This window comes from Ylistrum balloti, unplaced genomic scaffold (assembly GCF_031769215.1).
Source record: "Ylistrum balloti isolate Yb309-2 unplaced genomic scaffold, AGI_CSIRO_Ybal_v1 Utg370196, whole genome shotgun sequence".
NCBI lineage: Eukaryota > Metazoa > Mollusca > Bivalvia > Pectinida > Pectinidae > Ylistrum > Ylistrum balloti.
This window is the reverse complement of record NW_026782173.1, coordinates 1-72,089: the sequence shown is the minus strand read 5'-3', so window position 1 is coordinate 72,089 and position 72,089 is coordinate 1. Positions and strand designations below refer to the sequence as shown.

Genomic DNA, 72,089 nt, shown 5'->3' with positions numbered 1-72,089 from the left:
ATCACAGAACTCTATTCAAATCAAAAGTGAAATCCATCAAACCCGTACATTTTCCTAAAAAGAGGAGCATTATGGTCGTGACGTATCATATACACGCAGGGTCGCCCAAACCAGACACACAGACATAAACAAAAACGTTTTCCAACCGTCTTCACCAGAACAACGTACATGGATATAGACCATTTATCTTTAATTGTTCACGCAACATTTCATTATCTCTTGTCTCTTTTGCAATATTGTAAAGTATATGCGGACTCTCCACGAAATAACTTACAATAAAGCATACCTAGTTATGGCCTCAAAGTTTTGATTTCATTGCTGTGTTGTGGAGAGAAACAAGTGGATTGGAATATTACGTTCTATATTTGGTCTAGATATACCGTAGTTTGATATTTGTCGTCACTTTAATAGCTAAGTACACATTCAAGTCGTTTTCTACACACACAGGTCACGGGAATCATCCCCATAGAAAATGTAGGTCAAACTGATCGACTCATTTTATATTGAAAGAACCCACAAATATATATTTCAGTCACATAAATACCGTACCGCTATGCAATTTACGATATACACATGTTAGGTTGTAGTGTAGTAGAAAATACAAATTGTTTATTAAAAAAATAACCTTTGAATATTGAGTATGACCCAAATGATTATTGGTGTAGGCCTATATGCTGTACTGGTGCACGGGTACCCAATAGAAATCGGGAGGTAATTCATGGTAGTAAAATATTACCTGTTCCCCTGCACTTAGAATGATAAATATTCATTTTACAAATCACAACAAAAAAGAAAAGGTGTCAGAGAAACTCACCGGCCTTTAACATTACTATCTTTATTTCCTCTCGGTTGAAAGGCACGGCAACGATAAAATACACAAATTACATAGATATGCGACACATGCTGATGAACTATGTACAAGGTTAAGTACCTAGTAGTAAACATAAACAATACACATTATCAATTTACCTGGATAACCATAAGTATATAACACGAGTTAAAAATCAACTACTGCTTGGTATATGACAATGGCAATACATATAGCAATGAAACAACAAATAATAATTTAAAAAAAACCCCACTTAAATAGCCATAATGAAATATATATTTAATAGTATATATACTTAAGTGTAAATTGTTTTAAATCAGGTTGGTCAAAGGTTTCCAAGCAAAATGGGAGTTAATAATATGATCAATACTTGAGGTGGAAGCAATGACACACGGTATGTCGTCACGAATATTTTCTGTTAAATGTAACACAAAAACCGTGTAACTGCAACTGGGACATTCATTTTCACTGTCAACAGCTTTAAAACAGAAGTCTTCAATTTTATTCTGCAAAGCTTGCCTCTAACCCGAGAAATCTGGTTCCTCGCAAATGGAATTTCGAATTTCTAAAAACTACTTACACAGTCTGTCATGGCTGCAGAAATGGACGATAGGCAGGGTGATCACACATAGTTTGACCTTGAATTAAAGTGCAGCATCTCATGCCACTTATTCTTGACGCTTTTGGAAGCGATCCTGGACATTGACATTTCTAGGATCCATTTAACGGATACCTTCGGCATTCCGAGATATTCTGGGATTATCATGCAAATGTTTTCATAGGAAATCTCACTCGCCCTTCTCAACCTTAGTCATAGATAAAGCGACCAATATCTTATAACTGGCACATCATCTAGTCAGTCGCGATCTCGTTTAAATTCAGCTGACCATTTTGCCACTATTCAATACTATTAATTATATGCCTCAGCCTGTCACATGTACATTTATTTGGCATTTTATCGTACTTTTGTGTACAATTTTATCAGTATTTTCATCATTCTCCTAAACTTAAACATTTTTGTTCTTCTCCATTGCGTAATGGCTACTAACTTAAAATATCTATGTGGATCACAGAGTTAGGCACGTATTTAGAGTTTTGCGAAACACTTAGTGGCATACGCTTTCCGGATTTACCTCCTTCAACTCGTTTCTTTATTACGAAATGAAATAACATTTATAAAAATCACTATGTTTTGTGATATCTCGATTTCGGATGTTAATTTATGTTAAGAAGAAACTTTTTATGTATTTTGACATGTTAACACTATAGAAATGTACGACTCAGAAGGCAAAATGTGGAAACTAGTTATTGTGTAATCACAGAGGGAAAGGAAAGTAATCTGGAGTGGATTGTATAATAAATCAATGTTATAAACGATTGTCGATTCTGAGCAAGAGGAAGTAAACAGTCTGTACTTGTACTCTATAATGTCGTATTCAAGTACTGTGACGTATTTGTACTTAATCAGGATGTAGATAATTATCTATTTTGTTAGCTGATCTAGAAAACTCGATGTAGGAGATAAACGGTGACAATCAGTAACATTCATTATATGATAGTACCATGGGTACATACTGCAGTAAAATGGTAGAGTATTCCTATTCCCCGTCTATCATTTAGGTTTCGTTTGCATGACTACTCAAATCTGAATGATACATAATGTTAAGAAGTATGCTCTGTTATTTGTTTATCAGTTTGATTATGTGCAAAACTTCTGATTTATTAAACAAGATATAGTAGAATTTAATGTATAAAAAATACACTCACACACACCCTCCTCACCCATCCACCCACAGAGAATTTTTCATGAATTTAGTCTTGTAAGAAACCTTTGATTCATCTATAGGTACGATGCATATGTGACTTCCATTAAGTAAATAATCGTATAGTTAGTATAAACAATAAACGAACAACATTATGCAAAGTACAGGCGAACCTCAATAACTCGACTTCATATATAACTCGAAGACTCCGTTTAATTAGAAGTATTTCATTGTTCCCTTCCAAACTTCACACTAACCGTACCATTTCGCTTAAATCGAATATGCGAATAACCTGGAAATTTCGAGATAACGAGGTTGTAATGCATACATCATACACAAAACGTTCAATATAATGCAACTGTCTACAATAACAACATTCAAGGCAAATGGATAGCGTTATGGTGTTCAGATATACATTTCTCAGTAAACAGTGACCTCTTTCTTTGTCACGTGACTCTAATCTAGCCTGAAGTTAAGACTTTATGAGCCGATATAAATATTTATGATTTAACACCAGCCAGAGGAGCAAACTGTACTTCTCGATAAAATCCCATACACATTTCACTCTTTATCAGTTCACCAACTGGGTGACACCTGTTTTCGTTGCATTTTTTCCCAACTACCCTATGTCAGATCTTGTTTGCTAGTTTGAATAATTGTCATAGACGAAAAATTCTAATGCAATGTACAAACAAAGGGTAAATATCGGATATTATGAACTGTCGACATTAAAATGTATATTGAACCATTAGATAAAAGCTCAGATGTACGGATAAACTCTTTTTATCGACTCTAGCAGAAAAATCAGTTATAACGTTTTTCCTTGTATCAATGTGAAATGAAGAATCTGTGATAACGGTTTGTACGATCTATAAGGGAGATATGTCTGTACTATGATCATTACATGTAGATATGTGTTTACCTATAAATCAAAGATACTTCTATAGTTCCTCATACAACGAGTGTAATTATCACTTTATATTCTTAACCCATTTACTGTAATGCTAGCCAAAGCGATCTATTGTTCTATATTTAAGTATTGTCTCAAAATTATTTTCGAAAGGGCAACATATTACATATTACTCGTGGTGTTCTATCTCTGCCCCGACCTTTTTTAGGAGAAAGCTAGGTCTGGATGTGTGTTTCCGTACTGAGCCCGCGTGCTCGTCCTTGTACACTGCTGGTCTTAAGTGCAAGGTGATTTATCTGTATGAGGAAATCCTTATGATTTCAGTGTTTGTGATCTGCCGCCACAGCGTGGCTTACAGTCACGTGATCACAGTGTGATAAAGACATGCTTATCGCGTTGTATAAGCCTCCCTATGGAATTGAATATCTAGTTTTAAAAAATATTTTATTATATGTCTTTTAATAATTTATTTGCCTGTTTTTACATCATATCATTTTCAACAGTTTATTAATTCTCGGTATGACAGACTTTTTATGTGTCTGCCATTTCTTTTTTTTATGACAGCTTTGTCCCATTAGCTGGCCTTTACATAGAAACAGAATTCGGATACCTTGACTTTATTCACAACAAATATTTTACACATAGACACATCAAGTGAGTTTGAAGGCCATACATAACATAACGTAATATGGATTAGAACAGGGTCCAACAATAGCTTAGTAGAGCTTCAGAATTTGACAATCAGGTGAAGATCTGAAATGTATGGTTTGATCACCACTCGGTGAGGATGAGTCATTATGTCTTGTCTTGGCTAAGTTCTTGAGTGAGATATTTAAACCCAAATATTTGGACAACAAACAGCGGGCCTCTTTCATGTTGATTACGCATTAAAACTGCATGACCATGTCCATTCGTAGTGCAATAAACGTAAAGGTATTTACGGCTAAACATTATTATACTGCATATAACAAAATGTAAATTAAAAAAAAAAAAAAAAACACGTGTTCAATAAAATCGGCAACGTTAATTTTGTCGAAAGAACAAACCTACGAAACGTAATTCCGTTAAATTTTTATTTGATAATACCGAGAATTAATAACTTTATTACCAGAAAAGTTTAAAAGAACCAAATCTATAGATCATAATAAGTTAGTTGTATTTTAAATGATAAAACAGCTTTCTAGCCATTCTCATAAACTGTTGCAATTATCTGTAATGTTCAAGTGTTCTATATCACACTGTTTTTTTTAATAAACACACTTCATCAGATACAGGTAAGGCTGACGTGCAATTAAAGCAATACATATCTTGACTAATGAATAAATAAACAAGTAAATAGATATGATGAAAAAGCTGACAGTGTACATATTACGCACTGCAGGGGAATCGGTCGTTAACAGGGTAGGATATAAATACTGTAGCAAAGGTCAACGGACAGGAGAATATCGAACTAGGGGTCTGAATAACATATCAAACAGGATAAAATCTGGAAATAAAATCACACTCATCACTGAGTGTATACACAATAACAATCTTAAGTAGACACGAGTGAACTTGACGAAATGACATATTCTGTATGGCAAATGCAAATAAATTGACGATTTGTTTACAGGAGAAATAACCCAGGATAGCTTGAGTTGAGACAATGTTTCTCGAGTTATCTCGCTTGGATTGCTGCAATGGATAGGAAAGCCGTTCAGACAACCGAACGATTTGTCATCATCAGGGTTAACCAGGCACAGTTAATTATGTTACATCTGCGAGATTTACGTCACCGAAAAGTGATTTCTTACAAATAGAATTTTGGATACAGGTAGATATACCACAAGTAAAGTATAACACAAGTAAATATATTACAGGTAGATATACCACATGTAAAGTATAAAACAGGTAAATATACTACAGGTAGATATACCACAAGTAAAGTATAACACATGTAAATATACTACAGGCAGATATATCACAAGTAAAGTATAACACAGGTAAATATACTACAGGTAGATATCACAAGTAATAGTATATACACATACCACAAGTAAAGTATAACACATACTACAGGTAGATATATCACAAGTAAAGTATAACACATGTAAATATACTACAGGTAGATATATCCACAAGTAAAGTATAACACATGTAAATATACTACAGGTAGATATATCACAAGTATAACACATGTAAATATACTACAGTAATATCACAAGTAAATATACACATGTACAGGTAGATATATCACAAGTAAAGTATAACACAGGTATATATACTACAGGTAGATATATCACAAGTAAAGATATTACAGGTAAATATACTACAGGTAGATATATCACGAGTAAAGTATACGAGATGTAAATATACTACAGGTAGATATACCATGAGTAAAGTGTAAGACATGTAAATATACTAAGGGTAGATATATCACAAGTAAAGTATAACACAAGTAAATATACTACAGGTAGATATACCACAAGTAAAGTATAAAACAGGTAAATATACTACAGGTAGATATACCACAAGTAAAGTATAACACATGTAAATATACTACAGGTAGATATATCACAAGTAAAGTATAACAGAGTATAACACAGGTAAATATACTTCTGGTATATATACCACAAGTAAAGCATAACACAGGTAAATATACTACAGGTAGATATACCACAAGTAAAGTATAACACAAGTAAATATATTACAGATAGATATACCACATGTAAAGTATAAATCAGGTAAATATACTACAGGTAGATATACCACAAGTAATACAGGTAGATATATCACAAGTAAAGTATAACACAGTAAATATACTACAGGTAGATATATACAAATATACTACAGGTAGATATATCACATAAAGTATAACACAGGTAAATATACTACAGGTAGATATATCACAAGTAAAGTATAACACATGTAAATATACTACATGTAGATATATGACGAGTAAAGTATAACACAGGTAAATATACTACAGGTAGATATACCACAAGTAAAGTATAACACATGTAAATATACTACAGGCAGATATATCACAAGTAAAGTATAACCCAGGTAAATATACTACAGGTAGATATATAAAGTATAACACAATACTAAAGTATAACACACAGTAAATATACTACAGGTAGATATATCACGAATAAAGTATAACACCGGTAAATATACTTCCGGTATATATACCACAAGTAAAGTATAACACAGGTAAATATACTTCTGGTATATATACCACAAGTAAAGCATAACACAGGTAAATATACTTCCGGTATATATACCACAAGTAAAGCATAACACAGGTAAATATACTACACTAGATATACCACAAGTAAAGTTTTAGAAAGGTAAATATACTACAGGTAGATATATCACAAGTAAAGTATAACACAGGTAAATATACTACAGGTAGATATATCACAAGGAAAGTATAACACATGTAAATATACTACAGGTAGATATATCACAAGTAAAGTATAACAAAGGTAAATATACTACAGGTAGATATATCACAAGTAAAGTATAACACAATATACTACAGGTAGATATATCCACAAGTAAATATACTACAGGTAGATATACCACAAGTAAAGTATAACACATGTAAATATACTACAGGCAGATATATCACAAGTAAAGTATAACCCAGGTAAATATACTACAGGTAGATATATCACGAGTAAAGTATACGACATGTAAATATACTACAGGTAGATATACCACGAGTAAAGTGTAAGACATGTAAATATACTACAGGTAGATATATCACAAGTAAAGTATAACACAAGTAAATATACTACAGGTAGATACATCACAAGTAAAGTATAAATCAGGTAAATATACTACAGGTAGATATATCACAAGTAAAGTATAACACAGTAAATATACTACAGGTAGATATATACTACACAGGTAGATATATCACAAGTAAAGTATAACACAAATATAAATATACTACAGGTAGATATATCACAAGTAAAGTATAACACAGGTATATATACTACAGGTAGATATATCACAAGTAAAGTATAACACAGGAAAATATACTACAGGTAGATATATCACGAGTAAAGTATACGACATGTAAATATACTACAGGTAGATATACCACAGGTAAAGTATAACACATCTAAATATACTACAGGTAGATATACCACAAGTAAAGTATAACAAAGGTAAATATACTACAGGTAGATATATCACAAGTAAAGTATAACACATGTAAATATACTACAGGTAGATATACCACAAGTGAAGTATAACACAGGTATATATACTTCAGGTAGATATACCACAAGTAAAGTATAACACATGTAAATATACTACATGTAGATATATCACGAGTAAAGTATAACACAGGTAAATATACTTCTGGTATATATACCACAAGTAAAGCATAACACAGGTAAATATACTACAGGTAGATATATCACAAGTAAAGTATAACACAGGTAAATATACTACAGGTAGATATATCACAAGTAAAGTATAACACATGTAAATATACTACATGTAGATATATCACAAGTAAAGTATAACAAAGGCAAATATACTACAGGTAGATATATCACAAGTAAAGTAAACATGTAAATATACAGTAAATATACTAAAGGTAAATATACTACAGTAGATATATCACAAGTAAAGTATAACACAAATATACTAATATATATCACAAGTAAAGTATAACACAAGTAAATATATTACAGGTACACATACCACATGTAAAGTATAAAACAGGTAAATATACTGCAGGTAGATATATCACAAGTAAAGTATAACCCAGGTAAATATACTACAGGTAGATATACCACGAGTAAAGTGTAAGACATGTAAATATACTACAGGTAGATATATCACAAGTAAAGTATAACACAAGTAAATATACTACAGGTAGATATACCACAAGTAAAGTATAACACATGTAAATATACTTCAGGTAGATATATCACAAGTAAAGTATAACACAGGTAAATATACTACAGGTAGATATATCACAAGTAAAGTATAAATCAGGTAAATATACTACAGGTAGATATATCACAAGTAAAGTATAACACAGGTAAATATACTACAGGTAGATATATCACAAGTAAAGTATAACACAAGTAAATATACTACAGGTAGATATACCACAAGTAAAGTATAACACATGTAAATATACTACAGGCAGATATATCACAAGTAAAGTATAACACAGTAAATATACTACAGGTACAAGTAAAGTATAACACAGGTATATCATATAAAGTATAACTATACTACGGGTAGATATATCACAAGTAAAGTATAACACATGTAAATATACTACAGGTAGATATATCACAAGTAAAGTATAACACAGGTAAATATACTACAGGTAGATATATCACAAGTAAAGTATAACACATGTAAATATACTACATGTAGATATATCACAAGTAAAGTATAACAAAGGTAAATATACTACAGGTAGATATATCACAAGTAAAGTATAACACAGGTATATATACTTCAGGTAGATATACCACAAGGTATAACACAGTAAATATACTACAGGTAGATATACACAGTAAAGTATAAAATATACTACAGTATATACCACAAGTAAAGTATAACACAGGTAAATATACTACAGGTAGATATATCACGAGTAAAGTGTAAGACATGTAAATTAACTACGGGTAGATATATCACAAGTAAAGTATAACACAAGTAACTATACTACAGGTAGATATACCACAAGTAGAGTATAACACATGTAAATATACTTCAGGTAGATATATCACAAGTAAAGTATAACACAGGTAAATATACTACAGGTAGATATACCACAAGTAAAGTATAACACAAGTAAATATATTACAGGCAGATATACCACAAGTAAAGTATAACACAGGTAAATATACTACAGGTAGATATATCACGAGTAAAGTATAACACATGTAAATATACTACAGGTAATATATACACAGGTAAATATACTACACAGATATAAGTAAAGTATAACACAAGTAAATATACTACAGGTAGATATATCACAAGTAAAGTATAACACATGTAAATATACTACATGTAGATATATCACAAGTAAAGTATAACAAAGGTAAATATACTACAGGTAGATATATCACAAGTAAAGTATAACACATGTAAATATACTACATGTAGATATACCACAAGTAAAGTATAACACATGTAAATATACTACATGTAGATATATCACAAGTAAAGTATAACACATGTAAATATACTACAGGTAGATATATCACAAGTAAAGTATAACACATGTAAATATACTACATGTAGATATACCACAAGTAAAGATATTACAGGTATATATACTACAGGTAGATATATCATAAGTAAAGTATAACACCGGTAAATATACTACAGGTAGATATACCACAAGTGAAGTATAACACAGGTATATATACTACAAGTAAAGTATAACACAGTATATACTACACAAGTAAAGTATAACACAGGTATATATACTTCAGGTAGATATACCACAAGTAAAGTATAACACATGTAAATATACTACAGGCAGATATATCACAAGTAAAGTATAACACAGGTAAATATACTACAGGTAGATATATCACGAGTAAAGTATAAGACATGTAAATATACTACAGGTAGATATATCACAAGTAAAGTATAACACCAGTAAATATATTACAGGTAGATATATCACGAGTAAAGTATAAGACAAGTAAATATATTACAGGTAGACATACCACATGTAAAGTATAAAACAGGTAAATATACTGCAGGTAGATATACCACAAGTAAAGTATAACACATGTAAATATACTACAGGCAGATATATCACAAGTAAAGTATAACACATGCAAATATACTACAGGCAGATATATCACAAGTAAAGTATAACCCAAGTAAATATACTACAGGTAGATAAATCACGAGTAAAGTATAATAAATATACTACAGGCAGATATATCACAAGTAAAGTATAACACATGCAAATATACTACAGGCAGATATATCACAAGTAAAGTATAACCCAGGTAAATATACTACAGGTAGATAAATCACGAGTAAAGTATACGACATGTAAATATACTACAGGTAGATATACCACGAGTAAAGTATAACACAGGTATATATACTACAGGTAGGTAGATATATCACAAGTAAAGTATAACACAGGTATATATACTACAGGTAGATATATCACGAGTAAAGTATAAGACATGTAAATATACTACAGGTAGATATATCACAAGTAAAGTATAACACATGTAAATATACTTCAGGTAGATATATCACAAGTAAAGTATAACAGAGGTAAATATACTACAGGTAGATATATCACAAGTAAAGTATAACACATGTAAATATACTACATGTAGATATATCACAAGTAAAGTATAACAAAGGTAAATATACTACAGGTAGATATATCACAAGTAAAGTATAACACCGGTAAATATACTACAGGTAGATATATCACAAGTAAAGTATAACAGAAGTAAATATACTACAGGTAGATATATACAAGTAAAGTATAACACAGGTAAATATACTACAGGTAGATATATCACAAGTAAAGTATAACACAGTAAATATACTACAGGTAGATATATCCACAAGTAAAGTATAACACAGTATATACTACAGGTAGATATACCAGAAGTAAAGTATAACACATGTAAATATACTACAGGTAGATATACCACAAGTAAAGTATAACACCAGTAAATATATTACAGGTAGATATATCACGAGTAAAGTGTAAGACATGTAAATTAACTACAGGTAGATATATCACAAGTAAAGTATAACACAAGTAACTATACTACATATCAGGTATATACACAGGTAAATATACTATATATACACAAGTAAAGTAACACATGTAAATATACTACAGGTAGATATATCACAAGTAAAGTATAACACATGTAAATATACTACATGTAGATATATCACAAGTAAAGTATAACACATGTAAATATACTACAGGCAGATATATCACAAGATATATCACAAGTAAAGTATAACACAGGTAAATATACTACAGGTAGATATATCACGAGTAAAGTATAAGACATGTAAATATACTACAGGTAGATATATCACAAGTAAAGTATAACACAAGTAAATATACTACAGGTAGATATACCACAAGTAAAGTATAACACATGTAAATATACTACAGGTAGATATATCACAAGTAAAGTATAACACATGTAAATATACTACAGGTAGATATATCACAAGTAAAGCATAACACAGGTAAATATACTACAGGTATACAAGTAAAGTATAACACAGGTAGAGATATACCACAAGTAAAGTATAACAAAGGTAAATATACTACAGGTAGATATATCACAAGTAAAGTATAACACAGGTAAATATACTACAGGTAGATATACCACAAGTAAAGTATAACACATGTAAATATACTACATGTAGATATATCACGAGTAAAGTATAACACAGGTAAATATACTTCAGGTAGATATACCACAAGTAAAGCATAACACAGGTAAATATACTACAGGTAGATATATCACAAGTAAAGTATAACACATATACTACAGGTAGATATATCACAAAGTATAACACATAAATATACTACAGGTAGATATATCACAAGTAAATTACAACACACGTAACAATACTACAGGTAGATACATCACAAGTAAAGTATAACACAGGTAAATATACTACAGGTAGATATATCACAAGTAAAGTATAACAGAAGTAAATATACTACAGGTAGATATATCACACACGTAGATATACCACAAGTAAAGTATAACAAATGTAAATATACTACAGGTAGATATATCACAAGTAAAGTATAACACATGTAAATATACTACAGGTAGATATACCACGAGTAAAGTGTAAGACATGTAAATATACTACGGGTAGATATATCACGAGTAAAGTATAACACAGGTAAATATACTACAGGTAGATATATCACAAGTAAAGTATAACAAAGGTAAATATACTACAGGTAGATATATCACAAGTAAAGTATAACACATGTAAATATACTACATGTAGATATACCACAAGTAAAGATATTACAGGTAAATATACTACAGGTAGATATATCACGAATAAAGTATAACACAGGTAAATATACTTCCGGTATATATACCACAAGTAAAGCATAACACAGGTAAATATACTACAGGTAGATATATCCACACAGTAAAGTATATATACACAAGTAAAGTATAAATATATACTACAGGTAGATATATCACAAGTAAAGTATAACACATGTAAATATACTACAGGTAGATATATCACAGTAAAGTATAAGGTAGATATACACACACAGTAAATATACTACAGTATATACACAAGTAAATATACTACAGGTAGATACATCACAAGGAAAGTATAAATCAGTAAATATACTACGGGTAGATATATCACACGTAAAGTATAACACAAGTAAATATACTACAGGTAGATATACCACAAGTAAAGTATAACACATGTAAATATACTACAGGTAGATATACCACAAGTGAAGTATAACACAGGTATATATACTTCAGGTAGATATACCAGAAGTAAAGTATAACACATGTAAATATACTAAATGTAGATATATCACGAGTAAAGTATAACACAGGTAAATATACTACAGGTAGATATTCACAAGTAAAGTATAACACATGTAAATATACTAGATATATCACAAGTAAAGTATATATAATATACACAGGTAGTAAAGTATAACACCGGTAAATATACTACAGGTAGATATACCACAAGTGAAGTATAACACAGGTATATATACTACAGTTAGATAAATCACGAGTAAAGTATAACACAGGTAAATATACTTCTGGTATATATACCACAAGTGAAGCATAACACAGGTAAATATACTACAGGTAGATATACCACAAGTAAAGTATAACACATGTAAATATACTACAGGTAGATATACCACAAGTAAAGTATAACACAAGTAAATATATTACAGGTAGATATATCACGAGTAAAGTGTAAGACATGTAAATTAACTACAGGTAGATATATCACAAGTAAAGTATAACACAGGTAAATATACTACAGGTAGATATATCACAAGTAAAGTATAACACAGGTAAATATACTTCAGGGAGATATATCACAAGTAAAGTATAACACATGTAAATATACTTCTGGTATATATACCACAAGTAAAGCATAACACAGGTAAATATACTACAGGTAGATATACTACAAGTAAAGTATAACACAAGTAAATATATTACAGGTAGATATACCACATGTAAAGTATAACACCGGTAAATATACTACAGGTAGATATACCACAAGTGAAGTATAACCCAGGTAAATATACTACAGGTAGATATATCACGAGTAAAGTATACGACATGTAAATATACTACAGGTAGATATACCACAAGTAAAGTATAACACCAGTAAATATACTACATGTAGATATATCACGAGTAAAGTATAACAGAGGTAAATATACTATATACACAAGTAAAGTATAACACAGGTAAATATACTACAGGTAGATATATCACAAGTAAAGTATAACACATGTAAATATACTTATATCACAAGTAAAGTATAACACAGGTAAATATACTACAGGTAGATATACCAGTTACGATCACTACATCCTCGATACTACAGGGGTTACGATCACTACATCCTTGATACTACAGGGGTTACGATCACTACATCCTTGATACTACAGGGGTTACGATCACTACATCCTTGATACTACAGGGGTTACGATCACTACATCCTTGATACTCCAGAGGTTACGGTCACTACATCCTTGATACTCCAGAGGTTAGAGTCACTTCATCCTCGATACTACAGGGGTTACGGTCACTACATCCTCGATACATCAGGGGTTACGGTCACTACATCCCCGCTACTCCAGGGGTTACGGTCACTACATCCCCGCTACTCCAGGGGTTACGGTCACTACATCCCCGCTACTCCAGGGGTTACGGTCACTACATCCTCGATACTCCAGGGGTTACGATCACTACATCCTCGATACTCCAGGGGTTACGGTCACTACATCCTCGATACTCCAGGGGTTACAGTCACTGCATCCTCGATACTACAGGGGTTACAATCACTACATCCTCGATACTACAGGGGTAACGATCACTACATTCTCGATACTCCAGGGGTTACGATCACTATATTCTCGATACTACAGGGGTTACGGTCACTACATCCTTGATACTACAGGGGTTACGATCACTACATCCTTGATACTACAGGGGTTACGATCACTACATCCTCGATACTCCAGGGGTTACGGTCACTACATCCTCGATACTCCAGGGGTTACGGTCACTACATCCTCGATACTACAGGGGTTATGATCACTACATCATCGATACTCCAGGGCTTACAATCACTACATCCTCGATACTACAGGGGTTACGATCACTACATCCTCGATACTCCAGGGGTTACGGTCACTACATCCTCGATACTCCAGGGGTTACGATCACTACATCCTCGATACTACAGGGGTTACGGTCACTACATTCTCGGTACTCCAGGGGTTACGATCACTACATTCTCGGTACTCCAGGGGTTACGATCACTACATCCTCGATACTACAGGGGTTACGGTCACTACATCCTCGATACTACAGGGGTTACGATCACTACATCCTCGATACTACAGGGGTTACGATCACTACATCCTCGATACTACAGGGGTTACGATCACTACATCCTCGATACTACAGGGGTTACGATCACTACATCCTCGATACTACAGGGGTTACGATCACTACATCCTCGATACTACAGGGGTTACGATCACTACATCCTCGATACTACAGGGGTTACGATCACTACATCCTCGATACTCCAGGGCTTACGATCACTACATTCTCGGTACTACAGGAGTTACGATCACTACATCCTCGATACTCCAGGGGTTACGGTCACTACATCCTCGATACTCCAGGGGTTACGGTCACTACATCCTCGATACTCCAGGGGTAACGATCACTACATTCTCGATACTACAGGGGTTACGATCACTACATTCTCGATACTACAGGGGTTATGATCACTACATCCTCGATACTACAGGGGTTACAATCACTACATCCTCGATACTACAGGGGTTACGGTCACTACATCCTTGATACTTCTGGGGTTACGATCACTACATCCTCGATACACCAGGGGTTACGGTCACTACATCCTCGATACATCAGGGGTTACGGTCACTACATCCTCGGGTTACATCCTCGATACTACAGGGGTTACAATCACTACATCCTCGATACTACAGGGGTAACGATCACTACATTCTCGATACTCCAGGGGTTACGATCACTACATCCTCGATACTACAGGGGTTACGATCACTACATCCTCGATACTACAGGGGTTACGATCACTACATCCTCGATACTACAGGGGTTACGATCACTACATCCTCGATACTCCAGGGGTTACAGTCACTACATCCTCGATACTACAAGGGTTACGATCACTACATCCTCGATACTACAGGGGTTACGATCACTACATTCTCGATACTCCAGGGGTTACGATCACTACATCCTCGATACTCCAGGGGTTACGGTCACTACATCCTCGATACTACAGGGGTTACGATCACTACATCCTCGATACTCCAGGGGTTACGATCACTACATTCTCGATACAACAGGGGTTACGGTCACTACATCCTCGATACTCCACGGGTAACGATAACTACATTCTCGATACGACAGGGGTTACAATCACTACATCCTCGATACTACAGGGGTTACGATCACTACATTCTCGATACTCCAGGGGTTACGGTCACTGCATCCTCGATATTACAGGGGTTACGATCACTACATTCTCGATACTACAGGGGTTACGATCACTACATTCTCGATACTACAGGGGTTACGATCACTACATCCTCGATACTCCAGGGGTTACGATCACTACATCCTCGATACTCCAGGGGTTACGATCACTACATTCTCGATACTCCAGGGGTTACGATCACTACATTATCGATACTACAGGGGTTACGATCACTACATTCTCGATACTACAGGGGTTACGATCACTACATTCTCGATACTACATGGGTTACAATATCTACATCCTCGATACACCAGGGGTTACAATCACTACATTCTCGATACACCAGGGGTTACAATCACTACGTCGCGATATTCCAGGCGTTACGACCACTTTCGTTCTCTGAATCCCTGGAACATGTCATGACAAAATTGAAGGTCCCATGGGCGACACCTTGTGGACAAGACGGGAAGACTAGTTTAATCCTTTAATGTACATCGAATCTCGAGGTCGCATAAAGGTATGTTGTATTTGCTTTGAAGTTGGGTTTCGCTCCAGTCTGTGATTGGTCATTTTTTTCAAATCAATCAAATTCCTCCATGTTTGCCTTCAGTTTTGCCATGAAGGGGTGCAGAGAGCGAAAGTGGTGATAAGTGATCGTAAGTGATCGTAAGTGATCGTAAGCTCTGGATTATCTATGATGTATAAGGTGAATAACTTTGATTGTATCACCAGAAAGTCAAATAATATTGTGAATTATCTCGCCTGTTTTGTTGAGATATATTTTGCTGTGTTCTGAACAAAAATGAAAAATATAGAGTAACTTTTTAAAAAAAAAAATATAACCTGTTGGCTGTGAGGTTGGCCTATATAACGATTATTTCAATTCTCGTTACAAAATGTCGGAACGCATTAGTCAAATAAATGCCACCAAAGTTAAACCGCGAGTTAATTACTTCACACATAAAACTCTAAATGCGTCACATATCATCAGGGGAGAGTATTCACAGACACGTTAATACTATTATGTTTGCCAGTGTGGAACTTACGTTGAAGTAAAATGATGAGTTTTCCTCAAAAGACTAGTGGAAAATTGCAGATTCTAAAAGCAACATTAAAATAACCGTTTAAAGAATTCTAAAACAACATGAGAATGTCGATAATCATAATCGGAAAAGATCTTCGTGAACAAATGAGTATAAAACGAAATATTCTAAACCCATTGACATCTTATACATTCAAACAATAGAAAAATCCTACTCTAAACATCCACACATAGAATAATGAAATTTGGGGGAAAATTATATATTTTTCCGTAATCGATACGAGAAATACGTTACCACGTATTTCAAACCCACCATTTAGTCGAAAAATATGGTTTGCTTTAGAAGTACTCATCAACGATGCGTCATCGTTCCGAATGCGTTATAAAATCCTGAATATTTGGCCGTGCCACCTGTTGTTGAGCTGAAGTTTTGTTTGTTCAACACATGTCTCAAATGTTGGTAGAATCTTCAAAGAAGGATTTACCATAAATTCACACTTCCATAAAACTTCAGATCTGTAACATGTGTCTGTGAGACGCTTTGGAATTGAAGTATTGGCAACAGTAGCGAATATAGGCTATTTATAACGAGAAAGCGCTGGATATACCCAGCTGGAATCTCGGTATATCTTTGTTTTTCTACGATAATAAGTATATAACTATATTGATGCTTCTTACATCTATATTATACTTACAACAAACAGGAAACATTTGAATGAATTAAATTACCGACCGAAACTGAAACAACAACCATTCACCACATCAGTTTTGTCACGACTGTACTATCGAATTGTATTCTTCAAACGCATTATCTGAAACAGCGCTGTGATACATAATGGAATAATGAATTTTCGTGAGGTTGTAAATGTATACTGAATGAAGTTGCTTAACGAGATATAGGCTTTAATACTTTCCTGTCTGTACATCTTATAGTGAACTATATAACATTTTCAAAACACAAACACGGCCTATAGGAATAGCAGTTGACACTAAGCGAGAATAATGAACAAAACGAGAACAAAATGACAGAGTAGCGCACAAAATAATAATAGAAAAAAGTGAGTTGGGCCTATACTGATTTGTAGTAATTAAAAAAAGAAAACACTGACAATTTTTTAATCGTTATTCGAACTCAAAATCCATGAAACGAGGGCAAAATATGACCATCAGAAAGGTCTACTGGGAGACACCTAAACATGTACGTGAAAATATCTGCAAGGTGTTCCGGAAGGGTAAGCGTCATCCCCGTAGCTCTCAAACGAGAACGAGTCATAAAAAACAACGGGGATTACAAACGGGCATCTAATTTCAAACTTCATAAGGAAATAGAAAATGCCTAATGAGATAATGGTGGCGACCATAGAACTTTCCTATAGTCTTCATCAACATTCTCGAATCCTTGTGTGGTACGTTTATCTGTCTGCTTATCATACAGCTTGATGGAAAACTATCCTTGTTGTTTTTCCAGCAGGAAAAGATTGAGGTCAGCGGTTGATGTAGAAGAATCGGCCCCATCTCTTGATTTCCTATTCTGGTAGACATGGTTAACAATTGTTTTGTTGTTTAAAGTCATCAGTTTGGCATCATATTCATTTGAATGTGACATAATTTTGATGTGGTTCGCCGAAGTGTCATTTGATGCGGCATTGTAGATTTGTGTCGTCTTTGGATCGAGGGCCTTTATGTCGGATACCAGCAATAATAGGTTTAGTACATCAAGCTAAAACTTCACGATATCCTTACCATTTGTTGACCCTTTTTTTGTTCGGGATCATTTTAGGGATTTGAAGGTCAAAAGTGAAGGTTTTTTCACCTTTTATTTTACATTTTTTATTTGACCACATAGTTGATAAGACTCTATTATATTTTTTAAAATTATAGATGTTAATCAAATTTCAATATTTTGTCAAAATACTTTGTAGATATTTAGCTTATTCTGAAAATACCAAAGTATTCATCCTATAAAGTACAAAAAATATAATTGATATGATAAAGACGGTTGAGTGGATCTGGAGTTTTATTTAATAGAATTTTCAATATCTGAAGTCTCTTATAAATCAAAAGCGTGCATTATACCAACCTGATGCCAAATGTGACCAAGTTTACATGTTTTTTAACGAGTGGAAATACACATCAAGACTGGTCACGTCCAATTCTGCACAGTTCACAGTAACATACTTGTGTTATAGCATCGAATGAAAGGTTATAAAGACAACATAGCTGAAAGCAACAGACAATCAGAAACCATTATTCTAAAAAGTTGTGATCGATACATTAAAGAAGAAGAAGCATGACATTTTATACAAACGGAGTTAGGATGTTGGAAAGAATAATAGTTACGAACGTATCAAGCCAGCAATTAATTAATTATGTAATCTTGGTATAGAATTGGTGTTTAGTACTGCTGGTGTTTATATTTTATTCTTTCCCCACTGAGTTTGTTATAAAACTTCATGATGTGTAAATTCCCACAAAATAGAGACAAGATTTCAGAGAGTATGCTGCAGTCTTTCGTTACAGCTTTTCTCCGTATCAGTCGATACTTACCGAATTGGTTGACTCCCGGTTCACTCTGTTGCGAGGAGACGGTCGACGTCGTGTATACCGACGTCATGGAGAACGTTTTACCAAGTGGTGTGTAGTAGAGACGAATAGTTTTGGGGTGGATCGGTTATGGTGTGGGGAAGAATCTCACATGGAGTTAAATCACCACTGGTTGTGATAGCAGGTAATTTAACTACCGCTAGGTATAGAGATGAGATCCTCCGACCCCATGTTGTTCCATTATTACAGCAAAACAACCTCACATTCCAGCAGGACCATGTAGCGAGGATCTTTCACGACTTTCTCTCGAACAGCAATATCCACCCACTGGACTGGCCGCTATACAGTCTCGACCTATCACCTATTGAGCACTTGTGGGGCCAGCTGAATAGACAGGTTCGACGACGCCAGTCTCCCCCTGTTACTCTGGCCCAACTGAGAGCAGTCCTCTTGGATGAATGGGCCAACATCCCAAAGAGAAGGCTAAACTCACTCATGAACTCCATGCCTAGGAGAATCATGGCTGTGGAGAGAGGAACATACCCGGTATTGAATAGCCAGCTCCCACAATCAGTCTATTTTTTATTTCAGATTACAGAGTTCTCTTTCAATTCCCTTCAATTACCCCTAATTCACTTACAGTTGATTTTGCAGTTTGTTCTGTATGGATTAATCTCCATTCTTAATTTAAAATATTGAACATTATACTCGACGTCTTGCCTAGGATCATCTTCAAAGTTTACCTTACGTTTCTTTATCCCTTGAGTATATTAAGTATACAATCCGATGAGAGTTATTGTGTATTGCAGTATATGGGTATATTTAAACAATAAGCTGTTCCTAGATGAAGTATACATTTAATTAGCAGCATATCCGGGTGGAAGATATATAGAATAGCGCCCGTTAGAACACATGGTAATAGTCTATTATTTTAGTTTTCCATTCTCAGTCAACTTTCAAAACAAATCAAAAACCATAAACACACCGTGTAAAATTCCCGCTTAATTAAATAATGACGTCAGCAAGTCTAAATCTGAGAGCAGCCGTAATAACATAGTTCCCTCGTGTCGTCATAAATAGCAATTGCATGGAAAAGTATAGACACATATTTAAATCGATTATTGATATAAAAGTGTCCACTCTCGCATTTTTTTGAAAATAATTAAATTATTTTACAATGTAATTTTCGTTCGTTTGAAATAAAATAGCGCGTTGATATATCTTTAAAAAGTGATGCGGCTCTCAGTCAGATTTCACGAAGCAATGTGTCTAGTGTTTCGTCGGGAATTGTTTACGTTTTCGTGGAGCGGATTGATTCGTAATAGAATACCCAAAGAAATCATAAATGGAAGTCAGTCCTGTACGTAGGTGAACACATTTTGTTTGTAACGGATTTTTGGAATTTATACGGTCAGATCGACGTCTATTTTAACAGACGAGTTGACAAACATTGTAATCAAGTAATTGATGGTGATAATAATGATTTTGTGGCAAAAGTACATGTTTGACAATCTTTATGATTTTATAGCTTTGTAAGGCTACTTTTTTATTAAGGTCTTACCCAATTCCAACAACTTTGGACATGTCTGTACACTGTATATATTGATACCAAAGTGAAAGTAACCGGCGAACAGTTCTGTTTACCGAGGAGACATCTAGAATATCAATTTCAACACCGACCGAATCGATGTAGATTGTAGTATACAGTCTCAAATACTACAATTTAACGTATTAATGATATATAGGCGAATTAACACAGAATATAAATATTACATTATATCTAGCAAGATTACTTTTTGGTGGACGTCTTACCGTCACCACCGAATGTATGTTCATACGCTTAACTAGATGGGCGTTCATAGCTATACTACCATTTCGTTCACACAAGACAAAATGGGAAACTGGTGGCAGAATGGAAATGTACTACAATGTGACTTATTGTATTGTGTAATAGATAGGTACATACTACAACATAGCTTGTTGGGTATTGTTATAGATAGGTATAGAGATAACAGATCGCTACATTGGGTACCACTGAAACAGGAAAATGTCATTTCTTTACTTTCATTTTATATGAGCTGAAAACTGTTTCTTAAAAGGTCGAACAAATAAGAAAAACGCTGGAGACCATTTCTTAGCGCTTGCGACGCTCTGTATTGCTAAATCCTCAACGTGTAGGCCTATCGAGAGAAAAGACTTAATTTTATTATCGTCGAAGTCGTGACTGTCTGTCGAATTATCATGTTAGAATTATTCCAGTGACTTGGAATAATAACCCACGTCGTCCAAAGGACTGTCATTACACGACAGAAAGCCACGTTAACAAGCCTGAAAGAGTGCAAGGGTCACCAATACGGATCTGATATTGGGATATTACCCTTTCAGAACACACCACATTACAGTGTAACAGTACTTCTATAGCGTAGCAACATACCAATGGAGATTATTATCACCAGTGTAACACATTCTCTGGCATTTCGGATATAGAATTATTGCCCAAGATAAAAAAAAATATTATCAGCATCTCTATTACATGAATAACAATTGTGTCCTATATTCTTTATCTGGTGGATTAAATGTCAGAGTGTCTAGTCCGAAATAAATAACATATCTGATGAATCAACTGTACACAGGCGATGCAATAGTACGGATCCATTGGCATCGTCTCACGTTTCATTGGAGACTGCTGTGGGCTTTTTTTATTGGATTTAGTGTTTTGCCCATTCTCTGTTATAATTTACTATACGAAGGTATTAGATTGGTGTTGGGACAGCTGGATTCAAATGGATGGGGATAAATTTGGACAGAACATCGTATCATCATCATCAATTGGTTTGGATTTACAGTAAAACAGTCTCGATTCCATTAACACTATAGCTAAGTCAGTCGTGATCACTGTGTGATATTGGGAAGTTAGCTATTATAGAGCAAGCATTTACTTGAAATTTACTGAAAATTTATCTTAAAAGGGTTTTGTTGTTTAGTGTACTGAAAAAAACTTCTTGCTATTTTGTTTTAAATGGAAAACTTCCTTATTTAAATGAATCAGTCTTACATACCTCTTTTTGTCTCATGTTCATGACACTTGTACAGCACTTGTAGTTATCCATTTAATATTTCATATTTAATGGATACAGATAATCCAATTATATATAAAATGTTTTTGTTTCTTATTCCAAGTTTGTGTCACACGATTAAAAATATCAGACACCAAGAAAAAAAACAATTTTTTCCATCGGTTGCATCCCTTGTTCTTAAAACTGCTTTTATTAAAAATTAGATGGTGATGTAGAAAGGACACAAGTTGATTGTCACGCATTAAATGTTTAACGTAGTTTATACTGTGTATAGAGTCTTCTAGATTGTTAGACCTTTTACCCAATACTTAAATTAAATGCCAATAAGACATTGTATGTTAGATAACCTGTGTAGGTTGTGATCAAAGCAAAAGTAACATCCGCGCAAAGACCGAAATGTGTCGGTGGTTTATCTACAGGTGTCTCGCACAAAATAAAAATCACAACACCACGTCAGTAAAAATAATAACTTTATTTGTTATCATCCCATCCGAAATCTTCACCCGTAATTTCGTAAAATCGTTTATTAAACGGTCTGTAAAAATCCCTGAGACGTTTTAAAAGTCGAGGTGCAACTGTAGGATAGTGTCTAGCCCCGTTTATCCCAACACACCTAGGTTTCCCGTGTCGTTCATGCTTTTTCACGCAAGGAAATCCGCGTGTTTTGTTAAAATACAAATGTTTGGAGGTAATCATACGTTTTAGACCGAGGAAGTCTTGTACTTTTGCTATCTCTCCTGCCGGATCGGCCACTAGTCTTTCGCCACTTACAAAGTGGAACTGATTTAATGAAAAGTATTGAAGCCACCGTACAAGACTTTTAGAGTATACACCATTACACAAAACTGACCAAGAAGTATCCACCAATCCGGTGGCATTATTGAGAAAGGCCAGTTCCTCGAACGTCTCGATATCGGAATGTTTGGACGCCAATTGTACATAGTCTGATAACGCCCGAGAAACAGGATCTCGAACAACCACAATGAGTTTTATATGCTTCGCCATTCGGTGCACCTTTTCTGGGACACCTTTGATGACGTAATAACTTGGCGTTTTTTCTATGGTCAGCTGACTGCTAAGTGTTGTTGGCATCTGTTTTCTGGAAAATACAAAAACAGAAAAAAGTCATTAAAGAAACAAACATCAGAATCTTTAACTTAAAGAGACCGAAAATGTATATGAGGTCAAAGGACGTAAAAAAACATTAAAACTTTTAACTAACACGTTACACCTCTATATGACCCGCAAGCTAAATAAGTTGACCTGGTATCTGTTCACTTGACATGCTAGCTTGATATTTTGATTTGTTGACACACCCTGTTCACTAGTTGCCGACACTGTTCTGTTATCTAGATAAATATATACGTTTGTTTGTTTTGCTAGGGTCATACGATGACGAGCGTCAAGAGGGACACCAACAGTGAAAACAACAACAGAAAATAACGTGCGTTCAGGAAAGAAAGCTAAAGATCCGACCCCAACTGTATAGTAATGGGTGCGGGCAGAGCTATTTTTCATCAGTCCCTTTAACAGAAGTCAAGGAATGAAATCCTGCCAGCGACTGTATCATTCTTGATATTTTGATGCCTCTTTGGTAACCGCGTTACACACTTTATTCAAATACATGAATTAATCTATTTTACCATTCGAAAGGATGACTTAAGTCTCTAACCACTTGTCATAAGCCTCTCACTGTCGAGAGTAAGGACTGAGAAGGTAGCCAGATCGGTCGGCGAAGCTACCAGTGAGTAGTGTTTTCTGTTTGTTCAGTGACGCTGTGTAGAATTCATTAAGCCTAATACACTAAAACCAGGCAATATGGCAATTTGCTAATCTAAGGAAATCCAGAATATCACGTGTCATGTTGGAACACTGTTAAATAATAAAATGCCTTTAAGTAGTAAAGACAAAACCTCTAGATTAGATAAGCTGGGAATTAACTGTAATGATATGTATCTTCGCATATGTTTGAACAACTCTGTCAGAAGTATTATATATTGATATCAGACACATAGACCGAGATGGCAATGTGCAGGAAATCCTTATGTGGGAGATTATTAAAGAATATTATAACTTACGAAGGTATATATATATATTACAGTGTCGATATTACAAGCAATCATGTCGCATTGTCAACAATCAGCAGGACAATGAATCAACACCATTATGTCACTACACTAAGGGGAAAACACACTACAGCGTAAAAATAACAAAGGAAGGAAAAACAAAAGTTCTTCAGAGGTGACCTCAAATATGGACAAATGGAATATTACATCGTTGAACGGACACAAACAATAGATAATTTGAACCACCGTAATGCCTAGTTTGTGGTGAAATAAAAAAGATCTATAAATAGCGGTATTATAAAGCGGCATTCCTTTTACCGAAAGGATAACACACCATTCACTACCATAACAGTTTCATAACAGAACTCCCCCCTCCCCGTTACAATAGCAAGAAGAATACATTGGCTGGTAGATAAATGATTGTTGCCGATACAGGAAGTTTATTCAAGGAAATACTGCTCCAGACGATAGCTGTTTTATTCTGTGTTGAAGCCTTTAATTTTGAAATGAAATTTTGTCTCTGGTATTGGCCATATAGACGGGACAACTGTTATATAACCGAAGACCTTTGTGTGCTTTCCTAGTATTCCGTACGGATAAAATTGACTTTATTGGGTAAGCGCAGGCGACAGAGCGAACATACATTAAGACTAGCAAGCTCGATGTATACTCTTTACTGTGTTTTATGGTGGTTTGTCATGATAAATCTGTATTTCCGCTTCCTCAAGTGTCGCAGAACTGTGATAAAATCTCGAAAGTGCTACTACCATCATAAAAACCGTTTCTGGGCATCAGTCGCTCGGGTCTTTCTCTAATACCCACTTCCGGCGACACAAAGCTGACGCGACAAGATTATAGTAATATAAGTTGCTAGATAAATCTATCGTACTAGTCTACAGTTTTTTCCCAACAGATAGATCGTCGGCTATCCCCAGGGTAACTACCGTAGAAATCGACCTATACCGTGTCTTTCGCTGGATATATTTTTCTATGAACGGGTAAGTTTTAATAACGTTACAAAGATTAGTCTGGATAACCTGTCTACGGTCGACGGAAAAAGAAATCAGAATATCAAATACGTCCTCAGCCTTCAAGACGAAATTTATCCATATCCTGTCAGGTGACCGGAAATAGAATATTATCGACGTTAATACATTACAACAGTTTCAGAAATGATCCTTTTCTTGAATGCATTGTCTATAAACACAATACACACACACACACACACACACACACACACACACACACACACACACACACACACACACACACACACACACACACACACACACACACACACACACACACACACACACACACACACACACACACACATACATACATACATACATACATACATTCCTATTTTTATTTACATATCTTTTATCATGCCTTGTGGTATATCTTTAAAGACAGGTACAACTTCAAACGCAAATGTGTATCATGATCTTTTAAATGTAAAAATGTTAATATTAAGACCTTTTATATTCTCGTCATTTCTTATGGAATATGCTATGTATAAATTATTCGATTTCCGTTAGGCAATAAATACATAAATCGAAAAAAAATCAAGAATTTCTGTTAAAACTTGAATTTGACTTCGTGTCGTAGTGTTGACTTCTGGATACGACTGTAAACTTCCGATCAACCTTTGGTTGGAAGTTTTGTTATAATAAAAACGTTTTCTCCACCTGTCAACACAAAAATTATGCAATTCAAAAAGGACTTTTCGGACAAGTATCAGTAGATTTCATAAGCCTTATATCATTCTTATAGTGTTACTATTAAAAGTTATATCGAAGTGCACGTTTGTGTGAGTGACACCCATTTCGTTAGAAATATCACACACGCTCTGACGTAATAAGTCAATAGAAAAGTAGCTATGCTTATCAGACTGCTTGGTGCTCTGAATCAGCCGGCATTAACACGAGTAGGAAGAGTGCTTGTTCCTTATTTACTTACTTATCACACCAATCATTTACATGCTGTGTGTAGATAACATATTAGCTCCCAGACGAATGTCTCGCGCTCCTCTCGCGCTGTATCCCCCTTTCCCATCTTTTCCTCCCACTTATCCCAGATATCAAAACATATGGTCAACACTTTTTATAGAACATTATCTCACAAAATCCCTGTCAGCATACCCAAGTTTTATGCCTGTTGCTGAAATTACAAAACAAGAACTTTAACACTCGTATCCTTTGTTCATATAACAACTAATAGTCTTGTAAGTGTTTTTAAATTACAAATAGCAAAATTTCATATCGATGTAAATCAGAGCCAGTAACATCACCGACATTCAAATTAAAACTGTTGTGTCATTATCTTGTAACAGTTTCGGTATATTGAATAAAAGATTCATTTATTTAAAAGGTTTTACATACAAAAGATTAGAATCTTTAGATTTATATAAAGTTTGCTTTGAATCATAAGACTGGATGCTTATACTGAAGGATTAAGTTCTTACCATGGTTGTGTAACGGTACAAACAAAAACGAAACTCTTGAGTAAAAATAATTTATATGTTTGGTACGGATTCGTTAAGGCTAAAATTAGGGTTTTAATGTATATGAAATGTATTTTTAATGCCGAATAATTCGCTCGAATTCCTTGTGTGTGCTACCAGTACTGATGGATATATCTGTATCCAGCCTCTCAGTCACGATGTTGTCTGGGAGACATCAGGTGGTTACCATTAATTAACGCAGTATTGAAAAATCAACAAACACATATTTATAGAAAGAAACATATTTAACAGTATATTGCTGACACAACGAGTTCTAGGCGCCGGAACATCTGCTCTCCTCTCTCTTCACCATCAACTTAATTGTTTGCTTGCAGACTATACCACGACTCTCCCGTTATATAAGTACGGTATACCGACAGTAAAGCTGAGTATGCAAATTAAGTCCATTTATTCATTTGTGTACCTAACCATTTAGCTTTCCTTCACTGATTTCTTAAGTGCTTAAGAATTGAATTTACTTGCTACTGAAATTGGAACTGCATGAGCCGTGGAGCCAATGATGTTCTTGTAAAGTAAACAATCAAGGCTTTTGTGTTTTCAACATAGCTATTGGATTTTTTGTGTATGACACGGGAGGATGTTTATTATATTTCTTACAACGCCCAGATTTCTATGTTATTTTTTTACATGAAAGGAAAATAAAAGTACGACCCTGTTATAAAATGACGAATATAACTCTTACTGGCTAATTATGGGGTTTAGCTGTCAATCTTCTAGCGTTCTGGTGTCGTTGTAGACGTGTAAGACGTTTTAAATTTCCTTTATTTCCCATGTATCAACTATCCCAGAAGAAAATGTAATGATGGATAAATCGAGAGCTTCATGTAATCTATCAAAATACCATTTTATCGATTTTAAGGATCATATAACCAATATTTGAATACGATAAAATCCTAAAGTTGGTTGATTACAAACGATCCCTTATGACCATTCTAAATCATACATACTTTTTACGCACAATTTTGCTGAACGTTTCTGTCATTATCGCAGAATTTCAAATAATTTCTAACCTACCACCCACAATCTAAATTTTTTCCCACCCGATCTTGACAACAATCCAGATATTCCTTCTCCCAATTTTAACCAACGATCCAAACCTTTCTCCTCCCAATATCACCAACGATCCAAACCTTTCTCCTCCCAATATCACCAACGATCCAAACCTTTCTCCTCCCAATATCACCAACGATCCAAACCTTTCTCCTCCCAATATCACCAACGATCCAAACCTTTCTCCTCCCAATATCACCAACAATCCAAACCTTTCTCCTCCCAATATCACCAACAATCAATCCAAACCTTACTCCTCCCAATATCACCAACAATCCAAACCTTTCCCCTCCCAATATCACCAACAATCCAAACCTTTCCCCTCCCAATATCACCAACAATCAAAACCTTTCCCCCTCCAAATTCCACCAACAATCCAAACTTTTCTCCTCCCAATATCACCAACAATCCAAACCTTTCTCCTCCCAATATCACCAACAATCCAAACCTTTCTCCTCCCAATATCACCAACAATCCAAACCTTTCTCCTCCCAATATCACCAACAATCCAAACCTTTCTCCTCCCAATATCACCAACAATCCAAACCTTTCTCCTCCCAATATCACCAACAATCCAAACCTTTCCCCTCCCAATATCACCAACAATCAATCCAAACCTTACTCCTCCCAATATCACCAACAATCCAAACCTTTCCCCTCCCAATATCACCAACAATCAAAACCTTTCCCCCTCCAAATTCCACCAACAATCCAAACCTTTCTCCTCCCAATATCACCAACGATCCAAGCCTTTCCCCTCCCAATATCAACAACGATCCAAGCCTTTCCCCTCCCAATATCAACAACGATCCAAACCTTTCCCCTCCCAATATCACCAACAATCAAAACCTTTCCCCTCCAAATTTCACCAACGATTTAATCCTTTTCCCACCCAATTTCAACAACAATATAAACACTGTTCTCCCCAATATCAGGAACATTCCAAATCTTCATCCTCAAAATTACACAAACAATCCAAATCGTTCTCCCCCACTCCCAAAATCACTATCAACCGAAGCCTTACTCTTTCCAATATCACCAACGATCCAAAACCTTTCTCCTCCCAATATCACCAACGATCCAAACCTTTCTCCTCCCAATATCACCAACGATCCAAACCTTTCTCCTCCCAATATCACCAACGATCCAAACCTTTCTCCTCCCAATATCACCAACGATCCAAACCTTTCTCCTCCCAATATCACCAACGATCCAAACCTTTCTCCTCCCAATATCACCAACGATCCAAACCTTTCCCCTCCCAATATCACCAACAATCAAAACCTTTCCCCCTCCAAATTCCACCAACAATCCAAACTTTTCTCCTCCGAATATCACGAACAATCCAAACCTTACTCCTCCCAATATCACGAACGATTCAAATCTTTCCCCTCCAAATTCCACCAACAATCCAAACCTTTCCCCCTCCAAATTCCACCAACAATCCAAACTTTTCTCCTCCCAATATCACCAACAATCCAAACCTTTCTCCTCCCAATATCACCAACAATCAATCCAAACCTTACTCCTCCCATTAACACCAACAATCTAAACCTTTCCCCTCCAAATTTCACCAACAATCTAAACCTTTCCCCTCCAAATTTCACCAACGATCTAATCCTTTTCCCACCCAATTTCAACAGCAATATAAACACTGTTCTCCCCAATATCAGGAACATTCCAAATCTTCATCCTCAAAATTACACAAACAATCCAAATCGTTCTCCCCCACTCCCAAAATCACTATCAACCGAAGCCTTACTCTTCCCAATATCACCAACGATCCAAAACCTTTCTACGTATCCACCACCAACAAACCAAGTGGGTCCTCCGAACCTGAAGAATAACCAGATCACTGTCTAGGAATATCGCCAATAGCAGCTTGTGCTCTTCTATCAATTATAACATCAAATTCCGCTTTCCAGCTAATAACGTCAACAACACTCAGCAATATGTTATCTCCGATAACTACTCGACATATCTACCATCAAATATGTTCACAACGAAGAATATCTTGACATCTTTCCCTACGGCCTTGTCTCGTATACCAAAGTACCTTTAAGCGAGATAAAATTGACGACACCCCAGAAATGTCGTATACCACATATTTGTGACATAACAGTCAAGATGGGATGACAGTAATAACTCAAACGAATCCCAGTAGTATGCACGTGCATGCACTCCATTGGAACACGACATGTTTAGTTATGTCAAATGTATCACAAATCAAAGGAGATAAGTTTCCAAATGACGGCATTGCATAATGGGAAACAAGTTCCTGCGTACAAATAGAGATACATATAGGGGTGGGGGTATATTGAATCAAGAGAATCTATTCCCTGATCGTGAGCGTCACTTCCGGAAACCCAACATGTACTTTACTGGCAGTCAGAAATCCAAAGATCATAAAAATCTTTAGAATTGTTCATCTTTCCAGTTAACTTTGTGTCAAAGGATGTGTGCGTGTTTTTTTTCTGAAGATTAATATTACATGTATAAACAACCATGGCAAATAAACCAATTGTGTTTATCAGTACATTGACCGATATTGTATTCTGATATGGGTATATATATCAATATATCAATACTGGTATAGTATTTTGGTGTCTACCTCCCACCCCCAACCCACCCTCAACCCCCTAACACCAACCCCCCCCCCCCCCCCCTACTACCATCGGACCAGCCCACAATTCTGCAGTAAGGAGACGATCACTTTCTCTCTCACCAGTAAATGGGAAATGGCTCTAACGTCTGTAAACAGAGTTGAATACGCACTCGTAAACACGGTATCATATTACGTCATTGGAGAGTTGATTGTCATGTGACGTCACAGAAATCCCGATTCCAGATTCTGTTTCATTTATGGCTTTTTTTCTGTATGATAAATTGCGATGACGAGATCCTGTATAAGAACAGGCATATGATATAGGACGTGACGTGGTTTTGTGACAAGTCAGAATTATTCTTCCCTGCACAGAAACAGAAACGAAATAGAAAACCTAGATTGAGCATTAAGAAATCCACACGTCCATTTAGGAGCGTCAGAACACTAGAAACGTGTGGACTTGAGTTTCAATCCCATCCTCATTGTTTACAGCGCCATACAGTATATAGAACTGATGTTTTTACCATGGTCTTATTTGTTAAGGTTCGTCTGTCTTACGACGGATCATAGAACACCTGGGAAACTCTTCAGAACTCAATACATATCTGAACTGTCCATTAGCATTGTCTGGACAGTCGATTATCATAGGGCCCGCGCGCTCAGAATCTGATAAAGCGTAGTGCACCACACATATACACTTTGCCTGCTAGTCTGAAGGTATTTCTGTTATAGTGTCAGCTTAATATTGTATATAATATCATTTTCGTTTCACGTATCAAGGATTGGGATTTTCAGACCAATCACAGAAGGAAAAAAATATGGTCATTTCGAATAGAAATGGTATCCATCATTATTTTAACGTTGCTAGGAATGTCACATTTTTTCATTACGGTTCTATCAATTCAGCTAACTAAACATGAAATAAACAACTGTCGTAGTGGGATTCTTTTCCCGTCCATGATTCAAGGAATGTTATTGGAGACCAAATTCGTACGGAGATTGCAGTAAATCGAGACTGGAATGTTTGTTTCACTAGTAAAATGTAAAGTTAAAAGGTTAAAAGGAGAGCGGTAACGAGACTGACTGACAGACACGTGACAGTTAAAACACGAGAGCAAGGGTTAACGGCATGGAAAATAGTTAACGCTCACAGATGGGTGCCAAAATATTGTTCTTGAAGATGGAAAAGTTTCTTTTAATTCTAGACACCCCATCAGGACACTTTGGAATCAGAGTCGGATGTAAAACATTTCTGATCATGCTTTGGAGCTTATATTGGTATTGTGAATTTGGCGCTATACACAGTAATATTTTCAAACCAAACACAAACAGAAAAAAAACGCACAATGGGCCTCGTGCTACTAAGAACATGTATTTTATAACTACAGGGCATATTATGATTTATTTGTACATGTGTATATATCATGGGTTACCAGCATAAGTAAAGTTAATTAGTACAATATTATTAAAGCAAGATGACTTTTGAGTAGAGGCTAATATAACATCATCCAAGTCTATATATATATAAAGGACATTTTGAATTTTTGATTTCCAGAATCCCTATAGCTCCAATGCCTATCCTGGATGTCGTAACAGTACTATAGTGTGACCGCTCCAGCGGTACCAATTTGTGATAGCCTGGCCAAACTCATCTCAGTTATAAAAGAAAACATATTAGTGTGTTTTATTATGATATCTATATGTTTACCAAAGAGATTATAATTAATTTTCTCACTATACTAGTCCCAAATCGTCTTCCATGACCTCAGCGAACATTAACCTTACTGGCGCTAACCTTTGATGAAGCGCTCCTACCTTACTATCACTACACCGAAACCTTCACTACTCGATCTTTGGTGAAGATATGTCTCCTTGTACGGAATGAACCCAGAGAAAGCCTATAATTCTGATCGACATGGTTATTGTATGTAAGTAAACACCCTTGTTCTATGCCGTGTACTCCATATTGGCAGCCTTTACTAATTTCACCGTAAAGACACACGCTCATCTCAAGCCTTGGCCCCAGACTCAAATCACCGGCTGGGTCGGTTCAACAAACTAACTCTTTGTAGATAATTAATTACTACCATGAAGCCAAATTGCCACAGGCAGTGTCTATAAGTAATGAAGGAAAAAAGGGGATATAATTAAATAACGTAGATTTGCCTCTAATGAAGAAGTCTGACTTGGAATATGTCGAGTAGATGTAGTGAATACGAGTGTATGTGCGTGCGCGTTAGCATCAGGAGACAGCTAGAATTGTACGACGTAAACAGGTAAATCTTTTTTCCATATTACTGCATAAGCGTTTCATTTGGCGAGACTTATAATTCGCGGGTGACCCAGTCGGTACTAGTTCTGAAATTGTCTGAAATGACAGTTTGTCGAGTAGCGGATAGTGTTACGCTTGTTGAATATCAGATTGCAATTAATTCAATGTGAAATTAAAAAAAAACAAACAAACAAACAGAAATCGTCCAGTCTAAAACCAGGTAACCATGCTGATGAAATCTATATGTAGTTTATGAGAATGTGAAAAAACCTTCACATTTGGCGAAAACTGGGAACATTGCAGTAATATGCCTACAGACCTGTCTTTTGCTAACAATTTTGGTAACTGAACAAGCAGCCTTATAAAAGGTATGTTTCCACAAAACTTCAGCATTTGTAGACAAGTGTACGAAGATTGCCTTTCGTGACATTAGACAACTTACAGACCTGTATCTGACTATATCAAGATCGCCTGTCGTGACAAGAGACAGCTATACAGATCCGTTTCTGGAATCAATGGCCGATTCAGACAGACACTGTCATTTCGCGTGAAACTTGGCCAAAGCAAGACACTTAGATATACACGTGCCAAACTATGGTCTGCGGGGGGAAGGGCAAATGTATTTTGTGTAGTCCATGGGAACAAGATAGGGAAATGGTGAAAATATCGTATGTGCTAGTGACGCATTTCTTATACGACAGTCATGTAGTTTTAAATGACAGCGATGAACTCTCAGATGACAGTCAGTACTTGCAAGGTGTCGGCGATGAACGTATTAGAAGATGACTGTGATGAACGTGTTTAGATGCGAGAGATGCATTTTTTTTAGATGGCAATGATTAGCTATTAGATGACTAATGTAAGTGTTAGATGTCTGATGTGGGTGTTAGATGACAGTGATATACGTGTAAGATGACAAGGATGTGGGTGTTAGATGACAGTGATATACGTGTAAGACGACAAGGATGTGGGTGTTAGATGACAGTGATATACGTGTAAGATGACAAGGATGTAGGTGTTAGATGACAGTGATACACGTGTAAGATGCCTGATGTGGGAGTTAGATGACAGTGATATACGTATAAGACGACAAGGATGTGGGTGTTAGATGACAGTGATGTACGTGTAAGACGACAAGGATGTGGGTGTTAGATGACATTGATGTACGTGTAAGAAGACAAGGATGTGGGTGTTAGATGACAGTGATACACGTGTAAGATGACAAGGATGTGGGTGTTAGATGACAGTGATAGATGTGTAAGATGACAAAGATGTTGGTGTTAGATGACAAGAATGTCAGTGTTAGATGACAGTGATATATGTGTAAGACGACAAGGATGTTGGTGTTAGATGACAGTGATATACATGTAAGATGACAAGGATGTGGGTGTTAGATGACAGTGATATACATGTAAGATGACAAGGATGTGGGTGTTAGATGACAAGGATGTGGGTGTTAGATGACAGTGATATACGTGTAAGATGACAAGGATGTGGGTGTTAGATGACAGTGATATACGTGTAAGATGACAAGGATGTGGGTGTTAGATGACAGTGATATACGTGTAAGACGACAAGGATGTGGGTGTTAGATGACAGTGATATACGTGTAAGATGACAAGGATGTGGGTGTTAGATGACAGTGATACACGTGTAAGATGCCTGATGTGGGAGTTAGATGACAGTGATATACGTATAAGACGACAAGGATGTGGGTGTTAGATGACAGTGATATACGTGTAAGAAGACAAGGATGTGGGTGTTAGATGACATTGATGTACGTGTAAGAAGACAAGGATGTGGGTGTTAGATGACAGTGATACACGTGTAAGATGACAAGGATGTGGGTGTTAGATGACAGTGATAGATGTGTAAGATGACAAAGATGTTGGTGTTAGATGACAAGAATGTCAGTGTTAGATGACAGTGATATATGTGTAAGACGACAAGGATGTTGGTGTTAGATGACAGTGATATACATGTAAGATGACAAGGATGTGGGTGTTAGATGACAGTGATATACATGTAAGATGACAAGGATGTGGGTGTTAGATGACAAGGATGTGGGTGTTAGATGACAGTGATATACGTGTAAGATGACAAGGATGTGGGTGTTAGATGACAGTGATATACGTGTAAGACGACAAGGATGTGGGTGTTAGATGACAGTGATATACGTGTAAGACGACAAGAATGTAGGTGTTAGATGACAGTGATACACGTGTAAGATGACAAGGATGTGGGTGTTAGATGACAGTGATACACGTGTAAGATGACAAGGATGTGGGTGTTAGATGACAGTGATATACGTAAAGATGACAAGGATGTGGGTGTTAGATGACAGTGATATACGTGTAAGATGACAAGGATGTGGGTGTTAGATGACAAGGATGTGAGTGTTAGATGACAGTGATATACGTGTAAGATGACAAGGATGTGGGTGTAAGATGACAGTGATATACGTGTAAGATGACAAGGATGTGGGTGTTAGATGACAGTGATATATGTGTAAGACGACAAGGATGTGGGTGTTAGATGACAGTGATATACGTGTAAGATGACAAGGATGTGGGTGTTAGATGACAGTGATATACGTGTAAGTTGAAAAGGATGTGGGTGTTAGATGACAGTGATATACGTAAAGATGACAAGGATGTGGGTGTTAGTTGACAGTGATATACGTGTAAGATGACAAGGATGTTGGTGTTAGATGACAGCGATACATGTGTAAGACGACAAGGATGTGGTTGTTAGATGACCGTGATATACTTGTAAGATGACAAGGATGTTGGTGTTAGATGATAAGGATGTTAGTGTTAGATGACAGTGATATATGTGTAAGACGACAAGGATGTGGGTGTTAGATGACAGTGATATACGTATAAGATGACAAGGATGTGGGTGTTAGATGACAATGATATACGTGTAAGATGAAAAGGATGTGGGTGTTAGATGACAGTGATATACGTGTAAGATGACAAGGATGTGGGTGTTAGATGACAGTGATATACGTGTAAGATGACAAGGATGTGGGTGTTAGATGACAGTGATATACGTGTAAGATGACAAGGATGTGGGTGTTAGATTACAAGGATGTGGGTGTTAGATGACAAGGATGTGGGTGTTAGATGACAGTGATATACGTGTAAGATGACAAGGATGTGGGTGTTAGATGACAGTGATATACGTGTAAGATGACAAGGATGTGGGTGTTAGATTACAAGGATGTGGGTGTTAGATGACAAGGATGTGGGTGTTAGATGACAGTGATATACGTGTAAGATGACAAGGATGTGGGTGTTAGATTACAAGGATGTGGGTGTTAGATAACAAGGATGTGGGTGTTAGATGATATTACTGAACATCGTTAGAACAACGAATGGTTTGATATATTTTTACGTTTTTAAGCCGAACACATGTACATTTGTGTTTCTTTCTTTTTTTCCTGTGAAAATACATAATCGCTATTCCGAAGACTGGCTTCATCGACCGTTAAGCCACTTATCAAAGTCTGTCGTTAGAAAAATAAAAAGTATGACAGGTGAACATAAATATCGGTACAAACGGCGCTTTAATTTAACTTAAAAAATGCTCGTCATTTTTATTGTGGAAATCAATATATTATTCTGGACTGATTCAATATCGTTGTGAATACCTGGTCGCTACCACAGGGGAAGATATCAGTAGTATTTTAATCGGCGACGGGTATCGATCCGGAACTTCTGCCTCGGGATGTTTCTGATGTTATCGTACACTTTCGCTACCGACGTCGTAGTAACAAATGAACATTTGGTACCAGAACGCTTCGATACTATCTGCAAAGCTCCCCACAGAAATGTATTTTTAAGAGGGGAATAGTTAGATATATTTCTTTTCCGGGATGGAAAAGCCAGGTCTGTTTGCCGAATATAGGCGATTTAGTCCACTGATTGCTTCAGTAATTGAAAACATCCAATTAGTAAATCTAATGAACGTTACTAACGAAGGCTCATATCTTTCTGTCGTTGCTATGAGCCATCGGTACGTTAAAGCACACATTTCTGATAGCGTCTACTTTGTCTTTTTCCTTCATCGTTTGGTTTTAATTTGGTTCATTTTAAACTACTGACAAATTTAATGAATTTTTCATTTTATACGATTAGCTGGTGATTCACAACTAGATAGATCGATCACTCGATAGATCGATCACTCGATAGATCGATCACTCGATAGATCGATCACCAGATAGATCGATCACTCGATAGATCGATCACCAGATAGATCGATCACCAGATAGATCGATCACTCGATAGATCGATCACCAGATAGATCGATCACTCGATAGATCGATCACTCGATAGATCGATCACCAGATAGATCGATCACTCGATAGATCGATCACTCGATAGATCGATCACCAGATAGATCGATCACTCGATAGATCGATCACTCGATAGATCGATCACTCGATAGATCGATCACCAGATAGATCGATCACTCGATAGATCGATCACTCGATAGATCGATCACCAGATAGATCGATCACCAGATAGATCGATCACTCGATAGATCGATCACTCGATAGATCGATCACTCGATAGATCGATCACCAGATAGATCGATCACTCGATAGATCGATCACTAGTGGTAAACAAGTCTTTTCGACAATCAATTACCGCAGAGTGAAATGTTATGTGGGAAAGAATTGTCAGTAATTTAAACTACATTACACGGTACATAAAGCAATACATTAATATCCGTGTGATATTAATATGTTTTCGTTTTCAAATTTGAGGTGAGAAGTTTTGTGGAATATCACTAAATAAATCATAAGAAATATTTCAAGATATTTCGTCTCAAGAACTTTCTTTAATTCGACTAAAAATCAAGAAAATTTTATAAAATAACTTTAAAATACACGGTATCTTCAGGCCGATGTAGATAACAGTGGATACTTTTTACATGTCCCACCGTATTACCGATAGGTTTACTTGTGGTCGGCCTTGTTTACAAACTGACCCCACGTGAAGCTCAAGTGTTCACTTTGTAGTGAAGCAAAAGATATAATAATTACATTGATAATGATTAAAACTCTTTTTATTATATTTCATTTTATTTTTGTTATTTTTAATTACAATTTTCTTATTCGTGATAAAGCGAATGGAGATGCCGATGTCTCATTTCAAACCTCAGTGCAATAAACATCTGTTATGATGCAGTGAAATTTAATGAAGTATTGCCACCATAAATATTCATACACTAAACAATACACAGCCTGGAGCTGCAAGCAACACGTGTAATCACAGAAAATAAAACCCTGTAAATAAAGATAGAAATATCTACGAGTGCCTTGGGCTCTCCACCATATAGTCTCTTTTGTAGTATGTTGGTGTACTCTGGTTCATAAGCTATAGGTGTCGTTTGCCTTTACCAATAACGCAAATTAACATGGTGTCAGCAGCTGAACTTTATCGTGTTTTAATTGGGATCTGATTCTGACTCTGTGTGAAGGTTGTGTCATTGAACAAGTTTTCACTTGTTAAAAGTTTAGTCAGCTTAAATACGTCATCATGACGTCATTTAAAAATTAGAAAAAAAACCCAGATACTTTCGAAACCAAAACAAAATAATCAGTTTTATTCTTACCTAGCTGCTTATCTTGAAAACAACATGTTATTTTACACTGTTAAGATGCATAATCCTCTGGATGAAGCCAATGGAGTTTTTATGAATTACGCAAAGCTGGTCTTTAGTTAAATCCACACGCGAACGTTCATGTATTATGCATGGCTCATGTCGCTTCCCCAGCATCAGTAGCTGACTTGATGCTATCACAAGGAAGTGGAGCATTACAAGGCTAACCCGCATGCGACAGGTGGCACTTAAGCAATATTCCGTTAAAAACCTCATAATTTCGTCAATGTCTCTCCATGTCTTCATAACGTCGTAGACATAACACACTATAGTAAAAGAGTCACCAGCTCACCTGACTTCGTCAAGTCAACACAATATTAGACATATCATTACCTGCTCAAATCCTGAAAAATACTAGAATTACCTGATATTTGTTCCTTTATCAAATTTTAAAGTTTCAGATTCAGTTTTTGGATATGATATAGTCAAAACAATGTTCAGACATAAGATAAAACATTATCTCTCAATGATGTTATAACTATACTGAAAACCATGATTAGGTATGTTTTTACAAGGGTTGGCGATGCTGCTAACATTTACAATTTTTGATGGCGGTAGATCCAGGCAGGAGACATTAGTATAATTCAATGGTTCGAGGGAGAAACCGTTCTGTAAATGCTAAAGTCAAGTTTCTTGGTGAATGATGAGTGTCCATCTGTCCTTTCCAAATATATTACATGTGATTATGATAAAAGTAGGTAAAGATATAAGAATATGAAATCGTCAGTGGAAAGATGACGTCATGTTTATTGTTTAAGGTCACAATACCAAGCAAATTACGATCTGGATATCAGCAAGCACCAGACACAGAAAGTTGCTCTGAGGGAAACGTTTTCAGGTATCGTCGGTGCTTATTAATCCCCTCCCCTGAATTCACGATGAAACAATTTTGTTCTCACACTCAAACTGTTAGACGTGGTAGACTAAGGCATCGATAAATACCAATTTAAACGATCGCAGAATACAGACGAACTGTGATAGGCGAAAGAGGGAAAGGAAGGCTACATTGAAGCAATCTTGGTCCTTCCCCTGAAGCTGGTATCATATTTATTTTCATTAAGAATATTTTAGTGACTGATAAAGTGATGATTGAAAATAGATCGATTTTGCGATAAACACAAATATAAATGGCCGTCATAATTAATCATTTCATTTCAACCTTTCCTGTATTTACAAGCACTCCTCTGGGCTTTAACTACCGATATAAAGTATTTACTTTATAACAGGGAACACCCATTTTACCACAAACATTTACCAAGCGTTGTATACCTTCTGTATCACAGACATCATGTCAACAGAGCGTAGTACACGCACTGCATCTCAACACTTCCTCAAACGTTATGTTACAATTATGTATCTTCAGAATTGACAGCTCTCATGACTGCTGTTGCTAACTCAATCAGCACGTTTTAATTAACTGTAAAAACTAGTAATATTCAACAGTGATACTGGGTAAACACTTTCCATTATTGATCAAGTTTGTCGTTGCATTGGTCAAAGGAAATATTGTTCCTGTAATATTTAGAAATATCGACCTGTTTTAGCAATAAAATCGGATAAGATACTCTTCTGGTACGTTTCTTCTGATCACAGTTACCGACGTTAACAACAATAACGCCCCGGATATATCTCTGATAATAAAATGTCGAGGTATCATGCTATTATCAAGTATCTGAAGAAGGGGTTTCACTTTCAACACGGCCCAGGAAGTACATACGTATCAGACCCACCATACTGCAGTGTTTGCTTAATTTTAATGATTACTTGAAAATAAACAATTCAACCAAGAGATATCTGCCATACGTAATAAAATCCCGGGAATATGTATCATACGTGCTTAAACCAGGGAACATGATTTATACGTGCTTAGACACGGGAACACGTTTTACACTTGCTTAAACCCGGAAACATGTTATATACGTGTTTAAACCCAGGAAAAGGTTTTACACGTGCTTAAACCAGGGAACATGTTTTACACGTGCTCAAACCAGGGAACATGTTATATACGTGCTTAGACCCGGAAACATGTATTATACGTGCTTCAACCCGGGAACATGTATCATACGTGCTTAAACCCGGGAAAATGTATTATATGTGCTTCAACCCGGGAACATGTTATATACGTGTTTAGACCCAGGAACATGTTTTACACGTGCTTAGACCAGGGAACATGTTTTATACGTGCTTAGACCCGGAAACATGTATTATATGTGCTTCAACCCGGGAACATGTATCATACGTGCTTAAACCCGGGAAAATGTATTATATGTGCTTCAACCCGGGAACATGTTATATACGTATTTAGACCCAGGAACATGTTTTACACGTGCTTAGACCCAGAAACATGTATTATACGTGCGTCAACACGTGAACATGTATTATACACGCTTTAACCAGGGAACATGTTTTAAACGTGCTTAGACCCGGAAACATGTATTATACGTGCTTCAACCTGGAAACATGTATTATACGTGCTTAAATCCATGAACATGTTTTACACGTGCTTAGGCCCGGAAACATCTGTAATACGTGTTAAAACCTGTAAAACGCATACAAAAAACAAGTATGCTTCAAAACTCTGAAACGTGAGCAGTAAACCTGAACTCGTACGTGCTAACACATTGAGGAACGTGTCGCAGGCACAATATCTTGCTGAAACACTTAGGCTGATACTAATATATATAAATCATATTTTTACATGTATATCTGCCTACTTGTAAGCAATGCCTATATACACGTAGATGATAACAGTTTAAGCAGATAATACTTGTCACCAAGAATAACCTCTAAACACCTACCATGTGAGAACATCAAAAAAACAAATTCCAGTTGTTTACCATTAACAAAAATGTAATTCATAACTAGAAATGTTTTTTTTAACGACTAAGCTCAAACTAAGCTAAAGATAATATTTTCCCATTGCCAATGATACACAACAATGTTCAATCAGGATTACTCTAGGTGACAAGACGAATGTTTAGAAGACATGTATTACCTGTACCACTCCAAACCCTTGTGGTAATGCTTGTCGAAGAAATGAACTTCCGGTCCGGGTGCTCGAATATCCGGATGAACCCTTAGAAAGGTCAAAAGTGCCCTTGTCCCGCATCTTCTAACTCCAATTATCAGAGCCTTTGGAAGCCTTTTAGCAGCGCCTTTAGATATCTTTTGAAGTTTACCACGTTCGTGTGATTTTTGAGAATTTTCGTCTACTTTATCGTAATCATCCACGTAAAATGTATCCGTTTCCGGTAACTGTCCGCTTTGCGCATTTCTATCTGTGTCGGGGAAATCATGGATCATGTATGCAGCTTCTGGTCCGTCGTCAATATCTAGAATAACATTTGACGTTTCACGTTTAATCTGTGTGGGACGAACGCGGGGACTGGTCATTTTCCGCACGTCCGTCATCAATCGTGTGGTGTTAAGAATACTGTTCTGGGGTGGACCGTTATAGGACCGCGTCACGGCAGAGAAAACGTTTAAAATGGCAACAAAAACTATGGTACCAACTCCACAGATACACACGGTGGAAGGGAAGAGATATTTCTTCTTACCACGACGGAATATCCACCAAAATCGAATTTTCTTCATATCAGTCATTCTTCATCCCGGCGCATTAGCCTGGAACGTTGTTATCCTATCCAAGTGTTACACAGGGACGTTCCAATCTCCAATAATTCACAGGTCTGGTCTGCCACAGAGCCACCGTAGAACTGGCGGCACGCACACACCAGTTGATGTAGTCAGTCTTGCAGTCACTGTGTAAACAAAAACAAACGCCGACACAGTATTACAACATAGTAAGTATGTTTCCACGTGCATCTCACGTAGCACGTTTTATTAACCGTGATGTTTAATACACATCGTGTAGACAACCGTAGAAAGTTCACATTCCACGACGATGGAACACGGGGAAGCCAAGTTTTCCCTCCGAGCATGAATCCTGCATTGCCCTCCCCCACCAAACACTGCTGTGTGTTTCCCTGCAGTTTGTCCTTACAAGCGACCACTTGTGTATATTTGGTGGTGCCACTTACCAATTTTACTGCTACAAACTGCACTCATCACGGAGTATCACTCACAAAGTTCCACTTTAGCCTCTTAATACAACACCTTCAGCTCGAGACCATAATCACACAGCCCAAGAAAATCGTAGTAATGCGCAAACAGTTCACAAGTGCTTGGAAAATTGCAGTGAAATTCATTGGGTATTAAAGCTAAAATAATAAAAGTTTACAACAGGAACAGACACGGATCTCGTATGTCTGATGTTTGTCTACAATTCTCACTTTCCTTTGTACCCCAACTTGCCGTCTGCAGTTTAATTAATTATGATCCATTTCCTTGCTTCCCAATATTGGTTTTTATCAGACAAAGCGTTCAGTGACAACACAACCGCTAGTGATAGATTCGCCTGGATACACGCCATTGGCGATTCTGTATGTACACTGCTTGCTGGACCAAATACACAGTTCTGTTAGAGACACATTTCTGAGTCCATTATACACATAAAAGAATTTTGTTTGGCAAATAAATCGTATGTCACTGTTTTAAAATTGCATTCTCGAATTATTCATCAAAGCTGTAATCTTTGATCCACACCACATAAAATAAAATAAGCTTTCTGTGAAGTTAATTCGTTCTCCTAAAAACTGTAATAACTCATACAATCCTATGTAAATATAATTACATACAGTGCGATTTCCTCATATATATATATATATATATATATACACTCACAACGATGTACCTAAACCGTCTGCAACACGAAATGCGAATGTTCCTTCAAAAACATTGTTATGTCCGGTCAATACACTGTACACTACTGTACAGCTTCCACTTGAAGCCTGAATGAAACACGCACCAGACATCTTCAGTATCCTTATTTACCGAGTACCAATAATCCTAATGTTGACGAAAGTTCGCAGTCTGTGGAGGTAATGTGATCAGAGGGGAGAACACATGCTCACTAACTCGTGGTTAATCTAAAACCATCGTCCAGCCCTATATCTGGGGCTATTATAGACTGACCGTCACTATGTAGTACTGATACAAAGCTCTTTCCATGTCCGGTGTTTGTTCACGGACTTGTAAACTCTAACGCGTGTACCCCCTTCTGTTATTGTACGGGAGCTATTAGACAGAGCCGCATATATACAGAGAACCCGTATCTCGTGCATCGCGTTTTAATGTATAGCCTCCGAGCATCAACCCGCAGTGGTTATGGGGCTAGGAGAAAATTATGCGTCGCTTAAAGTCTTAAATTCATTGCTAAGGTTATCAGTTTCCGCAGTGATTATCAGAAATGTACCTAAGGGATGTCAAATGCCAAAAACACGTGCGTCGCATGCAAACCAATTATGCAAGGATTCATTTTCACAAAGAGTATGCAATTTGATTTATTTTTAGCAAAGGTGCAAGCGGCCTTTGGGAGATATTCAATTATTTCCGATAATTGTTTCGCCCGTAAGGTTCTGTAATAAATACATAACATATATAGACAATGCATGCAAATTGACATCAATCAAGTTTTACTACAAACATACAAGCTATTGATTTGATTATATTGCTGCAACTAAATGATCCTCCTCAGCATATCACTGTCAGCAGTTCAGATATTTGAAACAAACAGATCTTACCATACCCGGGTGGTTGAACACACTCCGTACACAGCGAATAAAAGAATAACCTCTATCATACAACCAAGTATTTCATTCGGAATGATTTGTCAAATGTGTTTAAATAATCTATAATTTCGAGGATGACAAATGTTCCAATTTTTCTCTTTTGTCTATTAGCTAAGTGAGTGATCAAATTTCATTTCACATTTTGTGTTCAATATTACTGATTTGGTTCAATGAGCTGGAGTTTTCGACGACCTGTTTAAACATTATTCGGAAATAGTGACAACACATGTTTTATATCTAATGTAGTATGGTAGTTTGTGATAATACTCCAGGTGTGACACTTCGGTAAGTATGTACATATACGTACGTAAGGAATTTTGATCCGTCACTGATTTTAATGTCTATATTTATGAAACCTTTGGACTTTTTAATGTCCTATCTGACATAGAATCATCGTATATAGCGTTTATATGACATTACCTATGATTTATACTCAAACTCATGTGATTTACACTCAAACTCATGTGATTTACAATCAAAATATTGTGTTTCATATGTAACATCTCGTATCTTATACTCAAAATATTCTAATTCTGTCGTATTGGTTAGTACATCCCGCCTGTGGGTGTCCTCTTAAACACCCGTCCTCATATGACGTCCTGTATGTTGGTGTCTCCTTAAACACCCGTCCTCATATGACGTCCTGTATGTAGGTGTCCCCTTACACACCGTCCGTCCTCATATGACGTCCTGTATGTTGGTGTCTCCTTAAACACCCGTTCTCATATGACGTCCTGTATGTAGGTGTCCCCTTAAACACCCGTCCGTCCTCATATGACGTCCTGTATGTTGGTGTCCCCTTAAACACCCGTCCTCATATGACGTCCTGTATGGTGGTGTCTCCTTAAACACCCGTCCTCATATGACGTCCTGTATGTTGGTGTCTCCTTAAACACCCGTCCTCATATGACGTCCTGTATGTTGGTGTCCCCTTAAACACCCGTCCGTCCTCATATGACGTCCTGTATGTTGGTGTCCCCTTAAACACCCGTCCTCATATGACGTCCTGTATGGTGGTGTCTCCTTAAACACCCGTCCTCATATAACGTCCTGTATGTTGGTGTCCCCTTAAACATCTGTCCTCATATGACGTCCTGTATGTTGGTGTCTCCTTAAACACCCGTCCTCATATGACGTCCTGTATGTTGGTGTCCCCTTAAACACCCGTCCGTCCTCATATGACGTCCTGTATGTTGGTGTCCCCTTAAACACACGTCCTCATATGACGTCCTGTATGGTGGTGTCTCCTTAAACACCCGTCCTCATATAACGTCCTGTATGTTGGTGTCCCCTTAAACATCTGTCCTCATATGACATCTTGTATGTTGGTGTCCCCTTAAACATCCGTCCTCATATGGCATCCTGTATGCTCTAGTCCCCTTACACATCTGTCCTCATATGACGTCCTGTATGTTGGTGCCCCTTTTGTGGCCCCGTAAACATTTGTCCTCATATGACGTTCTGTATGTTGGTGTCTCCTTAAACACACGTCCTCATATGACGTCATGTATGTCGGTGTCCCCTTAAACATCCGTCCTCATATGGCATCCTGTATGCTCTAGTCCCCTTACACATCTGTCCTCATATGACGTCCTGTATGTTGGTGCCCCTTTTGTGTCCCCGTAAACATTTGTCCTCATATGACGTTCTGTATGTTGGTGTCTCCTTAAACACACGTCCTCATATGACGTCATGTATGTCGGTGTCCCCTTAAATATCCGTCTTCATATGACGTCCTGTATGTTGGTGTCCCCTTAAAACACCCGTCGTCATATGACGTCCTGCATGTTGGTGTCCCCTTAAACATCTGTCCTCATATGATGTCCTGTATGTTGGTGTCCTCTTAAACATCCGTCCTCATATGACGTCCTGTATGGTGGTGTCTCCTTAAACACACGTCCTCATATGACGTCTCGTATGTTGGTGTCCCCTTAAATATCCGTCTTCATATGACGTCCTGTATGTTGGTGTCCCCTTAAAACACCCGTCCTCATATGACGTCCTGTATGTTGGTGTCCCTTAAACACCTGTCCTCATATGACGTCATGTATGTTGGTGTCCCTTAAACATCTGTCCTCGTATGACGTCCTGCATGTTGGTGTCCCCTTAAACATCTGTCCTCATATGATGTCCTGTATGTGGATGTGCCCTTAAATATCAGTCCTCATATGACATCCTGGCTGTTGGTGTCCCCTTAAACATCTGTCCTCATATGACGTCCTGTATGTTGGTGTCCTCTTAAACATCCGTCCTCATATGACGTCCTGTTTGTTGGTGTTCCTTTAAATACCCGTCGTCATTTGACGTCCTGTATGTTGGTGTCCCCTTACACACCCGTCCTCATATGATACCTGGCTGTTTGTATCCCTCTAAACACCTGTCCTTATATGATACCTGGCTGTTTCTTTCCCCCTACACAGTCGTCCTCACATGACATATGGCTGTTTGTATTCCTCTAAACACCTGTCCTCATATTACACCTGGCTGTTTGTGCCCCCCCCCCCCCCCTCTACAAAACCGTCTTCGTATGACATCTGGCTGTTTGTGTTCCCCTACAAATCAGATAATGTTTCTGAAGGCTGTATATAAAGTTTAAGTCCAAATTATTCTAACGTTCTATCGACTTTTTTTTCGGTGTGGAGTCGATGAACGTTAGAACTCCGGCCCGGCGGATGGATAAACGACCCGCGCCTGGGTTGGTATTCAAACGACAATTGTGGAAAGAAATCGTCATTTTCAGATCCATCGGGGCTCGGACTACACAGGAAACCTTTGTGGTGAGCGCTCGGGGCTCGGGTTTGAAAGGAAACCTTTGTGGCGAGCTCTCGAGGCTCGGGTTGGACAGGAAACCTTTGTTGCGAGTGCTCGGGGCTCGGGTTTGAAAGGAAACCTTTGTGGCGAGCTCTCGGGGCTCGGGTTGGACAGGAAACCTTTGTGGCGAGCGCTCGGGGTTCTGGTTGGACAGGAAACCTTTGTGGCGAGCGCTCGGGGCTCGGGCTAGATAGAAAACATTTGTGGCGAGTGCTCGGGGTCGGGTTGGAAAGGAAACTTTTGTGGCGAGCGCTCGGGGCTCGGGTTGGAAAGGAAGCCTTTGTGGCAAGCTCTTGGAGCTCGGGTTGGACAGAAATTCTTTGTAGCAAGCTCTTGGTGCTCGGGTTGGACAGGAAACCTTTTCGGCGAGCGCTCGCGGCTCGGGTTGGACAGGAAACCTTTGTGTCGAGCGCTCGAGGCTCGGGCTAGACAGGAAATCTTTGTCACGAGCACTCGGGGCACGGGTTGGAAAGAAAACCTTTGTGGCAAGCTCTTGGAGCTCGGGTTGGACAGGAAACCTTTGTGGCAAGATTTTGGAGCTCGGGTTGGACAGGAAACCTTTGTGGCGAGCGCTCGGGGTTCGGGTTGGACAGGAAACCTTTGTGGCGAGCGCTCGGGGCTCGGGCTAGATAGAAAACATTTGTGGCGAGTGCTCGGGGGTCGGTTTGGAAAGGAAACCTTTGTTGTGAGCTCTCGGGGCTCGAGTTGGACAGGAAACCTTTGTGGCGAGCGCTCGGGGCTCGGGTTGGAAAGGAAGCCTTTGTGGCAAGCTCTTGGAGCTCGGGTTGGACAGGAAACCTTTGTGGCGAGCGTTCGGGGTTCGGGTTGGACAGGAAACCTTTGTGGCGAGCGCTCGGGGCTCGGGCTAGATAGAAAACATTTGTGGCAAGTGCTCGGGGGTCGGGTTGGAAAGGAAACCTTTGTGGCAAGCTCTTGGAGCTCGGGTTGGACAGGAAACCTTTGTGGCAAGCTCTTGGAGCTCGGGTTGAACAGGAAACCTTTGTGGCGAGCGTTCGGGGCGCGGGTTGGACAGGAAACCTTTGTGGCGAGCGCTCGGGGCTCGGGCTAGATAGAAAACATTTGTGGCGAGTGCTCGGGGGTCGGGTTGGAAAGGAAACCTTTGTGGCGAGCGCTCGGGGCTCGGGTTGGAAAGGAATCCTTTGTGGCAAGCTCTTGGAGCTCGGGTTGGACAGGAAACCTTTGTGGCAAGCTCTTGGAGCTCGGGTTGAACAGGAAACCTTTGTGGCGAGCGTTCGGGGCGCGGGTTGGACAGGAAACCTTTGTGGCGAGCGCTCGGGGCTCGGGCTAGATAGAAAACATTTGTGGCGAGTGCTCGGGGGTCGGGTTGGAAAGGAAACCTTTGTGGCGAGCGCTCGGGGCTCGGGTTGGAAAGGAATCCTTTGTGGCAAGCTCTTGGAGCTCGGGTTGGACAGGAAACCTTTTTGGCGAGCGCTCGCGGCTCGGGTTGGACAGGAAACCTTTGTGCCGAGCGCTCGAGGCTCGGGCTAGACAGGAAACCTTTGTCGCGAGCACTCGGGGCTCGGGTTGGAAAGAAAACCTTTGTGGCGAGGTCTCGGGTTGCGGGTTGGAAAGGAAACCTTTGTGGCAAGCTCTTGGAGCTCGGGTTGGACAGGAAACCTTTGTGGCAAGCTCTTGGAGCTCGGGTTGGACAGGAAACCTTTGTGGCGAGCGCTCGGTGCTCGGGCTAGACAGGAAACCTTTGTGGCGAGCGCTCGGGGCTCGGGTTGGACAGGAAATAAAAAATGATATTGATAATGGTAAGAATGCATTAGCTTGGATTTACCACTTGGTGTGACATGCTACATGAGCAACATTTTGACCTTTAAGTATGCTCCCTTATGTACGCCATCATCCTTACGTACCGTTATTTGACCTTAGCCTAGCTGTAATGAGAACATAAAAGCCAAACTTATCCCAGTAAGATACTTATCTGGCCATTAATATTCCTCCTCAAACAATTTCTTTTCTTTCTTCGGTCTATTTTTTATGATAAATGATGATATTGCGACTGGCTAAATGTAGACTGCGACGCCTTCCTTGACTGAAGACATTACGGAAGCTTTATATAGTCTTAATGTTTATTGTTTTAGTTGCCATCGCTTGCACCTTTTCTTTAGTTTCGATATCTGCTGGGCTGCTCCTGGTTTATTTAAGATCCTACTTTCTGTCATTTCGTTGACATTACTTTGGTGCTTATTATTTCGTAAAATTTTGCCGTCTCTTAAGACTTTCTTCCATTGTGATCATTTGGGTCGGTGTTGTCATATGGGATAGTTTTGTTTATTATACGCCCGGGCTGACGTAGGTTTTGCTATCACTTAGTCTGGTGTTGTTTTCTTATCACTTAGTCTGGTGTTGTTTGTTATCACTTGGTCTGGTGTTGTTTTGTTATCACTTAGCCTGGTGTTGTTTGTTATCACTTAGTCTAGTGTTATTTTGTTATCACTTGGTTGGTGTTGTTTTGTTATCACTTAGCCTAGTGTTATTTTGTTATCAATTAGCCTAGTGTTGTTTTGTTATCACTTAGCCTAGTGTTGTTTTGTTATCACTAAGTCTGGTGTTGTTTTGTTATCACTTAGCCTAGTGTTGTTTTGTTATCACTTAGCCTAGTGTTGTTTGTTATCACTAAGTCTGGTGTTGTTTGTTATCACTAAGTCTGGTGTTGTTTTGTTATCACTTAGTCTGGTGTTGTTTTGTTATCACTTAGTCTGGTGTTGTTTTGTTATCACTTAGTCTGGTGTTGTTTGTTATCACTTAGTCTGGTGTTGTTTGTTATCACTTAGTCTAGTGTTATTTTGTTATCACTTGGTTGGTGTTGTTTTGTTATCACTTGGTTGGTGTTGTTTTGTTATCACTTGGCCTAGTGTCGTTTTGTTATCACTTAGCCTAGCGTTGTTTGTTATCACTAAGTCTGGTGTTGTTTGTTATCACTAAGTCTGGTGTTGTTTAGGTATCACTTAGTCTGGTGTTGTTTTGTTATCACTTAGCCTAGTGTTGTTTTGTTATCACTTAGTCTGGTGTTGTTTTGTTATCACTTGGCCTACTGTTGTATGTTATCACTAAGTCTGGTGTTGTTTGTTATCACTTAGTCTGGTGTTGTTTTGTTATCACTTGGCCTACTGTTGTATGTTATCACTAAGTCTGGTGTTGTTTGTTATCACTTAGTCTGGTGTTGTTTTGTTATCACTTAGTCTGGTGTTGTTTGTTATCACTTAGTCTGGTGTTGTTTTGTTATCACTTAGCCAAGTGTTGTTTTGTTATCACTAAGTCTGGTGTTGTTTGTTATCACTTAGTCTAGTGTTATTTTGTTATCACTTGGTATGTGTTGTTTTGTTATCACTTAGCCTAGTGTTGTTTAGTTATCACTTAGTCTGGTGTTGTTTTGTTATCACTTAGCCTAGTGTTGTTTTGTTATCACTTAGTCTGGTGTTGTTTTGTTATCACTTAGTCTAGTGTTGTTTGTTATCACTTAGTCTAGTGTTATTTTGTTATCACTTGGTTGGTGTTGTTTTGTTATCACTTAGCCTATTGTTGTTTAGTTATCACTAAGTCTGGTGTTGTTTGTTATCACTTAGTCTGGTGTTGTTTTGTTATCACTTGGCCTACTGTTGTATGTTATCACTAAGTCTGGTGTTGTTTGTTATCACTTAGTCTGGTGTTGTTTTGTTATCACTTAGTCTGGTGTTGTTTGTTATCACTTAGTCTGGTGTTGTTTTGTTATCACTTAGCCTAGTGTTGTTTTGTTATCACTAAGTCTGGTGTTGTTTGTTATCACTTAGTCTAGTGTTATTTTGTTATCACTTGGTTGGTGTTGTTTTGTTATCACTTAGCCTAGTGTTGTTTAGTTATCACTTAGTCTGGTGTTGTTTTGTTATCACTTAGTCTGGTGTTGTTTTGTTATCACTTAGTCTGGTGTTGTTTTGTTATCACTTAGTCTAGTGTTGTTTGTTATCACTTAGTCTAGTGTTATTTTGTTATCACTTGGTTGGTGTTGTTTTGTTATCACTTAGTCTAGTGATGTTTTGTTATCACTTAGTCTAGTGTTATTTTGTTATCACTTAGTCTAATGTTGTTTTGTTATCACTTAGTCTGGTGTTGTTTTGTTATCACTTAGTCTGGTGTTGTTTGTTATCACTTAGTCTAGTGTTATTTTGTTATCACTTGGTTGGTGTTGTTTTGTTATCACTTAGTCTAGTGATGTTTTGTTATCACTTAGTCTAGTGTTATTTTGTTATCACTTAGTCTAATGTTGTTTTGTTATCACTTAGTCTGGTGTTGTTTTGTTATCACTTAGTCTGGTGTTGTTTGTTATCACTTAGTCTAGTGTTATTTTGTTATCACTTGGTTGGTGTTGTTTTGTTATCACTTGGCCTACTGTTGTATGTTATCACTAAGTCTGGTGTTGTTTGTTATCACTTAGTCTGGTGTTGTTTTGTTATCACTTGGCCTACTGTTGTATGTTATCATTAAGTCTGGTGTTGTTTGTTATCACTTAGTCTGGTGTTGTTTTGTTATCACTTAGTCTGGTGTTGTTTGTTATCACTTGGTTGGTGTTGTTTTGTTATCACTTAGCCTATTGTTGTTTAGTTATCACTAAGTCTGGTGTTGTTTGTTATCACTTAGTCTGGTGTTGTTTTGTTATCACTTGGCCTACTGTTGTATGTTATCACTAAGTCTGGTGTTGTTTGTTATCACTTAGTCTGGTGTTGTTTTGTTATCACTTAGTCTGGTGTTGTTTGTTATCACTTAGTCTGGTGTTGTTTTGTTATCACTTAGCCTAGTGTTGTTTTGTTATCACTAAGTCTGGTGTTGTTTGTTATCACTTAGTCTAGTGTTATTTTGTTATCACTTGGTTGGTGTTGTTTTGTTATCACTTAGCCTAGTGTTGTTTAGTTATCACTTAGTCTGGTGTTGTTTTGTTATCACTTAGTCTGGTGTTGTTTTGTTATCACTTAGTCTGGTGTTGTTTTGTTATCACTTAGTCTAGTGTTGTTTGTTATCACTTAGTCTAGTGTTATTTTGTTATCACTTGGTTGGTGTTGTTTTGTTATCACTTAGTCTAGTGATGTTTTGTTATCACTTAGTCTAGTGTTATTTTGTTATCACTTAGTCTAATGTTGTTTTGTTATCACTTAGTCTGGTGTTGTTTTGTTATCACTTAGTCTGGTGTTGTTTGTTATCACTTAGTCTAGTGTTATTTTGTTATCACTTGGTTGGTGTTGTTTTGTTATCACTTAGTCTAGTGATGTTTTGTTATCACTTAGTCTGGTGTTATTTTGTTATCACTTAGTCTAGTGTTGTTTTGTTATCACTTAGTCTGGTGTTGTTTTGTTATCACTTAGTCTGGTGTTGTTTTGTTATCACTTAGTCTAGTGTCATTTTGTTATCACTTAGCCTAGTGTTGTTTTGTTATCACTTAGTCTGGTGTTGTTTTGTTATCACTTAGTCTAGTGTCATTTTGTTATCACTTAGCCTTAGTGTTGTTTTGTTTTCACTAAGTCTTGTGTTGTTTTGTTATCACTTAGCCTAGTGTTGTTTAGTTATCACTTAGCCTAGTGTTGTTTTGTTATCACAGCCTAGTGTTGTTTAGTTATCACTTAGTCTGGTGTTGTTTTGTTATCACTTAGTCTGGTGTTATTTGTTATCACTTAGTCTGGTGTTGTTTGTTATCACTTAGTCTGGTGTTGTTTTGTTATCACTTAGTTTGGTGTTGTTTTGTTATCACTTAGTCTAGTGTCATTTTGTTATCACTTAGCCTAGTGTTGTTTTGTTATCACTAAGTCTGGTGTTGTTTTGTTATCACTTAGCCTAGTGTTGTTTAGTTATCACTTAGCCTAATGTTGTTTTGTTATCACTTAGCCTAGTGTTGTTTAGTTATCACTTAGTCTGGTGTTGTTTTGTTATCACTTAGCCTAGTGTTGTTTTGTTATCACTTAGTCTGGTGTTGTTTTGTTATCACTAAGTCTGGTGTTGTTTTGTTATCACTTAGTCTGGTGTTGTTTGTTATCACTTGGTCTGGTGCTGTTTGTTATCACTAAGTCTGGTGTCGTTTTGTTATCACTTAGCCTAGTGTTGTTTTTTGGGCTACCCTTACTTTAGTAATTCATGCATGAGATCCTGACTAGAATTAACATGTACTGTGGGTTTTAAAGAACCAGTGATGCTTTTCTTAAAGTTGAATTTTTGTTCCGGAGTTTTTTTTATGATATTATTTCAGCCACTCTGCTACATCATCCCTTGTGGAATACAATGACAAGAATGATTGAATTCCTTGTTGGCAATATCTTCTTTGAGTTTGGCGGTAAGATATTCCAATGGACTATTGGCATACCTTTGGGAACAAAACTGTACCCAAGTTTTGGTGTCTTGCTTTTTGTTTTTCATACGATGCTGAATTTATCGAAAGTTCTTATCATAAGAAGGTTACAACAACATTGCCAAATCATTTAGTTCAACATTTAGATTTATTGATGTCTTATCTGTTCACCAAAGGAAATTTATTGGCCCTGTACATCGTATTTACCTACCAGAACAGGAAACCAGACCCTCCTATCTCTGCCGACAGCCTCAATCGTACAACCTCATTTCATTCTGTTATACTGTTGTATACTGTTGGCGAACCATATTAATATCGCCTGGTTTCTCCAAATTAAACTTCATACAAAAATCATATATTATGTATGGGTCCAACATACCGTGCGGACAATACAATAAAAATGGATGATTCCTACGGAAGCCATATTCTCTCCGTATCGATCAGAACAACACGGAAGAGAAGGCGTCGCCATTTGAAGCATATCAGGGACATTTATGACAAAAAGGTAAACGTTGCTTCGGCGCTAAAGGTGTAAAACCCGAGAGAATTCATAAGATGTATTGCTATAAATGAATTACGTAACGGAGTTACATGTGAGAGATACGCCATTTATCGATTTCTTTGTTATTTTATTGTTTTTATTTCTTCTCGCTACACAGTGTTACCATACTGCACGGAATAAGATATAACAGATATTTTAACAGTTTATATACACCACGTGAAAAGCAACAAACAGCTTCTGAAAGCAACTAAATAAAATGGTTAAATTCGTACTTCCGTTAAGCTAGATAAGAAGCAAATGCCTTTTGTTATGTCACTATAATCAACTTAGATGTTTTCACACTTGTTTCATCGCTTACGATCATATTCATTTTTATCCTAAAGCTTCCCCGTGTCTTAGGAATAATGATTCCATGGTATGTAACCAGAAAATGCTGTTCTAGTATCCAAACCAAAGGTAAATGTACCGGTCTAGTGACCAGAATACAGGTAAATGTACCGGTCTAGTGACCAGAACAAAGGTAAATGTACCGGTCTAGTGACCAGAACACAGGTTAATGTACTGGTCTAGTGACCAGAACAAAGGTAAATGTACCGGTCTAGTGACCAGAACAAAGGTAAATGTACCGGTCTAGTGACCAGAACAAAGGTAAATGTACCGGTCTGGTGACCAGAACAAAGGTAAATGTACCGGTCTAGTGACCAGAACACAGGTAAATGTACCGGTCTAGTGACCAGAACACAGGTTAATGTACCGGTCTAGTGACCAGAACAAAGGTAAATGTACCGGTCTAGTGACCAGAACAAAGGTAAATGTACCGGTCTAGTGACCAGAACAAAGGTAAATGTACCGGTCTGGTGACCAGAACAAAGGTAAATGTACCGGTCTAGTGACCAGAACACAGGTAAATGTACCGGTCTAGTGACCAGAACACAGGTTAATGTACCGGTCTAGTGACCAGAACAAAGGTAAATGTACCGGTCTAGTGACCAGAACAAAGGTAAATGTACCGGTCTAGTGACCAGAACAAAGGTAAATGTACCGGTCTGGTGACCAAAACAAAGGTAAATGTACCGGTCTAGTGACCAGAACACAGGTAAATGTACCGGTCTAGTGACCAGAACACAGGTTAATGTACCGGTCTAGTGACCAGAACAAAGGTAAATGTACCGGTCTAGTGACCAGAACAAAGGTGAATGTACCGGTCTAGTGACCAGAACAAAGGTAAATGTACCGGTCTAGTGACCAGAAAACTGGTAAATGTACCGGTCTAGTGACCAGAACACTGGTAAATGTACCGGTCTAGTGACCAGAACACAGGTAAATGTACCGGTCTAGTGACCAGAACAAAGGTAAATGTACCGGTCTGGTGACCAGAAAACTGGTAAATGTACCGGTCTAGTGACCAGAACACAGGTAAATGTACCGGTCTAGTGACCAGAACACTGGTAAATGTACCGGTCTAGTGACCAGAACAAAGGTAAATGTACCGGTCTGGTGACCAGAACAAAGATAAACGTACCGGTCTAGTGACCAGAACACTTGTAAATGTACCGGTCTAGTGACCAGAACACAGGTAAATGTACCGGTCTAGTGACCAGAACACAGATAACTGTACCGGTCTAGTGACCAGAACAAAGGTAAATGTACCGGTCTAGTGACCAGAACACAGGTAAATGTACCGGTAAAGTGACCAGAACAAAGGTAAATGTACCGGTCAAGTGACCATAACAAAGGTAAATGTACCGGTCTAGTGACCAGAACACTGGTAAATGTACCGGTCTAGTGACCTTAACAAAGGTAAATGTACCGGTCTAGTGACCACTACACAGGTAAATGTACCGGTCTATTAACCACTACACAGGTAAATGTACCGGTCTATTAACCACTACACGGGTAAATGTAACGGTCAATTAACCAGAGCACAGATAAAAAAAAGTATCTGTCCAGTAACCAGAACGTAGGTTAATGTACATGTCCAGTAACCAGAACGTAGGTTAATGTACATGTCCAGTAACCAGAACGTAGGTTAATGTACATGTCCAGTAACCAGAACGTAGGTTGATGTACATGTCCAGTAACCAGAACGTAGGTTAATGTACATGTCCAGTAACCAGAACGTAAGTATAAGTACTTGGGGTTATTCTACTGTGATGTGTGAGATCAGTGATGCGTGTTATTGGGGTAAGACGGCTGTAGTGTTGTAGTGTGATGTGTGAGATCAGTGATGCGTGTTATTGGGGTAAGACGGCTGTAGTGTTGTAGTGTGATGTGTGAGATCAGTGATGCGTGTTATTGGGGTAAGACGGCTGTAGTGTTGTAGTGTGATGTGTGAGATCAGTGATGCGTGTTATTGGGGTAAGACGACTGTAGTGTTGTAGTGTGATGTGTGAGATCAGTGATGCGTGTTATTGGGGTAAGACGGCTGTAGTGTTGTGTGATGTGTGAGATCAGTGATGCGTGTTATTGGGGTAAGACGGCTGTAGTGTTGTAGTGTGATGTGTGAGATCAGTGATGCGTGTTATTGGGGTAAGACGGCTGTAGTGTTGTAGTGTGATGTGTGAGATCAGTGATGCGTGTTATTGGGGTAAGACGGCTGTAGTGTTGTAGTGTGATCTCTGAGGTCAGTGATGTGTGTCACTGTGATTAGACGGCTGAAGTCTTGTAGTGTGATCTCTGAGATCAGTGATGCGTGTTTTTGGGGTGAGACGGCCGTAGTGTGATCTCTGAGATCAGTGATGCGTGTTTTTGGGGTGAGACGGCTGTAGTGTTGTAGTATGATCTCTAAGATCAGTGATGCGTGTTTTTGGAGTGAGACGGTCATAGTGTGTTGTCTGAGATCAGTGATGCGTGTTTTTGGGGTGAGACGGTCATAGTGTGTTGTCTGAGATCAGTGATGCGTGTTTTTGGGTTGAGACGGTCGAAGTGTGGTGTCTGAGATCAGTGATGTGTGTCACAGTGATAAGACGGCTGTAGTATTGTAGTGCGATGTCTGAGATCAGTGATGCGTGTTTTTGGGGGGGATACAGCTGTAGTGCTGTGGTGTGATCTCTGAGATCAGTGATGCGTGTTTTTGGGGTGAGACGGCTGTAGTGTTGTAGTATGATCTCTAAGATCAGTGATGCGTGTTTTTGGAGTGAGACGGTCATAGTGTGTTGTCTGCTGTAGTGCTGTGGTGTGATCTCTGAGATCAGTGATGTGTGTTATTTGGTTAAGACGGCTGTAGTGTTGTAGTATGATCTCTAAGATCAGTGATGCGTGTTTTTGGAGTGAGACGGTCATAGTGTGTTGTCTGAGATCAGTGATGGGTGGTTTTGGGGTGAGACGGCTGTAGTGCTGTGGTGTGATCTCTGAGATCAGTGATGTGTGTTATTTGGTTAAGACAGCTGTAGTGTTGTAGTATGATCTCTAAGATCAGTGATGCGTGTTTTTGGAGTGAGACGGTCATAGAGTGTTGTCTGAGATCAGTGATGGGTGGTTTTGGGGTGAGACGGCTGTAGTGCTGTGGTGTGATCTCTGAGATCAGTGATGTGTGTTATTTGGTTAAGACGGCTGAAGTGTGGTAGTGTGGTCTCTGAGATCAGTGATGTGTGTTATTTGGTTAAGACGGCTGTAGTGATGTAGTGTGATGTCTGAGATCAGTGATGCGTGGTTTTGGGGTGAGACGGCTGAAGTGTTGTAGTGTGGTGTCTGAGATCAGTGATGCGTGTTTTTGGGGTGAGACGGCTGTAGTATTGTAGTGTGATCTCTGAGATCAGTGATGCGTGTTTTTGGGGTGAGACGGCTGTAGTGTTGTAGTGTGATCTCTAAGATCAGTGATGCGTGTTTTTGGGGTGAGACGGCTGTAGTATTGTAGTGTGGTCTCTGAGATCAGTGATGCGTGTTTTGGGGGTGAGACGGCTGTAGTATTGTAGTGTGGTCTCTGAGATCAGTGATGCGTGTTTTGGGGGTGAGACGGCTGAAGTGTTGTAGTGTGGTGTCTGAGATCATAGATGCGTGTTTTTGGGGTGATACGGCTGTAGTATTGTAGTGTGGTGTCTGAGATCAGTGATGCGTGTTTTGGGGGTGAGACGGCTGTAGTATTGTAGTGTGGTCTCTGAGATCAGTGATGCGTGTTTTGGGGGTGAGACGGCTGAAGTGTTGTAGTGTGGTGTCTGAGATCAGTGATGCGTGTTTTTGGGGTGAGACGGCTGAAGTGTTGTAGTGTGGTGTCTGAGATCATAGATGCGTGTTTTTGGGGTGATACGGCTGTAGTGTTGTAGTGTGGTCTCTGAGATCAGTGATGCGTGTTTTGGGGGTGAGACGGCTGCAGTGTTGTAGTGTGATCTCTAAGATCAGTGATGTGTATTACTGGGTTAGCCAGCTGTATAGCTGTAGATGAATTCTAAGACCAGTAATTTGTATTCCGGGAATGACCGACTGTAGTGTTGTAGAGTGAGATCCGAGGTTGTTGTAGTATATTGCGGAGGTCTTGCACATCTTCTAAACCCCCTTTTTAAGTTTAAACATTTTTTCACTGACAATGATCACGCCATAATATCAAGTATTGAAAATTAAGCTCAGCCTGAAATAAACACAAGTAAATAATTTACGTGTGTTAAACTTACATATACTTCTTCTCAACAATTGAATATTGGTCTGAGATCTTCATTTAGGAATTACAATTGTCTTTTACTTATCCAAAAACCTTTGCTCCGTAGTTATTTGTACATGGTTCTAACAGCAGACTCAGCACAAGCGAAATTCGCGCGATTTATTTCTAAGCGTTGCTGTAGGGCAAGTCAGTGCACACATGTGCGATGTAGTATCCGGAGTATAACATATTTTCCAGATTCACATTCATCATTTCTTCGTATCATGTCTATGACCATTGTCAGCTGATGGGTACATCGTGAAAATCCGTCTTGATATTTACAATCATGATCAATTCGGCTCTTTATTAGCCTATACACTTAAGTGAAAAAATATGCTTCTTTTGACCCTGATTACTTCCTTGTAAACAGTTAATGGCAAATCCATACATATATATTCGTTTATCTAAATAGAAATTCGAAAATATGTACCTGTATTGGTAAGATTTCATCGTTTGGTGAGTGAAACTTTCACAGTATCTTCGTAAACTGTGAACATAATATGAAAATATTATTCTGGGTTTTATATTTGTCTTTAATAACAAGCACGAGATGCACATTTTGTAAAACGGACAGCTGTCTCGGTACATGTGTATGACATTCATATCGCAAGCTCTATAGTCATCGCCATTCACAAGTCGGGGGTATTTATAATTCATAGCACGTGAACCAGATGGACATCCTTCAGGCGTTTAGAATCCACGCGGGGCTATAAGGTTCATGCATAATTTGTAAGAGTATATTTACATGCGCTATTCCAAGGACATCTCCCCTCATTTCAAGGTCATTTTCATTTCTTTTATAATAAACACTCTAAGCTAGATATGTTGTGCTCTCCAGATAAAATGTAAGGCCACGTTTTAAGCTGAATATGCACTTTCCTAACTGAATATCGAAATGTTTAATTTAATCAGCTTAATTCATTTGTTTATGATTAAGAAACATAGCGTATCACCTTCAAAGCAGTAATCAATTTATACTACGGGGGATTGATAATATATGCTGCTTTCAGTTACCCGATACTCCCAGCGACCAGAAAGCCCAAATATTGAGAGCATGCTGGCGGGTTTTCGGATAAAAAAAGTTCCAGATTCAAACCTGTATACGATCTCTTCTCCCCCAAAGCAACATTTCTCATTGTTTTGTGCTGCATATCTATTAGTATTCCATGCTGTACAGGTCGCCTTACCTAACCTCGGCTACTGGCAATTTCCTTGAAGCAAGCGATAAAGTATGCGGCTGGTGTTCGAGGGGTTTATGGTTCGAATACCAGATAAGTAAGGGTGTTTTTCATTACTCCTTCCCATTATAGATTTGGTATCGTTGACTACTCCGAGGGTAAAATCTATTGATTAAGATGCTTTCTTGGATATATCGGACCTGGCTTCGGCATCAATACTCAGTAAAGGAGGAAGTTGTGTACGAGGAGTAAGTTCAGATTGTCGTGCCAGTGTTGGCTAGTGAGTTTTTAAAAACAGTAGAATGTCCGGCTAGAGACCGGAGGGTCGCTAGTTCGAAACCAGAAGATTGCTTTTTACTACTCCTTTCCATTACACTGAATCAAACAGCGAGTTTTAGTGAGAAAACAATGCATACTTTAAAAGCTGTCTCATAGTGTATGACAAAATTGCTGTCATATTGAAGAAATATCAATTAAAAATGTTTAAATATGAAATGGTACACGCGTAACATAACGAACATGATTCTATTCTAGAATTTGGACAAGGTTGAATCACTGACGGAATTATGCTTTATCCGACATTCAGAGGTAAACAAGAGGCCCATGGGCCTTAACGGTCATCTGACAAAAAGCAAGCCAAACCTAGAAAGTGGGTTGAGGTCATTCATTTGAACAAACTTGGTAGCCTCTCCTCCAAGCATCTTACAGGCCCAATATCAGCACTCATGGACTTTTGCTTGTTGAGAAGAAGTCGTTTGTATATTTTAACATATTTGACCCCTGTGACCTTAAAAGTGGGTTGAGGTCATTCATTTGAATAAACTTGGTAGCCTTTCCTCCCAGCATGCTACAGACCCAATATCGGCACTCATAGACTTTTGCTTATTGAGATGAAGTCCTTTGTATATTTTAACATATTTGACCCCTGTGACCTTGAAAGTGGGCCAAGGTCATTCATTTGAACAAACTTTGTAGGGCTCCATGCCAGCATGCTATGGGCCAAGTATTAGCCCCCTAGGCCTTCTAGTATTTGAGAAGTTATTTAAAGATTTTGACATATTTGACCCCTGCGACCTTGAAAGTTGTTCAAGGTCATTCATTTAAATAAACTTGGTAGCCTTTCCTCCCAGCATGCTACAGACCCAATATCGGCACTCATAGACTTTTGCTTATTGAGATGAAGTCCTTTGTATATTTTAACATATTTGACCCCTGTGACCTTGAAAGTGGGCCAAGGTCATTCATTTGAACAAACTTTGTAGGGCTCCATGCCAGCATGCTATGGGCCAAGTATTAGCCCCCTAGGCCTTCTAGTATTTGAGAAGAAGTTATTTAAAGATTTTGACATATTTGACCCCTGTGACCTTGAAAGTTGTTCAAGGTCATTCATTTAAACAAACTTGATAGCCCTTCATCCCAGCATGCCACAGGCACAATATCAGCAATCTGAGCCTTTTGGTTATTGAGAAGAAGTTGTTTAAAGATTTTAACATATTTGACCCCTGTGACCTTTAAAGTTGTTCAAGGTCATTCATTTAAATAAACTTGGTAGTCCTTCATCCCAGCATGCTACAGACCCAATATCGGCACTCATAGACTTTTGCTTATTGAGATGAAGTCCTTTGTATATTTTAACATATTTGACCCCTGTGACCTTGAAAGTGGGCCAAGGTCATTCATTTGAACAAACTTTGTAGGGCTCCATGCCAGCATGCTATGGGCCAAGTATTAGCCCGCTAGGCCTTCTAGTATTTGAGAAGAAGTTATTTAAAGATTTTGACATATTTGACCCCTGTGACCTTGAAAGTTGCTCAAGGTCATTCATTTAAACAAACTTGATAGCCCTTCATCCCAGCATGCCACAGGCACAATATCAGCAATCTGAGCCTTTTGGTTATTGAGAAGAAGTTGTTTAAAGATTTTAACATATTTGACCCCTGTGACCTTTAAAGTGGGTCAAGGTCATTCATTTGAACAAACTTGGTAGTCCTTCATCCCTGCATGTCACAGGCCCAATATCTACACTCTGAGCCTTTTGGTTAATGAGAAGAAGTTGTTTAAAGATTTTAACATATTTGACCCCTGTGACCTTTCAAAGTGGGTCAAGGTCATTCATTTGAACAAACTTGGTAGAGCTCCATGCCAGTATCCTCTGTGCCAAGTATTAGCCCCCTAGACCTTCTAGTATTTGAGAAGAAGTCGTTTGAATGAAAAGTTTACGGACGGCGCACGGCGGACGGCGGACGGCGCACGGCGGACGACGACGGACGAAGCATGATGACTATAGGTCATCGGACCCTTCGGGTCAGATGACCTAAAAAACTGTTCAGTATGAGAAACATCGGTTGATATGATGAAACATTCAAAATTCAGTTGACGATGGAAGGGATCTGAATATTTGTTTCTAATCAAGATTAATGTGGCCTTATCATAGTCTGTATTGAATATAGGTTTTAGAAGATCAGCGTTCGGTACCATTTATATGCCCTTTATCCGTCATAAATTGATGTCATTTTACCGAAGACAAAGCAATCGGAAACACTCTGTGGATCAATAACGATTTTGACAGAAGGGGGATAACTCTGTTATTTGAAACAATGTTTATCGATTGACACTTACCAGATTTCGAAATCGTGTGTACTTTCATTATTATCAAAAAGGAAACATGTTTTTGAAAGCTCATGTGCACAGTTTTAAATGGCTATTTGCATAAGAAATAAGTCATAAAATCAAAGAGTTTTTTTCTCTTTATTTATACTGTATTTTTTCTGAAAATTTCTCTAGAAAATGTATATATAAAATTTGTTGTTCAACAGATATAGTTTGAAAGTCAGTATTTCATAATACATGCATATATCAAGTTTAAATGCATTTGCCATTTCATATTTGGAATTTTATAAACAAATAGGAATTTCCATATAAACGTAATTTGTGATGGGCATGTAAAGCTATTTTACCAAAAATATATCAGATCTTTTAGAAGACAATAAATTAGTACAATATCACATGACATTAAGCTCTGAATAAATAACGAATAATTCTCAATGGACGTCATCCTTTTAAACGTTACAACATTTACCTTACTTCACCAGCAGTTAGTTTTAAACCATCCGCTATAACTAAATCAGTCTTTGTTTGGTATTCCATTTATAGCGCATATGTACAGCATAATATCAAAACGTTACAGATGAGACAGCGCGTGTTGATGAGCAGATTCCATCGGCAAATACAGCACCAATACTCATCTCTGCAGTAGCAGTCAAAGTGAAGAGACTCCTAAGAGGACTAGATACATGTTGAATATTGTTTTTGTCATCAAATATTATAATTAACTTCCGAATAAACATCCAGTCTACTACAACACATGTAAATCTCCTTGAACAACATATATAGACATTATGAAAGTAAGTGAATTGCTCGCCTTGGGCACAATACAACACATCTCGGCTGATTCTGCAAGTTAATCAACAACTATCTGATAAAGGATACGGAATTGGCCGAGGTTAGCCTAGTGATTACAAAGGCACTTTCTCTTGAAGTGGATCTTCTTCTTTAAAGGATGGGCGGTCCCCCAGACCAGGGAATGGTTTGTAGCCAGGCGGGGAAATCATTCCGAAAGGTACTCCCGGTCCTTTCCCTTGGGCGCTGATCAGGTCGATGTGTTTTCGCGGTCCCTTTGAGAGGATGAGGAGGAACACGAGGGAGTTCCCAAGTATTACAATGGAGGCAACTGCCACCATCAGGAGCGAGTAGGGGGCTGCAAGGTACAGATATGGGGAATTCATATCGTACCCGTATACTTGGGACAAAGCCAGCATTCCGATCTTGTACATCCCGACAGCATTGCCGAAGATCACCGCAAACAGTACGCCTGCACAAAACAAAATTATTAGATAAGAAAAAATCCATTTAGTACATTCATCAAATGGACTGATGTCAAAAATTTGAGCACAAAACTTTTACTCTTGTCAGATTCCTATTTAGGAGTGACACTCTCGATATCTAAGTCCCTAACTCAGAAATTAATTATAATCAGAGCAATCCAACTAGTCGTTTAGAATGAACAGCTTTAAATAGTTTGATTGGAGAGTAGTCTCCAAACTAAAAAAAACATAAGGCACGAATTGACGCTTTATATATCTATATTGCATTCTCAAAATTATTTTATGAGTAAGATTTTTAACATTCCCGTCATGTTAAGTACGGTTTAAAAAATGTTGAATAAACCTCGCCATTTTTATTCACAAAAAAGAAAATCCATAAAAACGACAAATTCTTCACCTTTATGAAATGTATTTTCAAAACATTATTTTACTTGTGTTTGCTGAAACACCAATCACACAGAATAAAGGCGAATTTATCATAAGTTCCCGAATTCTATAAACTACGGAAACAATCTGACAGAGACCTCTTAAAACCCTTCATTTCCAGTCTCCATTCTAAGGGAGGCAACTCCATTTCGATCAATGGTAAACCTCTGTAATTAATTCACTGAAGTCAGCCTCTGACACCTCTTGTATAATTTCACGTCAACATGTACATTACATACAGCGTGTAGCATGAGATTCCTTTTTTATTCGAAGCGATCACCCTCACGTTCTCAGCCTCTGTCATTAGCGAGTAAAACTTTCCGTTACTTAATTCAAATAGGTGTCCATCTCACCACATTTAAAAAAAATTATCAAAACCTATCTCTTTACATAGACCTATCGACTTAAAGTTTACATACAGTGTTCCTATTTTCAGATTTAAGGCATCAATATTCTACTTTGGTAGATGTCTATCATCATCGAGGATGGGTGTCTGGTTACATTCACCATACATACACTACATGTTATATAAATAGCGTTTCTACAGGTATACCTATTAAAGATGCGTTATATTTCGCAAACTATTAAAGGTGTGTATACCTTACAAGAGTTCACGTTTACAGTGACAGGAATTTCAGACAAGTTTTCATTGACACTAGTGATATAATGTGTTAGAATATCATCAAACTAGAAAGGCACTGATTATACAATTAAGGAATTAGTCATCTCATAATATATTCTACAGTGAACTTCAACAACGGTAAGTTAAATACATCTTTCCAACATAGATAGGTAACTTTGATTTATACAGATCATACCGGAGACGAGGTGAAAGATGAAAGTGACCAGTCCAGCGCATCTCTTTGTGAACTGACCACGCACGTACTGGAATCCGGCAATCATTCCGATGATAGCACATACCATTCCGATAGCGGCCTCAACCTGGAACTCCAGTAATCCGAACCGAGCTATGTCTGTGGTAATAAAAATACCAAAGGAGTCCAGTATTACTAAAACAGTAGTTAAAAATCAGTCCAAAGGTCAAAGGTCAAGGAGAAATTTATTCCGAAAGTGGAGTCTGGCTGAAAAGTACTGACTATGGGGTTTATTCTTACAGGTGAAGTAAGTAAGAAAGTGTACACGTGAAAAAAAGGGGGCTGTTTCTTTATTTGAGATTAAAAGAAACCTTACATATGGGCTGTGGGCAACTTACCGCCTGCATTTCTGTAGATGGATTCGAGCCCGATTCCGCGTAACTCCTCCGGCAGCCGGTCAACCTCTCGTCTGGCATGACAATAGGAACTGTGGTGACACTTGTGGTGTTCCTCCATATCTTCTCCGATATATTTTACACATGTCACAAAGTACCACAGCCCAGCAGAGATGGACACAAATTTATCCTCTGGCAACAGAGCATTGTCGTCTCCATGATGGTGGTGGTGGTGGTGTTTATGACGTTTGCGGCCAAGTTCTCCCTCTCTCTTGGCCATGGCAATGGGTCCGTCTTCCACTAGATGATCCTCCCAACCATCCCCTGATCCAAAGGATAGGTAATGGATACGAAACCACCCTGGACTTGTGAACGCACCGATGACGAGAAGCACAGCTAACACCGATAACCCCAGCAGCGCCCTATGTTTCAGTAAAGTCGCCATGTCTTTACCTGACCACACTGAATTCGTACTCGATCACTCTGTATATGTCTGTATATGAAATCAAGTTACATGGACACACGTACTTCCGTGTTTACAAATATGGCAGCTTTACACAAAAATGCCCGGATGAAAATCCGTCCTATTTGTCACGAGTGACAAACCTAATTATACCTTAACTCACCTGTGCAGCCTATTGACGTAAAGTCTATTTTTAACGCTCACTAAGAAATAACACACATTCGCCGTGCTATCGGGAGGTAACCCCGCAATACTTACACGACTTTGAGATGACGCAACCACACTAGAAAGATAAATGTAATTAAAGTATAGAAATTATATATATGAAGGGAATATTATTGTCTTGATAAAAGTTACTTTGACAAGGTATAACCGTCCCTGTGTCACACTGGACTATATGACCGCTTCCCAGCAATTTTTGTTGGGTTATTTTAAAGTTCATTTTAACCTTAGGTAAATTCCCATGTTACCCGACAAAAATTTCTAGCTGTATATCAGTCATATTTGTGTGCAAGCGTAGAAGTTTGCCGAACTGTAGAATGTATCAACACAAATAAACATATATACAACAAATGTTACTCACACTGTAGAATGTATCAACACAAATAAACATATATCTAGTAAATGTTACTCACACTGTAGAATGTATCAACACAAATAAACATATATACGACAAATGTTATCTAGTAAATGTTACTCGCACTGTAGAATGTATCAACACAAATAAACATATATCTAGTAAATGTTACTCGCACTGTAGAATGTATCAACACAAATAAACATATATACAACAAATGTTACTCACACTGCAGAATGTATCAACACAAATAAACATATATCTAGTAAATGTTACTCGTACTGTAGAATGTATCAACACAAATAAACATATATACGACAAATATTACTCACACTGTAGAATGTATCAACACAAATAAACATATATACAACAAATATTACTCACACTGCAGAATGTATCGACACAAATAAACATATATACAACAAATGTTACTCACACTGTAGAATGTATCAACACAAATAAACATATATACATATACACTGTAGAATGTATCAAACATATATCTAAAATGTTACTCACACTGTAGAATGTATCAACACAAATAAACATATATCTAGTAAATGTTACTCGCACTGTAGAATGTATCAACACAAATAAACATATATACAACAAATGTTACTCACACTGTAGAATGTATCAACACAAATAAACATATATCTAGTAAATGTTACTCGCACTGTAGAATGTATCAACACAAATAAACATATATACGACAAATGTTACTCACACTGTAGAATGTATCAACACAAATAAACATATATACAACAAATGTTACTCACACTGCAGAATGTATCAACACAAATAAACATATATACAACAAATGTTACTCACACTGTAGAATGTATCAACACAAATAAACATATATCTAGTAAATGTATCAACACAAATAAACATATATCTAGTAAATGTTACTCACACTGTAGAATGTATCAACACAAATAAACATATATCTAGTAAATGTTACTCGCACTGTAGAATGTATCAACACAAATAAACATATATACAAGTAAATGTTACAAATGTTACAACACAAATAAACATATATCTGTAGTTATCAACACAAATGTGTTATCAACACAAATAAACATATATACTGTAAACACAAATAAACATATATCTATGTTACTCACACTGTAGAATGTATCAACACAAATAAACATATATACAACAAATGTTACTCACACTGTAGAATGTATCAACACAAATAAACATATATACTACAAATGTTACTCACACTGTAGAATGTATCAACACAAATAAACATATATAATACAAAATTTTACTCACACTGTAGAATGTATCAACACAAATAAACATATATCATGTTACTCACACTGTAGAATGTATCACACACATAATAAACATATATCTAACACAAATAAACATATATCTAGTAAATGTTACTCACACTGTAGAATGTATCAACACAAATAAACATATATCTAGTAAATGTTACTCGCACTGTAGAATGTATCAACACAAATAAACATATATCTAGTAAATGTTACTCACACTGTAGAATGTATCAACACAAATAAACATATATCTAGTAAATGTTACTCACACTGTAGAATGTATCAACACAAATAAACATATATCTAGTAAATGTTACTCACACTGTAGAATGTATCAACACAAATAAACATATATCTAGTAAATGTTACTCGCACTGTAGAATGTATCAACACAAATAAACATATATCTAGTAAATGTTACTCGCACTGTAGAATGTATCAACACAAATAAACATATATACAACATAGAATGTATCAACACAAATAAACATATATCTAGTAAATGTTACTCACACTGTAGAATGTATCAACACAAATAAACATATATCTAGTAAATGTTACTCGCACTGTAGAATGTATCAACACAAATAAACATATATCTAGTAAATGTTACTCACACTGTAGAATGTATCAACACAAATAAACATATATCTATGTATCAACACAAATAAACATCTATACGACAAATGTTACTCACACTGTAGAATGTATCAACACAAATAAACATATATACAACAAATGTTACTCACACTGTAGAATGTATCAACACAAATAAACATATATACAACAAATGTTACTCACACTGTAGAATGTATCAACACAAATAAACATATATACAACAAATGTTACTCACACTGTAGAATGTATCAACACAAATAAACATATATCTAGTAAATGTTACTCGCACTGTAGAATGTATCAACACAAATAAACATATATACAACAAATGTTACTCACACTGTAGAATGTATCAACACAAATAAACATATATCTAGTAAATGTTACTCACACTGTAGAATGTATCAACACAAATAAACATATATCTAGTAAATGTTACTCGCACTGTAGAATGTATCAACACAAGTAAACATATATCTAGTAAATGTTACTCACACTGCAGAATGTATCAACACAAATAAACATATATACAACAAATGTTACTCACACTGCAGAATGTATCAACACAAATAAACATATATACAACAAATGTTACTCACACTGTAGAATGTAGAATGTATCAACACAAATAAACATATATACAACAAATGTTACTCACACTGTAGAATGTATCAACACAAATAAACATATATCTAGTAAATGTTACTCGCACTGTAGAATGTATCAACACAAATAAACATATATCTAGTAAATGTTACTCACACTGTAGAATGTATCAACACAAATAAACATATATACGACAAATGTTACTCACACTGTAGAATGTATCAACACAAATAAACATATATCTAGTAAATGTTACTCACACTGTAGAATGTATCAACACAAATAAACACAAATAAAGTATCAAACACAAATAAACATATATCTAGTAAATGTTACTCGCACTGTAGAATGTATCAACACAAATAAACATATATCTAGTAAATGTTACTCACACTGTAGAATGTATCAACACAAATAAACATATATAGAATGTATCAACACAAATAAACATATATACGACAAATATTACTCACACTGTAGAATGTATCAACACAAATAAACATATATACGACAAATATTACTCACACTGTAGAATGTATCAACACAAATAAACATATATACGACAAATGTTACTCACACTGTAGAATGTATCAACACAAATGAACATATATCTAGTAAATGTTACTCAAACTGTAGAATGTATCAACACAAATAAACATATATCTAGTAAATGTTACTCACACTGTAGAATGTATCAACACAAATAAACATATATACGACAAATATTACTCACACTGTAGAATGTATCAACACAAATAAACATATATACAACAAATGTTACTCACACTGTAGAATGTATCAACACAAATAAACATATATCTAGTAAATGTTACTCACACTGTAGAATGTATCAACACAAATAAACATATATCTAGTAAATGTTACTCACACTGTAGAATGTATCAACACAAATAAACATATATCTAGTAAATGTTACTCACACTGTAGAATGTATCAACACAAATAAACATATATCTAGTAAATGTTACTCACACTGTAGAATGTATCAACACAAATAAACATATAGTAAATGTTACTCGCACTGTAGAATGTATCAACACAAATAAACATATATACGACAAATGTTACTCACACTGTAGAATGTATCAACACAAATAAACATATATACAACAAATGTTACTCACACTGTAGAATGTATCAACACAAATAAACATATATACAACAAATGTTACTCACACTGTAGAATGTATCAACACAAATAAACATATATCTAGTAAATGTTACACTGTAGAATGTATCAACACAAATAAACATATATCTAGTTAAATGTTACTCAACTGTAGAATGTATCAACACAAATAAACATATATCTGTTACTCACACTGTAAATGTTAACACAAATAAACATATATACAGTAAATGTTACACTAAACATATATCTAGTAAATGTTACTCACACTGTAGAATGTATCAACACAAATAAACATATATCTACAAATGTTAAATGTTACTCATATATGCACTGTAGAATGTATCAACACAAATAAACATATATCTAGTAAATGTTACTCACACTGTAGAATGTATCAACACAAATAAACATATATACAACAAATGTTACTCACACTGTAGAATGTATCAACACAAATAAACATATATCTAGTAAATGTTACTCACACTGTAGAATGTATCAACACAAATAAACATATATACAACAAATGTTACTCACACTGTAGAATGTATCAACACAAATAAACATATATACAACAAATTATGTTACTCACACTGTAGAATGTATCAACACAAATAAACATATATCAGTAAATGTTACTCACACTGTAGAATGTATCAACACAAATAAACATATATCTAGTAAATGTTACTCGCACTGTAGAATGTATCAACACAAATAAACATATATCTAGTAAATGTTACTCGCACTGTAGAATGTATCAACACAAATAAACATATATACGACAAATATTACTCACACTGTAGAATGTATCAACACAAATAAACATATATACGACAAATATTACTCACACTGTAGAATGTATCAACACAAATAAACATATATACAACAAATGTTACTCACACTGCAGAATGTATCAACACAAATAAACATATATACAACAAATGTTACTCACACTGCAGAATGTATCGACACAAATAAACATATATACAACAAATGTTACTCACACTGCAGAATGTATCAACACAAATAAACATATATCTAGTAAATGTTACTCACACTGTAGAATGTATCAACACAAATAAACATATATCTAGTAAATGTTACTCACACTGTAGAATGTATCAACACAAATAAACATATATCTAGTAAATGTTACTCACACTGTAGAATGTATCAACACAAATAAACAAATATCTAGTAAATGTTACTCACACTGTAGAATGTATCAACACAAATAAACATATATCTGTTACTCACACTGTAGAATGTATCAACACAAATAAATGTTACTCACACTGTAGAATGTATGTAAACATATATCTGTTACTCACACTGTAGAATGTATCAACACAAATAAACATATATATAGTAAATGTTACTCACACTGTAGAATGTATCAACACAAATAAACATATATCTAGTAAATGTTACTCTCACTGTAGAATGTATCAACACAAATAAACATATATACAACAAATGTTACTCACACTGTAGAATGTATCAACACAAATAAACATATATACAACAAATGTTACTCACACTGTAGAATGTATCAACAC

General features: G+C 37.0%; 3 protein-coding genes across 3 annotated transcripts; all 3 read right to left on the bottom strand.

The window, feature by feature from the left end:
• Positions 1–23,404: 23,404 nt before the first annotated feature.
• Positions 23,405–44,294, bottom strand: LOC132551339 (heparan sulfate glucosamine 3-O-sulfotransferase 6-like). Its single transcript, XM_060215473.1, has 2 exons — positions 42,140–44,294; positions 23,405–24,050 (listed from the first exon to the last, which is right to left on the bottom strand). The coding sequence occupies exons 1-2, from the start codon at positions 42,745–42,747 to the stop codon at positions 23,423–23,425; spliced, it is 1,236 nt and encodes a 411-aa protein (XP_060071456.1). The 5' UTR covers positions 42,748–44,294; the 3' UTR covers positions 23,405–23,422.
• Positions 44,295–47,442: 3,148 nt separating this feature from the next.
• LOC132551345 (uncharacterized protein DKFZp434B061-like) lies at positions 47,443–49,837 on the bottom strand. Its single transcript, XM_060215481.1, has 3 exons — positions 49,828–49,837; positions 48,604–49,283; positions 47,443–48,270 (listed from the first exon to the last, which is right to left on the bottom strand). Exons 1-3 carry the CDS (start codon positions 49,835–49,837, stop codon positions 47,443–47,445), a joined length of 1,518 nt encoding a protein of 505 aa, XP_060071464.1.
• Positions 49,838–63,175: 13,338 nt separating this feature from the next.
• Positions 63,176–66,318, bottom strand: LOC132551374 (uncharacterized). The gene is made up of 3 exons (XM_060215513.1): positions 65,819–66,318; positions 65,424–65,579; positions 63,176–64,166 (listed from the first exon to the last, which is right to left on the bottom strand). The coding sequence occupies exons 1-3, from the start codon at positions 66,258–66,260 to the stop codon at positions 63,811–63,813; spliced, it is 954 nt and encodes a 317-aa protein (XP_060071496.1). The 5' UTR covers positions 66,261–66,318; the 3' UTR covers positions 63,176–63,810.
• Between the last annotated feature and the right edge of the window lie 5,771 nt (positions 66,319–72,089).

Bases quoted from the DNA above. Each gene is read 5' to 3' on its own strand.
- LOC132551339 (XM_060215473.1), bottom strand. From the start codon at position 42,747: ATGACTGATATGAAGAAAATTCGATTTTGGTGGATATTCCGTCGTGGT. The intron at 24,051-42,139 runs GTAATACATGTC...TGTATTTTCCAG, and splicing joins AAGGGTTTGGAGTGGTACAG to AAAACAGATGCCAACAACAC.
- LOC132551345 (XM_060215481.1), bottom strand. The intron at 48,271-48,603 runs GTTTCCTGTCCA...TTTTCTATCTAG, and splicing joins TCCAAGAGCTTGCCACAAAG to CCCGAGCCCCGAGCGCTCGC.
- LOC132551374 (XM_060215513.1), bottom strand. From the start codon at position 66,260: ATGGCGACTTTACTGAAACATAGGGCGCTGCTGGGGTTATCGGTGTTA. The intron at 65,580-65,818 runs GTAAGTTGCCCA...TTATTACCACAG, and splicing joins CATCTACAGAAATGCAGGCG to ACATAGCTCGGTTCGGATTA. The intron at 64,167-65,423 runs GTATGATCTGTA...TGTTTTGTGCAG, and splicing joins CATCTTTCACCTCGTCTCCG to GCGTACTGTTTGCGGTGATC.